Raw genomic sequence first — 72,089 nt, 5'->3', positions numbered from 1 at the left:
TACTTTGTATTCTAATCATTTTTTTTAATAATCCCTATACTATATAAAAAAAAACTATAAAATTTTAATATTTAACAAAATATTTAATATTAACACTAGAACCTTAAAATTTTATCTTCTTTTTTTTTATAAACATGTTCAGAATAATATAGATTTGATCTGTCATGATGATTTTCCAACATTGATATTGCTTGCTTTGTAAGTACCATTTGACTTATATTTATTTTATTGTTTACTAATGAGTCAAGTAATATTTGAGCTCTTACAGCTTCTTTTTTACGATTTTCATAAATATCTGCAATTAGTATACATTTATTAATAAGTAATATCAAATGCATACAATTAAATATCAAATTTTATTAAAAATAAGTTCAACTTTATTTAATTTCTGTTAATTGTTTACGACAAATTAAATATCTAATATATATTATCCAAATTTACTAATATAATTTATATTAAAAATAGATATAAAATGTCTACATAATGTTATAAGAATGGAAAAACTGCAGATTTAATCCAATTTTTGATCTTAAAGATAACATTAGTGGTTACATAAAAAAATTCAAAATAAATTAATAAATCTGTCCATACCATTTAAAAATAAGAGTAGAATGTATCTTATCAATATTATGTTAAATTTATTAAGTAAAAAATTTGATTTACCAATTATAATAAAATATATTTTTTCTAGTAGAAATTTTTTTTACTGAATTATTTATACATAGATAAGTTATACTAAAAGTTTTAATTATATTTTAAAAGAAATTTAAAAAGCAACCGGTATATATATACTAAAATTAGATATTACACAAAATGCAATTTCAATGAAAAAATGAATGAATGATTAATAAAAATAAGTAATAAATATAATCTGACAAACCCCATAAATAGTAAAAATCTGTATATCTATGTTGTACAGTTATTTATCTTTTATTTTAGTATCTATATTTAATTAAAGTTCAAAGATAATTATACTATAATATAACATCTATTTGTTTAGAATTCCGTTCATCTGGGTTGAAGGACCAACATGTTTAGGATTAGACGTGTCCACCAGTGTACTGTTCGGAGAAAAGTGTGGATAAGTGGAAAGGGTAGCGCTTCAATTCAGTATTCAACACATCTGCTTTTCGTGCTTGTTATTGCGTTTTATGTTAAAACTATATTATAATAATTCTACGTTGACGATGAGAATCGCCGAGATTTTGCCGTTCCTTGGTTGTTACCACGTGCATGTACTACTTGTAAAGGCAGGAGCTCGTAAATCTCCGGATCCTCTTGACGTAGTGCGCTTGGTGGTGGATGTTTGCACGGAGAAATGTGAGGTCATAAATCTCTGGATACTTCTTCGTGTAGTGCCACGTTGTGGTGATTTGATTGTGGTCTTTTTGATGTCTTGTACAGTAGTAATGTGAAGAAAAGGAGAATTCTTATGAGAATGTGCGATGGCGCTGAGTATGAAGGAGTTGGTTGCTTGTTTGGTGGAGGATTTCCCAAAAAATGTAACCGTTGGATTTTTCCAGGAATAATAATGGTTGAGAGGATTTTCCTAGAAATGATATTGGTTGGGGATTTTTCCAGAAGTGATAACATTCGAGAGATTCTCAGAATCTCGAACAAAATTTATAATTAAAATTAAAAATGAATTGCAATAAAAAATACAGTAAATTATCATTTTGAAGTGATTATATGTAATTCTTATACTTTACGCTTATGAAGTGAAAGCAATTTATTTTTCCAATTTTCCTTCATTTTTTAGATTTACTTTTTATTTATCATAGCAATTTGATATTCTATAAGAACTGGTTAAATTATTCCAGTATTTATAGGTGTATTCTTTTATAAATGTTTATGTTACGGATTACAATAGTTTTAAGCGGAATACAAGTGGGAAAGGTATGAGCGCGCGAAGCATTGTTTGGTAAACATTGGCCAACGGACTCAACGAATGATTCTAACCGAAAAATTCGAACATACGATCATAATTCGGAGAAATAATAACAAATGAACCCGACAAAGCTATGCCCTATTACCACCACCACAACTAGCGGCATAGTAACAGCCACTGATGCGCCATCGGCGCATCCAGTTCGTACGAGAATGTGAAAGGAGCTGCACGTATCACGATTGTCCTGCTATTACCAATCATGCACTCTTCACAGCGGGATCGCTATCCAACCTTGCCATCGTTATTGAAAGGCCATGGCAAGCATCAAGCAATCTAAGGAACCAATAGTGATGCCACAACTATACAGGCACCCACGCCTCCGTAAGCAACGCAGATGCTCGTTCCTTACTACTTCTTCTAGTTAACAAGCACCTAGCTTGCTAACTCATGTAAGCTGCGACCAGACGCTCGTTCTTACTATCTCATCACGCAGTTCCGGACACTGAGTGCAAGTAACGCCGGCTCACGTTATTGCATATTACCTCACCACGCGATCGCCACTCTGTTAGCACATCAAACAGCTCAGCCACCACGTGCAAGTAACGCCGACTCTCGTTCTTGCATAGTACCTTACACCGCGATTTACGCCCGCATGTAAGTAACGTCGAAGCTATTTCTTACCTTACCTGTACACCGCGAGTTACGCTCGCATTGAGTATACGAACGTGCACCAACACCACCACTACCTTGGAGATCACAAACACAAGCTGTGACCTCACACGGATGTTCTCCCACCACTTCGTACACTACAGCTCACCCTTCGCCGGCTACCAAGACGGCACTAACTTGCTTCCCCAAACACCACGAGTTCTCCACCACGACTACTAAACCGAAGAAGAAGGGGAATCACGCTTCAGGCCATCAAGAATACACGCACAGACTCATCGTCACCGCTACTACTGAAGAAACACTAATACATTCACTATATCATACACTCATTATAATAATTAATAGATTATTAACTACTCATTACTTATTACATTAATAAAAGTAACGAATACAAACACAAAGGACTGTATTGAATAATTGCATTGCCCCTTCCACTTGCCAGCAAGCCTCCACCCACCATCATAAGGAGGGTTTTTAGTCTGATCCCAGGCAGTTTATTATATTTTTTATTTTTTTATATCTCATAAAAATTATAAGACAACAAATTTGATTAAATTTTAATAAAATTAATTCTAAATTTTTATCTGTTATCAAATATTAGAAATAGCAACTGTTACGGATTAAAAAGTTGAAAGTCGAAAGTGGGAGAGGTATGAACGGGCAATTCAGTTATTTAAATAAAACACCAACAAAGAACGTTCCAAGGTATGCCCTGTTGACGTCACAACCAATATCGTTATAGCAACAAACACCGGCGTTTAAGGAATAGTGCGATAATATTTAAGGGCTGCGCTTCACGCGCAACAGTCAGTTTGCCTCGGTCTAGTAACAATTACACAGTCATTATAACAAGCGTACTATTCATCTTCAAGCTTTTCTCTATAGATATCACTCACTGTAGCGACACATACATAATAATCAATCAAGTAAATAATCTAAGAAAGAAATAGTGATACTATATTCTAAAATTCATTAAACTAAACTTAAATTAATAACACATTAGTGCTAAGATCAAGAACAACAGTGAAAACATAAAAATCATATTATATATGCTCACAGATAAGATCGACGCATACACAGGCGACGGGACCAATGCACAATACTATTGAAGTAACTCACGGATAAGACCGACGCACACACAAGCCCACCACCACTCATACTACTATTGAAGCAACTCACGGATAAGACCAACGCACACACAAGCGCGGCACCAACGTATAATATAAACATCAGCAATTTAATGTATACTAAGATAGCACCTACTCATTATACAACGAAAAGGATATACATTCATCAACACGTAACAATATAAAGAAACTTCATATACTTCATAAATATTAAGTATTTATTATATTATTATATTTAATAAAAGGAACGACAATAAACACTACAAGTAGTCTTGAATAATTGCATTGTCCTTTCCACTTGTCAGCAATACTTCCACCCAACATCTAAAGGAGGTTTTCAGTCTGATCCCAAACAGTAACAAAGAAGACTAATGAGTAGTATTATGGATCATAAGAAAGTACAGCTTGCTGATTGAAAGTGGTTACTTACTATCCATACCATACTCTTGTTTAGAACAGTAGATCTATTCCTAATGATGATTTCATAAATAAAAAGAATGTTATTGTGAACTTTTATCAACAGTATAGAATAATTGCTTATCATACATTAACAAATGTGTAAATTTATTTCCCAGTCAGTGTAGTTTTATTACAAGATAAATCATTTTGTTGCTGAGTGATACTGTTCGATTTTAAGAGTTTGTTTTATGGCTCTTACTGCCAATTCAATGGTTCAGTGGATTAGTCTTGCCATGATAGAGTGTAAGAAATTTTGATGGAAATTGGTGCATAATCAATTATGTCTTTATTTATAATGGGAACAGTAGACACGACTATTCACATGCAAGAGTCATAAATGGCAAGTCTTCGAACTTTGAAGGACTTGATGAAATGGTATTTATAGTCGATTATTCGATATATTGTTGTCTGGCCTTGACAATGTAATTGACGCATTGCGTCACTTGTGTCGACTGCTTGTGGGCCTGTAGGTTTCGAAGTGTTAGTTCAAGAGAGCGTACTTATCGACTCTTTAAAGGATGTACCGTGTTCGAAGTGTTAATTCAAGAGAGCGTACTTACGACTCTTTCAAGGATGTACGGTGTTCGAAGTGTTAGTTCGAGAGAGCGTAAGTTTGCCCGTGTGACTAGCTTATTTAATAATATAAAAAGATGCACCTTGTAAACTACCGACAAGGTGTGATGATTAACTGCGTAGCTGCTGCCCCTTTTTTATTACGATTCCAATTGGCTTTACTGTAAATCACTATCTATTTTTGTTGATTTTCTTTTAATAATCGACGTGTAATATCCACATGTAATGGTTAAATCGGTTCACGGCAAGATGTTAGCCGCAAGCGCAGTCCAGCAAGAGATGTTTAGCAAGAGAGCTTTATATATCCATGCGGCGGCTCGCTTAGCTGGCAACAAAGCATCGTCGTTGCTGCACTGGAATCTTGCACGAGATGTAGAAAGAAAAACCTAGAACTTTCGAGAATTCGACAAAAGAAAAAGTAGGACGCAATACAGATAGAAACTTCCGGGTGACGTTTTTACCCGAAGACCATATAAACATTACGGGTCATTTGAAACCAAAACATAACAAGTATACGAAAAATTCTCGTCCAAGTGTTTACAAAAATCTGAAATCTAAAAGGCCGGCGATGCCGAGCAAATTAATTATAAACATGTAAATCATAAATACAATATGCGAAATAAAATGCGATTCCATTTATAATTCAAATATCGTTTGAAAGTTTCATTAATTATTGAAATTTAAATAGATGTTTTATTTTACTGTAAATTAACATTTTAAAAGAAATTAATTAATTTGATTAATGAAAACACTTTTTTAGACTTTTTTAGTATAAATATATGCTTATAAAAGTATATTTATTATCTTTAAAAAATAGTGATAATGATTATTTTGTTAGTTAGTGATAAATGCATAACAACTACATATCAATAAAAGAATATTTAATTAAAAAATGCTTAACTTTACCTAATTTATTTTTAGCTGTAAGTTCTGATATATGCTGTAAATTTTCGTATTGTTGTGTTCTAAATTGTGAAATTAATATTTTATTTAAATTATTTTTTTCTAGAGTAGGCCATTCTATATCAATATTATTTTTTTCTAATGAAAATATTATTTCATTCTTATTTAATACAATAAAACTTTTTTTGGTATTTATTTCTCCCCACAGAAATAACTCAATAGATAGACAAGCAGTTTTACTGGTAGCCTATAATATTTTCATATTACCATATTATTCACTATATAATTAGCTTAGGTACTTATTTACTATTAATTCGAATTATTAGTAATATTAATGTACTACATAAAATGTAATAGTATTCCAAAATTTAAATAAACATACTTCTTTGATTAATATTGTCAACTTATAATTTTGACATTTTGATGTTGAGTGTATGAACGTATGTAGATGTGTAAGTAATATTTTGATTTTAGGTTTGAATGCTAAAAATCTCAAGAATAAAAAATTTCTAAATAACATTAGATAAAATAACTCAATCTAAGAAATAAAGAATATGGACGCTTTTACATTAAATTTATATTTATTATATTAGAAAGTAGTATTTCTAAATTTTCTTAAAAAGAGTCATAATTTACATAAACATCAATTGTATCATTTGGACAAGTTAGTGAAATTGTTGAGCGATTAAACTACGGTATTTTTTCATCGATGACAAGTAATAAACAGCAAAAATAAGAAAAATGTAATCAAATAAATGTTTTAAATCTATACATTATTTATATAAAGAATTTTTTTTAACAGTAATATGATTAACTATATAAATACCTAATACTATAAAAGCAAAAAGAATATGAAATATAAGGTTTCTAGTGAGTTTGTTCCGAATTGCTGAGTGTGTGTATTTTTCACTTATCATGGATAGGACACGACTACCCTTTGCCTCTTTATTCCTTGGCCTTTATTATTTGTCTACGTCCTTATACTATGGCGTTTCTTGTAAGAGAAGCATCTGTGTCTTGATGGCATCTTACTTTAAAGCATTCTCTTGACCACCGTGTAGTCATTTATGAATTGCCTCTTTCTTAGCATCTCCAGTCAGAGCTCCTCTTTCAATCTTGGCGGCACTAATCGGAGTGCCTTTTTTATTGTTGGTGGCTTCAATCAAAACGCTTCTTACTTGCATCCCCACTATGATATCCGATTTGACAACAGCGTATGTGTTGTGTGCTGTGTACTGCAATTTTTGCGTGTAACACCTTTTTCCAGATGTCAATCGACGTGGGTTTTCCATATGTCTTTATGACTTGTTTTTGCCAGATGCTTAACGACTTCGGTTTTCCACAGTCTCACGACTTGGGAAGGGTTCTTACAATTTCGAACAGAGCATTTTCCGAGACTTTGGCTTTGGAAAAGGTATAAGCCTTCTAGCTATCAACATTTGTAAATATTCGGTTAAGAGACTTCATAATAACATTGCTTGGAATCCTCCAAACTTCTAAAGCCTTGCCTTTCTTGGAGTTCTCGAAACTTCTAGAGTTTTAGTTTCGCACGTCATGTAAGATTCCCGCATAGCAATAACTATGCATTGTTTCCAGCTAATTAAGCTACCGTGCGGATATTTAAAAGATGCACACTACGCTTAGACGCTTGTTGTAATTTCGACAGTCTGTTAGTTTATCAGTCATTACGCTATTCAGCTAGTGATTTCTACTATACACCGGTCAATCAGTTACACTCGCGCAATGAAGCCATCCCAAGAAATACACGATCAATCATCAAGCGCACTTCAACTTACAAGCAGACAAGGGTGCCGACTGCATTACGAGAAACTATACGTTTACAAGAAGCGCAGTTTCAAGATATTCCTTAATAGCATTTAGTCGACACGTCCTTCTAGGAGTGTGTGCATATTCCTGCTAATATTTACAACATTAGTAGACGCCACAGTATAAGCATTTAGTCGCCACATGTCCTTTCAGGAGTGTAGATATTCTTACTACAAGAAAGAGACATGCAACATCCATTGCTGATCCTTACAAACTCCGCAACATCATCACTATCAAAGAGCAACCACATCATTGCGACAAGACAAAGTTTACACTCTTATATGAGAAGTCAATACTGCTTATTACTAATGTAACTGTTAATAAACCAAATTAACGAAGTCTTCACGTACTATGCATTTCTACAAATCTTCCACTTGACTGCTTCCAAAGCATCTGTTAGGGCGGGCTGCAAATTATTACAAAGCTATCGAAACATTGGCAGTTCGAGCCAATAAATCAAACAGTTTCGAACAGAGTTAAAAAATAATAATTTTTAAGTATGGTACAACAATAGAAAAGTTAAGATATATATCAAATACTTAAAAATGTTCGGGATTGGAGTAACGTCAAAGAATTTAAAAAATGCGAAAAATACATGTTTGTAAGCATTGATTCTGCGAATTCTTGAATAGTCTACACCTTATTGTCTAGTGTTCTACAATATTTCCGTATAAGCGACGATTGATAATTCTCGAACCTACCAAGGCAGTGTCCTTCTGGACTTCTCGAATATTCTTCTGTAGCTACGTTCTGACGTCATCAAGACTTTCGACCTAGCAAAAAGCTCGAGCATTGCTGCTACCGTTGCAAGCTGTTACGCTAATATCTTAAAGCAGCTCGCCACGCACAGGTGCTCACTGTACCTTGACCACTTACTCAATCATCAGTTACTGCTCAATATAATTTTAACAATCGTTCGCACCTATTATCGCTCATTAGCAATACTCAGCCAATCAGTTATTAGTTATTTACACAGCCACATACCAGATATAAATTATATTATATGCAGATAACTTGCCGACTATAAATTGTTAGATCGTCACCCACATGTGGTACTACTCAAGGAGTAGAGAAAATTAAACCTCATGCTGCTGCAAGTAGTAAATTCCATCACCACGTGAAAATCACTGAAGGAGTTTCACAGATTTATAAACATTTTATAATCACCATTAATATAATTCTATAAACACCATTTTATAATCATATCATTGTTGTCCGAAAATAAATAGAAAACCAAGATACGCTGTGTGTTGAATTGAATAAGTATGTCTGCCTCCTCCACTTGCCAGCATCCCCCCCCCCCACCTAACATCACCGGGAGGTCTTTTAGTCTGATCTCAGACTAAAAGATTCAATTAAGATTTTAAAATGTGTTAAAATTATTTCAGTTTTCAATAAACAAAATAAAGTTTGCTGTCATTAATAAATAGTGACTATGCATCAGTGGTATGACCACACATTATGCGATTGTTGTTGTACATGTTGAAAATACTCAGCAAATTTAAAAATGTTCTCATTGTTAAACTAAAGTATAAATGTTTAATTTGATGTATAGCGTGGTGGTGTGTAGTACAATATGGTGTTCCAAGATTAGTAATTATTATAATTATTACTAATTATTCCAAAAATACTTAGCCTTACAAAGTTAATTAAGTGAAAAAAGTTATTAAATATGAATGTATTACACGACTAAATTTAACAAAACTTGACAGACCTTTTGCTTTCTATAGTACTCAAGAAAAATTAAAATTGCTTTAATTAATACAATATATGAATTTATAATTGCAAATTCTTTTTAAAATTAATTAAAAGTAACTAAAATAATAATCAAAATATATGTTTGTTCAAGATTGCGAGACTTTTTTTCAATGCAATATAACATCTGGGATCAACGGTATTCAACAGTTCAAGTCCATCGACATCCGGATATTCCATCAATGACTTAATGTATACGGGAGCCAAATTAAATCCTGAAATTTCAGATGTGCTGATTTGGATACGCAAACATCGATATCTCTTTTCAACAGATATAACAAAAATGTATAGGCAGATAAAATTGCATAAGGATGAATGAGACCTACAAAGAATCCTATAATTAGACGAACAAAACATCGAAGTACCATATTATTTGACAATTTCACATTTGCAACAACAGTGTCTATGGATACCATTCAGATAACAAAAAGATTGATCTTGTCAAATACCGCTAAAATATTTGATCCGCTAGGTTTTGTCTCACCCGTGGTAATAACAGTAAAGACGATGCTGCAAGAACTATGGCTACACACAATCAAATGGGACGACCCACTGCCAGATCATATTTCAAGCAGGTGGAGCACCATAAAAAAAATCTTTCGGAGCTAAATAATATCAAAATAACAAGATGGTTCAACACAGAGAAGACATCAACTGTCTAACTGTATGGTGTCTCTGATGCTACTCAATTGGCAATGTCAGCAGTAATATATTTTGACATCTATAACCCAACCAACAAAGTAGCCATCGTATGCTCCAAGACCAAAGTAGCACCATTAAAACGCCTGACCATTCCCAAGCTGAAGCTAGCCGCAGCATTTCTACTATCAAAACCCATGCGGAATATCAAGAATACACTAAACATGAAGGTAACGGCTATATATTTGTGGACAGACTCAAGGGTAACACTCACATGGATAAAATCCCACGCGTCGCGTTGGAAGGACTTTGTGAGAAATCGGGTATCACAAATTCAAGAGATCACTTCAGATTCTTAATGGAACTATGTTCCCGGAACATCCAACCTTGCTGACTGTGCCTCGAGAGGACTGAATACCGCTCAACTCAAAGACCATAACCTATGGTGGACGGGACCACTATGGATGCAGTCACCAAAATCGTGGCCAAAGCAGTCAGTACAGAGTGACGAATTGTGCGAACAAGAAGCCCGCCCTGACATCTCTCTTGCAGTTACTATACAAAAGATTGACTAGCACTGGCACATAATTTATAAATTCTTAAAACTACATAAGATATTGAGAATCACTGCCCTATGCATCGGATTCATTGAACGCCTCAGGAAAAGAGGACTATCTCCAGACACCCACCTAACTCAACAGGAATTAGAAAATGCACGACTATTCTGGATAAAGGCGACCCAGGGCACCTATTTTTCCCATGGACTCAAGATACTTGAGTCTATATATATATAATAATTATATGGATATTATAAATTTTATAATTTATTATGTAAAACTAACTTGGTTTTTATTAAAATCTAAGAAAATATTTTAAAACTTGATCTAGACATAATCTATTTCTATAAAACTGTATAAAAATTATACAGCATTTTTATCATATATAGATTTATATTGAATGTCATTCACTTTTTTTCTTATATTAAAATAATTGATTTAATCATTTAGAAAGTTTTGTACTATACTTAAAAAGTGTATAAAATAATAAATTAAAAATTAAATACTTACTTTTAAATAATTATGTGTCATATAAAAATTGCTATTTTTCCTCTGACTTAAATAAGTATAAATTAAAATTTTATCTTTCGTTTGCCTCCAATGATAATTTTTTGTTCGAATAAAAGACATATTGATGTAAATGATTTTCTTTTCTGTAATTATTCTAATATAACCATGGTAACTGCATGTAACTGCATAATAAGAAAAAATACAAATAAGTTTTGTTACAAAATGAGTTGTTTTTGTTTGATTTAATTAAAATATAAAATTTTGTTTGAACCATATTACAAATTTAGTTGTGTATTAAAAAATTATTTTTATTTCTATTTAATGCGTTTTATATATAACATTTTATAAATAAAACATATTTTTATTCATGGAATCAAACCAAACGTTATAAAATATTTATATTTTAATAAGTTAATATTTACATACTTCACCAATTAATTTATTTATGCATATTATTTCCATGAATTATTAAAATGAAATTACCAAATAATGATAACATTTCTTGTATATTAATACTTACTTACTAAATCTAATTCCTAAATCTATACTGACTTGCAAAATTATTTAAGCAAAACTTAATATTAATATTGATTAAAAATGGTATTACGTATCGAAAAATGTGACATTTTATGTTTTATACATAAAAAAACAATCAAAAATGTATGATGTACAATAAAAAGTTTTGATATAATACTAATTGTCGAGAATGATTTGAATAATTTTACGATGCAATTTGATTCTTAACAGAACATCATTTTCTATACAATTTACAGTAGCTAATAGTAAAAACTAATTAGAATTAAGAAAAATACTTTGAATAAAGTAATAGTATTAAAGTAACTATATTAGTTTATTTTTATTCATATATTGAGAAAAAATTATTTATATTTTATATTTAATTAGAAAAATATAATACATCAATATTAACAAATTATGTATTTAATGTATGTCTTATTAATTTAATTAGAAGATTATAATACATAAAAATTAACAAATTATATATTTTTAATGTATCTTTTATTAATTCAATTAGAATTTTATTTAATTAGAAAAATATAATACATCAATATTAGCAAATTATATATTTAATGTTTTATTAATTTTTTAATTTAAAATCTTTATAAAATTAATGCACATTCGTAAATCTCATTTTTATCTGCAACTGTATGTCTATGATTATTCTTAATAATAGCTCTCTTTTACAGTTCCTTATCGTACCTTTTGTATGCGCTGTAGTTGATATAATTTTAAATGATTCAGTGTTAATTAGATTATGAATATATATTGCTTTTTAAAGTCGATTATAAATTTAAATAATATACAAAGTATTTTAATTAATAAATAATGAATAAAATTGTTTTGTTTTAAATTTTCATATTCATTTACACTTACTTTTACTGCATTATTATATATTAGGCAATTGCATTTATATCATACTTATTTATAAATTTGTATTCCTAATTTATCTTATCCATTATATAAATATTTTATTTATTATTTTATTTTATGTTTATGTTTTATAATTAATTTATTATAAGTAATGAATATAAATACTGAATTTTATCACCAGATTTTATTTTTCTTACAAAAATTTTCAAATACTTTGTTGTTTCCTATAAGTTACAACTTAACTGAAAACTTGTACTTCTTCACAAATAACAGGAAAAATTTATTATTTGCAAATAACTTATTTGTTTATTTAAAGTCTTAATATATTTATATTTATATAAATCGTGTTTAGATGGAATAAATACTTTATTTAAATTATCAATATACTAAAAACTGGCTATATAAAATTATAATTACAAATTTACCCACATTTCTAGCAAAACTTTTTTGCTTGCCTTTTACATTTTATTTGTTTGTACATTTTTTTGTTCCTGTTTGTACCTTTTTATTTCTATTCTATTGATAAACACTAGGAATTATAATCCAATAAGAACTATACTCTACTTCCTTTTGTAATTAATCATGATATAATCATGTTATAGAATAATTTTTGCAATAAAAACGATAAGTAACCTGTGTTGTTTCATTTTACTTTGTATAAGGGCATTTATTAAACAATGACTTATGATTATATATACACTATTATTTTAATCTAACGAAATGCCTTTTTGAATCTTCTTCTATATTGTTAGTTTATATTAAATACTGAAGACTAGACAGATCTAGGCAAATGTTTATGCAAATAGTATATTAATAAAGTGTATTCAAGTAATACAATTTGTAATTTTATTGTGCATTATTAGTATTAATTAATATGTAGATATATTATGCATTTTACGATATTTATATGTTTAATAAAAAATCCTGTGTTTATACTTTTTTTATTTAATATTGTAATTAAAGGTATGCTTATAAATAGTATGTATCTTCACGTTTTCATCAAAGTGATTTATTTAATTTTAATTATGTAATATTATTTACTAAATATGTATTTAAATATAGTATTTACGTATTTAAGTATTTTATTTGTAATATTTTTGTCTAAATATTTAATATAAATGCAAACACGACCACATAATGCACACTAATTCCTTGATATATGTATACTCCTAATACTATTTATCCTATTCATATCTCGTTGAAGTTTATATTTTATTTTATGAAAATATTGTATTTGCAATGTGTGGATATTATAGTTCAGTTTACATTTTTTATTTTAATTCGTAAAAATTTTTATTTATTTTCTATATAATTAATTACTTCATAATATAACACTACTATATATTAAATGTATTCAAATACATTAAATAATATATATTATTAATAATTATTATTAATTTATTTTTAGTTTATTAAAAAAAAATTATAATAAATGAAATATTTTTTGTTAAACCAAAATACTTTTACTTAAACAATTTGTAATTGTAAGACATGCGCACTAAATTTTTTTTCCGTAACGGTTGATAAATAATATTATTAATATGTATGCTAATATTATATATTCTATGATTTTAACATTTATTTTCAAATATAATTATACTTCACAATAATATAATATTTAATATATGAATGTATTTCATCATAATAAAATTATATTTTCGAATGTCATTTTTAAAAACGTTTTTAGGAAATTGTTTAGTATTTGGAGTTATTTTATTGCCCTAAAATAAATACAAATAAATACAAATAAATGTAAATCTATTTACATTTTATCATTCTAATAAAAAATTTATATTTTTTTATAAATAGTTTCAAAATAGTTGAAGGTATTGAATTAAATAGTGGAATTCAATCTATCATTTAGTTATACTACCACTGCCACAGGAACACAAGATATTGTATTTCTTACTTTATTTTTTATTCAAAAATTATGATAGATGTTTATAAGTATTAATAAAAATGTCTAAGAATAATAACGATATGTATAAAAATAAGTTTAATAATCGTTGCATTGTACGTGAATTAAGAAATTCTACATTATTTGATCAACAAATAATGGCATGTGTAAAAGAAACAAATCACACCAATTTAATTTGTTTTCTTAATCAACCTAATTGTATACATTTAATAAAACAATTTCCTTACGAAGTATTGACTACAATTATATCAATTATGCATTCAAAAGGCAACACACAAAAAAAAAACTTGTACTGTGAAAAAGTGCTTCATTATTTAGTAATTTATTGTGAACCTTCTGAACTAATGCTCTATTTAATTGAACAAATGGAACTTTCAAGTTCAGATTATTGCTTTTTTTCACTTTTAAATGTAATAAAAATATCTTTATTTAGATGTAAAAATCCGTTATTAGTTATTGATATGTGTATAGATAATGTAAAAAAGTTTTTATTACATTTACCATTACCTGATGATGAAGATCTTAAAAAAAAAAATTTTATTTTGGAACGCATCATTTTATCATATATAAATGTATCAAATTTTGCAGACAACTTATTACATGATTTAAAATTATTACATTTTAATACTACAGATCATGTACAAAAAAAAATACAATATTTAATATTGGAATTATTGATATCCCTATTTGATAGACCTATGAGTTTCATAAATCTTAATTGTAATAATCATCAATTGTTATTCAAAAAACTATTACGAAATATTTTATCAATTCAATGTGATGTTATTTATTTTTTTCGATTTATTGGCCATGGAAATATTCAGAAGTGCTACACATCAATAACAAAAAAAAAACTAAATACCAAAAGTGATGAAATCGAAGCATTTATAAATGTTAATGATTTAGCATTTTCCAATTTTTATTGGACAGTTTTATATGAAGTATTAGATATAAGGATTCTAAACATTTATAATCCTTATTACATTGCTTATAACTGCATAAATATATCAAATTATTTGATGTTGCATGAAGAAGAAAGAAATATTACAATAATTAAAGGTCTTGATCTTATGCACTATGCTATAAATATTTTTAAAAAATTTTTAATTCCATATGAAGATCTTGATTTATTAATTCATCATGAACTTATAAAAAATGTTACACATTATATAATTTATAGTAATTCATTACAAATAAAAAAATATGCTCTTAATAATTTTATAAAATATATTAATAGTTTTTCTGGTAAGGCTAAATATTTAATTATTAATAAACTTATTTCATTAGATTATCATTCAAGCATTAAAAGTTTTATTATAGGAATTACTAAAAATATAGTTGCTGATTCACTAAATTTAAAACAAAAAAATAATCATCAAAATGAAATGTTTGTAGGTAAAAATTTGCAATTAATAATTTCTAATATTTGTATATTAAAACATGGAGCTAATACAGACTTACTTGAAATCTCTGATCAAATAATAGTAATACTAAATTTTATTCTTTTTTTAATTATTCGTGATAAAAAAAATAGTGGCATTATACATTTTTTTAAAAAGACAAACTATTTTTTTCTGCGTTCTATACAAAATGCAGTTGAAACACAAAAATATCAATATATGTTTAAGCTTGATAACATAATTAATAATGAAAGTATAACAAAATTCAATGATAATAAGGAACTATTTATTGAAGAATTTAAATTAATACCATTTGAACAAAAAATTCAAACATACAATCAAGCGATTAATACTTTATTATTAATTGAACATATTTTATTCAGAATTTATGATTTTATTGATATTAAATTACCAAATATGTATTGAGCATGAAAAATGTCTAAATATATTATATTATAATAAATTAATATTTTTTTAATTACTCCATACATTTTAAATATTTTGAATAACTGATTTAATACTACATTTAATTACATATAAATATTTATTAAGTAACCAAAAATGACTTAAAAAGTTATTGATAAGTTATAAAAATTGATTAATCAATTAACCTTAATCTTATAATTACCATACATGTGTTTAATCTTTAGTTTAAAATAAAATATAGAAAATGTTTCTTATAATGAGATGACACTAATTTGGTTTCCAATAAAGTTTTAAGAACTTTAGATAATACATTAAGATAAAATAATGTTCTTGTAACATCTATAATAATTGCAATGTACAATTCGTGCCAAAAATAAATAGATGATATATTATTGATTTTTATTATTATAGGATATGAATTGAAGGTAAAAGAGTTGGAAAAATAATACTATAAAAAATTTAATATTTTTTAAATGTTCAATTTATTTTTTATTTTATCCCTTGTACATAAATCTTATTAATTATTTGCCTACTGTCTGCTATTAAAGCTGTAATTCTAGTGTAGTTGAATTTGGTTTAGGTATAAAATTCTATATTGGAGTTTAATAATGAGATATTCCTCTTTTTACTCAATTTTCTTTAACTTTATATTTTGATTTTCAACCTTTAAATTTCATTTCATATAGTTTCAGTATGTTAACTGTGAAATTATTAATCTGAATTATATTGTACATTATATGTAGAATGAATGTTTGTTTATTACTTCAGAGATATGATGTTTAACATTTTTTAACCAGTTTAATATTTTTCATATTTATTTCACTGCTTTCCTAACGTAATTAAATTTAATAAATTATTAAATAATTTACGTTTTTATTTAAATTTTATTTTTATTAATTTTAAATTGTCTCAGTGAATTTTTCCCTATAATAAATAGATAAACAATAATAATATTATTAATAACGGTTAATATTAATAATTCATTTATCTAGTAAAATAAATTTTATATGAAATATCTGTAAAAAGTAAATTATATTATACTATAAGTGTGTATAAATTAGTAATACAAGAGATTTTTCTATTATCAATTTTATTTTAATTAATCAAGTAGATATGGTTGATGTGGAAAATTTATGTTTTAGATTATCTTATTTATTATTTTAAAAATCAAATCGTTTGTTTTTATGTATCTGTATATTATATAAATATAATTTATAAAAATTATACAGAATGAATAAAATTTTTAAATATTCACTCATAATTATAATAATAATCGGTTGCAGTGAGTCAAATATCATAATTTTCTACACAAAACTTTGTGATAGAAACGTTATTATACTTATTTGATTTTTCAGATACTTATTTTTCATGCAATAATTAAGACAAGTTTATATTTAGAATAATACACATATCTTGAAGATTTAAAAAACAATTTAAATTATCTGACAATGATATACGATGAATTTAAATATTCTGTTCGAGAATGCGAGACCCTTTTTCAATGCAATATAACATCTGGCAAGTAACACCGTAAAATTTGTATTTAGATTTCAAAACTTTCTTGCTCGCAATTATCTAGCACTAGTGTCATAAAACATCTGGAAAAACCCATAGTTAGACATCTGCACTTTTCTTTCCGCTCGGTAATTACTTCAAACATTACTGCGAGCGGACTTTCCATTCCCCCTTCCGCTGTCGCCAGATGCGTCAGCGACGCCCCACCTTTCTGCAGTCGACAAGCTGTTTTTGCTGTCGCATGCGTCAGCAGCAACGAGAGGTCTTCTTGCCATGAAGACCAAGTGACGACTACGCCCTTAATTAACTATGAAGCCACAAGAGGCGCTGCCCTCGCTCTGTAACAGAGGAGTCTCTGATTGGACAAAAAATAAGAGAAGGGGTTCAAGTGAAATTCATGGTCATCAAATGTATGTAAGGGGCGCAATTTTCAATACTCATCACTCTCTTGATATACCTCTTGAGATAATTCGATATTACACTCTCGATATAGTATACTCCTGATACAGTTCATATTCAGTTAAGTGTCTAGTGAAAGTCCATTAACGCTGTTACGGGAACAGTAGTCACAAGTCCTGGAGGAACGACGACATACATCGTATGTCCATTAACGCAGTTCAAGAAACCATCGTTACATGTTCAAAAGGAGCAACGACTTCCACTTCTTTGGATTGTCCATTAACGCCGTTCAAGCAACAGTAGTTACACGTTATAGAAAAACGACATAAACCCGTATGTCCACTAACGCAATTCAAGAAACTAAAAGAATTTAAAAAAGAGAGCAACGACAATCCGCATATCAGAGTCCGGAGACGAGTCAACGATTAGGCTTGGTAAGTAGTATTATTACTACAATAATTACATATACTTAAGATTTAGAGTATTACATCAACAAGCAACTAAGGGCGAAGAAGATCCTCTCAAAGCAACAGTGCCGAATAGATTCCAGTACGCGTCGTCAAGTTCACGCCCGCAAAAATGGTGTCCTTTTCGGGAACCCTCACCTTAGTTAAGTTCGGACGTTTATGAAATTAAGCAACAAACTGCGAGTGTCGACGAATCAAGTTTCCCAACACTCTGCGGTAACATTCAGTCATTACACTGCATCCATAACCTCAACCACATACGTGATCATTCAAACAGCGCTAATGTCGACGAACGAAACTTCGCGCCATTCTACATTCATATTCAACAATCAAGCTGCATAGATGAGTATACGTTTGCTTCCGCAAACACATCAATTCACCCAAGAGTTAGTTCTATAATTAATAATAGTAATGCTAGTCAACCTTGTCAACAATAAATAACAGAATAAACAGCATATACATCACCCGTATTTATATTGTATTATTATAATATCCCTTCCACTTCTGACCTTTCATCGCTACCACATAACCAAGCTTTGTTTTATCTTTTAAGATTAATTTTTCATGTTTTTAATTTACAGCTAATGAGAATTTTATATTATGTTATTAATCTTATCAGTTATTGATGTATCTTCTTTTCTTTTGAACTCTTCTATCATGTTCTCTTGTTAATTTATTATATGCACATATTTCAATGTATTTGAATTACTAAATTATATTCTAGTTCTCCATGACGGTATAAACAGTCAATACAACTGTCAATAGAAATCCTTAAAGTATGAATGAATAAAAAATACTTATGAAAATATTACCTTAATTAAAAAATAAATAAAAATTTTACTTTATAAAAAACTGATATTTTACTGATTTTTAATACCGCCTTCTCTATTAATTTTTTATTCTATTTAAATTAAAAATTTTTATTTTTATTTGAGGATATTTAATGTTTGAATAAACAATCATCTAGTTATATGATTTTTACTTTTTTACATTAGATATCACCTTAGAAATCCTATAATTAATATTAAAATCTTATCATTTTTATATTTTTATAAATAAACACGCTTATATAATAGTTATTAAACAATTAATGTACAGTATATAAACTATGTTTTATTAATTTATTTATTATTAAATTTATAAAAAAAAAAAACAGAATTGTATCTATTTTAGTTATAAATTGAAAATATATATTTGAAAAATTTTAATATAAATCCTTGATTTACTTTAATAAAATGCTTAAATACAAATAATGTATTCATTTTGTAATAGATTTTGTTGCTTTTAGAAGCCAGTGTAAGGCTTGAATATTTTCAGGTCCATGTAGATGAGAATGTAAGACATTATAACATCTTTTGTGGTAGTTATTCAAGAATTTAATCTATAGAAATTAAAAAAATATAATTATTAAAAAATGTATTTTATATAATAATAAATATATGCTTACTTCATGATCTGTTAGCATTGATATTTTCAATAATCGTGTTTGAATAGGAACCAGTGTTACTGTATCAAATGTGAGAAACTCTCGATTTAATCGACTATATTTAGTATCTGATTTAATAATCATTTCTATATTTTCTAGGCGTATACCAAAATTCCCTTCTTCGTAATAACCAGGTTCTTGTAACATAAATAAATATTAGCATAAATAGTTATATCAATAATCAAATGTATAAATATATAATTTATTAAAAAATATCATTTCATAACGTGGTGAATCTACTTCTATAAAATTTGTAATTTCCAATAGATTCCATTACTTTCTTGATTTTATGCTATTAATTTATTGATATTCACCTCATAGTATAACATTAAAATAAATTATATACAATATATAACTATATAATAATTATAAAATATATAATTCTTTGTTTTAAACAAAAATTTTAATTATACATAAAATGTATAAATAACAAAAATATATTATCGCGATTAATATTTAATTAATATGAATTGAAATGTGTAATTGTTAAATAAACTCTTGTTATTAAATTGCTATATTTAATTTTGAAAAAAATTCCAAATATAAAATTATACAAAAATAGTTACGTATACACATTTAATTTCATAAAAATGAATTCCGAATGTTTAAAAAAGTGGGACATACATCATAATTTAATGAAAGGGCCAAGATACGTATAATAGTGATATTATGTGAAGTGATTAAAACAAAAAATGGTTGATACAGATAAGAAGGAAATATAATTTTGTTATTTACAATTGGTTCATAATTTAAAAGTTTTTAAGTTTAATTTGGATATTAGTGAATATATAATTTTTTTTATTTAAAAAAATATATATTTTTTAACACACAAATAAAAATTAGCTAAGAATCAAGATGCTAAGAAATAAGAAGCTAAGATCACTACGCTAAGAAATAAAACAGAAATAATTAGCATCTGAACACAATAATCAAGGTCATAATACCAAATGACAATGTAATAGTTAACAAAAATAATTTTGTTGATTTATACATATAATTTTTTCTGGATCAACAATAAATACTGTATGTATATATGATTTTATATTCTAATTTCCCAAATATTTTTGTTTTAAATTATTCTATTTCCTATAAGCGTTTTTTATTTGATTGTTAGTGTACATAAATGATGTATTTAGTCGTTCAAAAAATTGTGCAAACAAATTATATTAATTTATATACACGAGCCGGAAAAATCGATGCAACTCAACTAGTCACGATGCAATTATGAATCTATTTTATATTACTAAAATTAAATTTTTAATTACAATGAGTTTTCATTGTGAAAATTTTGCTCCATAACCATAGAATTAATCCGAAACTTCTTGTCCCACACAGATGTGACTACATCAATTTAGGTTTAAAAATTATTTCAAAATATAAAATAGAAAATTTTTTATGATGCAACTTAATGTCAATAACTATTTAGGAGTAAAACTTGCAATAAATTAGTATCATGCATATATTTCATACTATTTGATTAGATTAAAAAAATTTGTTTTGTATGCATAGAATTTATTTGAAATTAACATTTTAATGCTTCAAATTAGTATTGAACACATTGCTTTTTGTACTGTTTATTGCGTTTTATTTCACAACTACACAATAATGATTTTATTTTGATCTTCAGAATCACCGAGATCTTGCCGTTCTTTGGTTGTTGCCACGTGGTGTCAGCATGCACTTCTTGTAGAGGTAGGAGGATCCTCCTGATGCAGTACGCTTGATGACAGATTACTATACTGAGAAATGGCTAACTAGCCCCTGTTTTGACGCGTGCTTGCTTTTAATTCCCACGTGACAGGCTAGTTAGAACTGACAACAATACATGCAATAGAGATGCTACAATCAATGGATTCAACTATGCACTTTATTTTTTCTTTTGGATGAAACGACTTTTTCTCTAGATGGCTAACACTCTTGGGCTTTCCCCAGATGTCTGGGCGACTTGGGAAGGGTTCTCGGAATTTCGAACACACATAATAAAGATTATATTAATTTTAAAAATTATAATTGTTTGGAATTCCAGCCACCAGTATGATTGCAGGTCACGGTGGGTGGATTAGACCGTACCTCCGGTTTAATGGTGATTGAGGGGTGGCGGGTAATCCATCAACTCAGAGTAAATACAATTGGCTTTAGTGACCTTTATTTAAGTAGTTATTACAGTATTGCAGGTGTTCTTTATTATGGTGAGAATTGTTGAATGTAATGACTAGCTGATTATTAAGTCGAAATATCGTCTGGGAGTGCAAGCTTTATTAGGTAATAATTCCGGGTTTAATTTTATAGTCATGTATCGTGTGAGTCGCGCTTGAATTATTAGGTATTAGTTGGTTCGCGCAGCTTCGATGCTTACGACGATGCTTGAATCGTACCAAGCGAGATTCGGCTTGCGACTGATTAGGCGCTTGACTCGACGTTGGAATCGACTGAGTGATATTCGGTTCGTGTCGATGGTGGAGATTATTACGAATAGTTGTCGTCCTCTTTTGTGGTTTGATCAGAACCAATTTATTGTAATGTGACCGGTAATGTCTCGCAATACTAATTTTAATCTTAGGCAGGATCTACTGTTAGAATCAGCGCCCTCTCTTGCGGTCCACTATGGACTCATGTCAGAGGACTTCGTTGATACTGTAGATGTGTGCTGCGTTCTTTTCGGGCAGCGTGATTGGTAAGATTTCGTCCTGCTAACGAGTATTAGGCTGGGCTCTGTCAGTAAATATAATAGACGTAGGCTGGGGCGCGATCACGAGAATTAAGCAAGGATTAACGACGAGTGTAAATAATATTGATAGCTGGCCAGCAATAATAATAATCGAAGAATAATAATAATAATATACCTTGCAGGGATTCCTTCAGACGAGTTCGACTTTCACAGATATTACTGACACTAGTTTCACTTGAGTAATTCAACAAGACTAGTTTCTTCTCCGTTCATTGCTTCTTAAATACTATTGCGTACATTTGGTGTTATGAATTCTCCGGAAACAAGCTTTGACAACTTCGAGAAGCTTCTTTTATTGCTATGCGGACAAAGTGCACGGCTAAATTTCCAGTGAATTTTTGTAACGTATAATTCGAATATTGCGCCTTAATCTTAAATGTAATATATCGGAATCGTATTTTAATAAACAATAAATTCTTATTTTTTGTTGGGTGGTTCAATCCTGAACAATAACCAATAATGTATTTATAACAGTACAATGTATTATTAATTTTGTAATATTGCGATTTATTATATCAGTTATCAAGAATTTTTAAATAAAAATGTGACTGAAATATTTATAAAATTTATTATTTTATATAGAAATTAAATTTATGTCAAAATTTTTGTATTTATTTTAATAAACATTTATGAAAATTAAAGAATTTTGAAAAAAAATTTACAAATAAAATCATAACCGGCAAATTTTATTACACACACATATATATGTGTGTCGGGAGAAGGGGGGGATTATTTTATCAATGTTTCTTTAAATATAACTAATTAAATGTTAAGAAATATAAAGAAAGTATGAAGCATATAAGAAATTAATATAATAACTATTTTATTATATCATTTTTAAGATTTTACCATTTGATAAAAACATTCCAGATTGTAAGCCGGGATCATCTGGGTATACTCTCCACGATATCATAGTAGGAAATTCGTGTACATTCAAATAGGCTCCAACACCATGTCCAGTTCCATGAAGGTAGTCCAGACTAAAACAATATTTTAATAAACCATTTTCTATATAATAAAATACATGAACATACTATTTTTAATTTATCTGTAGCATACATATATTAATCGTTTAAAAACAGTTAAATAATATATTTATATATAATTAATTTATATAGATAACTTATTTTTGATAAGCGATTTAACTTTTTTCGATGGCTATAAGTGCCATATACTAACCTGCATTGTATTTTTCATATAAAAATAAATGAATTCTAAATATATATAAAAATTAGTTTTATAAATATTTATATTCAACTCTTGCGTATCATAATACAGCAAATGTTTCACTATTTGTTAAAGCAAATCAAACATCTTAATCGTTTTATAAGCAAATAGTGTTCAAGTAATTAAAATTATAAATGTTTTAGGATATTTAATATACTCTTCAAGATTATAATAAATACACTATTAATTGTAGTCATGTCAATCAGAATAAAAATTATTATTAATTTTAAATGTCGATATAGGAATATCAGATTAAAATTTAAAATAAAATATTTAATAAAGAGATTACATTATGATTTTTGATTAATTTTTGTTATCAATTTATATATAAATACAATTACTTATACGATAGAAAAGATTATACTACTAAGTTAGTTAGTAACCTTATTGAACATGGGATTGTTACACTATCTGATACGTGATAGAATATGGCACATTCTTTTATTAAGTATATTTTTGAAAAAATTTTTTTCATGTTTTTATTTCATTCTTTTTCAATGAAAGATTCTTATTTTATGAATAAAATGAAGATACTGATAAGTTTTTACAATATGTTAAAACCAGAGAAGTATTCTTTCAGTTAAAAATTACGTTTCTTTTAATGTATAACTGAAAAATATTTTCCATGTTATCCTAAACATTATTTTGTGGAATTGTATAAATTTATTTAAATTTATAATTATAATTTTTGAATGAATAACATATACACGAATTATTTAAATGTATGAAAGTTTATAATTTTTGAAGACAATATTGAAATAAACCAATAAAAAATTTTTTTCTAAAAACCTTAATAAAGTCATGGAAATTTTATTTTTAAATACTCTTCAAATGCCATGTTCACTTATTTTTATTTACAGTTGTAGTATGAATTAAGAAAATCTAAAAGTAATCACTATAACCTATATTCTATAAATTGTACAAATTCTATGATATTTATATTAAATTATAAACGATTAAATCTAAATGATTTTTTATTAATTTCAAAACTTAAAAATTTCAATGTTTTTCATTTAAATCTAGATTTATGTGTCTATAATATACAACGTTTTACAATAAAATTTTAGTTTCGGCAATCATTTATGACTAAAATAAAATCAATATAGAACAAATTTTCGTTTAACAATGAATCTGTTTGTAACGTCCATATGGGTTGTAAAATATTACTTCAGCATTTGGTATAGAACAAGTTGATAGAAAACGATTGGAAGAATAAATAAATATATTAGTATAGTGCAACAATTATAAAAACTTTTATCACTTATTATTGTATTATATAATTCTAATACACAAATATAATCATGTGAAAAAATAAATTTAGTAATGTGTGTAGGAAACGTACTGAAATTCAAATCAAAATTTAAAATTATTAAATAAAAAAATGATTAAACTTTACAAATAATAAAACAGCTTGAACCACATAAATGAAGACTGATTAGAAGTTCATTTCTTCGTATAGGAAACTGCAACATATTACTACTGCCGATTCCACATACAATTAAATTGTTAGTAACATTTTCAACGAATAAGATATTAATCGTTTAGATTTCAAATACGAATATGATTTAAAAATCGATGCGCTGTTGCAACAATTATTACCTAATAATATATTTAATCGACAAAAAAAATTATATGTGTATATCTCAAAAATAAAGAGAAACGGATAAAATTTAAATATATTACTATTTCGTATTATATACTAGTATATGTATAAGCGATATAATACTCAGTGTTTAAATAAAGGTTATGTACAAGTGGAATATATTATTTATACAGGCGAGAGTAAACAACTATCTGAACATGTAATTTTATAATTCTAAATACTACAGTTTAATATTTTGTTTAAATAAAACGTTTAAGCTATAATAATAGATTATTAAAAGTAATTTTTTTATAGATAATAAATTCTACTATCAAAAATATAAGCTGTATTTCATATACTAGATTGACGTCTTTATGGAGCTAAATACATTTAAGATATTTAGAAAAAGCAAATAACAATATTAAGTATTTAAAAGTCAGTTAAAGTTTAAATTAAGTTTTCGAATTTCGTAGGAAACGATGAATAAAATATAATCAACGTTTACTTAATATGTTGTATCTTCATTGATGATATATAGAATCATGGTAATTGATATAATTGTTATATTTGCATACGCGAAATTTTTTTATATATATTCCAATAATATTAAATTACAAGTGGTTTCATAAAAAGGTATTTATTATTTATCGTTTTTTTTTCAATAGTTGATTTTTCGAGTTAGAACAATTTACTTTGCATAGTTTTTGCATAGAATATGTATTATAAAAGTTTAAAAAATTAGTATATATGATTCTGTTGTTTTTCATTTTAATACTTTTAAAAAATACTCTAGATATACGTGTCAATTACATTATTTGGATTTTCAGTGTAACAATATTAATATTAAATTTATTAAATACTTCTTTGAATTTTTTTAATCATTTAGGCAGCTATTTAGATGAGATTTATTAAATTTAAATATTGTAGGATATGTATTATTTGATGAATTTAATTGTCTATGTTTACATATATTAATTTTATAGAATTGCTTCACTATTATGAACTTGATAACCATAACAAGATTATTTAAACCGATATTGTTGATATGTTAAAATATAACACCAAGTAAAAAATGAATTAATAGAGCAAAAATCTAATTATACCATTGCATATACCTAAACTTTAGTGGTAAATTTATTTATATTTATATCCAGAAAAGATTTTTTATAGCATGACAATAATACTAATAATTTTTACTAGAAAAATGTTTTAATATTAATTATTATCAAAGTCAATAAAGGAAATAGTATAAAATAATGGATTTATATTTCTGTGTAATGCTTTGGGCGATTTTAAATAATAAAAATATCTCGATACACATAAAAATAAAGTAAAGTTAGACTAAAATTATGATACAGAAAGAAGTTGAATTAAAAAAAATAATTGAAAAAATAAAATAAAAAGTCTTTTTTATTAACAAACCAATATTAACTATATAAATTATATTAAAAAGGTAAAAATATAGAAAAGAAATAAATCAAGATTGATCACAATCAATTATGAATAATAAACAAAATTATGTTTCAATCTGCTCTGTTTAAGAAAAAAAATTGAAATGATACTTTTATTTGACATTTTAGTAAAAGATCTAGTTCTTAATTTATAAATAAGAAAAATAATTTATTACCCAACATCCCATAAATATTTTCGGGCTAATGTATCCAAATAGTTTCCTTTGATCATTGAGGGAAATTTCGACATTGCAAGATTACATTGTCCTTTAAACACACGAGTAAAACATTCTTTTTCAAATTCCGAAGGTTGTCCAAAATGAAATGTTCTTGTAACATCAGTTGTTCCATCAAGATAATGAGCTCCAGCATCACATAAATAAAATTCTTGATTATTTATAGGAACATCAGTATCTGGCGAAGATTGATAATGCACTATTGCAGCATGTTTTCCGACAGCTGATATAGTTTGGAAACTGGGTCCTACATATTTCAACTGTTCTCTATAAAAATAACATATATATAAAAAAGGAATAGAGCTATCACTTTACTACACATGTAAATATTAATGAACTATTAATAAAAAAAACAGAATAAACTTTTTTTTAATTATTATGTATTTAACGAAGATTATTGTGAAAATCAATGGCAGTGTCAATGTGAAAGTAATTTTTAAATAAAGTTAAAAACGTTTAAATTATTTACATTTTTATTAAATTTATTCGAATGACTTTTTTCTTGATTATTTTAAATAAACTTGTGCGTACTTTTTAAACGTATTAAATAAATTTTAAAAAGAAAACATGATTTTTCAATAATTATAATTCAATCAATAATAATAAATTACTTTAAATCTTTTGTTTTATTTTTATTAAAAATTAGCTCTTTTTAAAGAAGAAAATTCAGGCTGAATTATATATTTTTTAAATTAATAAGTGTTGCATATAATTTATAATGTCAGAAAAAATTTTTCTCGTTTATCTAATTTTGATACATATAAATTAGAAATATATGATAAAATCCTTTCAATATGCAATTACTTAATTGGAACAAATATATCTTTTCCATTCCAAATTCCAATATATAAAAGTTAATAATTTAATTATCATTTATAATGTATGTTTCATTCACATCATCAAATTTCTACTAACGATTTAAATTATTAAATAAATTAACATAAATCTTTTATTTAAACTCTATCGTAATATGCAAATTTGTTAAACTTACTAAATGCCATTAATATAAAAATCTGTTATACCAAAAATATAAATTTTGTAATGATTTAAATTATATAAAACGTGAGTCTTTCTTTTACAGTTTCAAGCATATTAACTCATTGTCTGGATCTTTCCTCGGTTTTAAAATAGAACTAATACAATAATATATACAAATTTATTATACACGTCATTATATATTTTTGTCGTATTTGAATAGAAAATTGTAAATAATATGATATACTGAACTTATTAATCAACACCGTAAGAGAAAAAGTATTAAAATGTTATTGTAATAATATAAATACAAATTATAGTTATAAATAAAGTTTATATTTGATGTATATACATAAGTTTAAAGGCATATTAATAATATGCTTATTATAAATTTGGTTCATTGTAAATGTATTAAAAAGACATACTTTCGAAATTTTTCTAGCTGATCTGCACCTGAGAGTTCAGTTACGATTGAGTCACTATTTGATTCCTTAACAATCTTATTTTCTAACCACGCAAAATATTTTACAAGAGCAATAGCATCTTTAACATGTGCTGATTTCATACCAAAGATTTCTGTATCATTCTTTACTAATTTCATCAAACTTATTGGCGTTACAGCTATATGTGTTGTTACCGAATTACAAACACGATGCAAAGCGTAGCTGGAGTTACCTGATATCCAAACTTTACTATTGTCTAATGAGCAAAGTTGCTTTAAATATGGTATTACATCGTCATAGGGATGTAATATAAAATTGACGTTCTCTCGAATTAATTGCTGTCTTGCATCTAAAGTTAATCTATCTTCATTTAAAAATATGTGAACTTGGTTCGAACATAAAATAATATACGCTAAAAATACTGGATTATATGGAATATCCGAACCTCTCCAATTAAGTAAATAAGCTATTTCATCTAAAGCTGATACTACAAGAATTGTAACTTTATTTTTTTCCATTGCTTGAAAACACTCCTTAACTTTATCTCCAGATATTTTACCAGAATAAACAAATTTATGTGGAACTATTTTATTTAATATTTCGCTTGGTCGATTAATGTCCCAAATTTCATCAATTAAATTTTTTTCAATAGGTAGTAAACTATGCCCAGCAGTTTTTAATCTACTTTGTAACAAAGTCCAATTTGTATTACTAAGTAGATTAGGATCAGCACCTACTACGGATTTCGGAAGTAAGTTAGAAATAAGCCAATCATCTAATGATGGTGTGCCAGTAAATCCTTCTTTCATAAGTGTCCACGTATTAGGAGGATTCAATTCTGTAGAAGCCTGAGTAAAGTATCTACCATCAGTCCAAAGTAAGGCACTGTCACAAGTTATAACAGCTGTACCTAATGAACCTTTGAAGCCTGATATATACTGTCGTCTTTTATCTCTTTCTCGAATATATTCAGATTGATGTGCATCATCCGAAGTAACTATATATGCTTGAATTTGCTTATTATCATTCTCAGGAATGTTCATCATAAGTTTCCTCAGGTATGACAATTTTTCTAATCCAGATTTAGCGGCCATCAATATTTTTCTGAAAAGTAAAAAATTATGAAATATATTAATAATTTTATTAAGAATACATTTTTAAATACATTCTATACAATCGGAATTAATACAGAACGATGTACAGTCTATTAAATTGGTATTCGGAAAAAAACTAAATATTTTATTTCTTTAATTTTAACTAAAAAATTTTTGTGCACTGTATGATCTGCACAAAAAATAAACATACCTAAGATATTATCTAGAAAGAATACACCGCGAGTACAATCAATATGGGAAAGATAAGATAAGAGAAAGGTAATGTAAGAATTTGAAAATGTTGTATGTAACAAAAGTTTAAATGAATAAAATAAAAAAAATTTTTTATTTATTTGACTACTAATAGTGAAAAGATGAGAGCTGAGAAAGGTAAGACTAGAGAACTTAAAGGAAATAAAGTGCTTTATTAAAAAATGTTTCAAGTATTTTATTTGATCACACTAACCAATATAGCTAGAGAAGCTGACATAGCATTTGCATTAATCTATTCAATTATTCGGTTATATGTATTATAACTCATATTTATACATTTTTTTATCATCAATCATTAGTATTCTTATAAATACGTTTATGCAATTTAATTTGTATTTTGCCAACTTATTTTATCTCATTGATTCTAGTCAGATAACCGATGTGGTATAATCAGACATGTTTGAATCTAAAAACATATTATATTAGGATTTCTCGTATAATTTCGAAAATGTAAGATTTTTAGAGTTCTTGAAATTCAAATGAATAAATATTTTCATAAAACTTGCCTTTTAAAATACTTTTAAAAAGGAGATGATGAATATATCTCATATCACTTTTACTTAAGCTTTCCTCAAATGAGAAGTAGTAAAGTGTATGATTATCTTCATTTTGTTTAAAAGAGAATTCTACTTAAACTTTACAATGAATACAGTGATATAAGAGTAAAAGAGATGTTAGACTTTATTACAAACTACATATAAAAATACGACGTAATTTGTTCAATAATATATTTTGTATGAAATTAGTTTGAAATACGTAAGGTCTATAAATAATTTATAGGTAATAACCATTTAAACTCCTCATGATAAAATCAAAATATAATTAATATATAGAGCTGCATAGATGAATATTAATATGAAGCTATAAATTTAATCTGAAGAATAATATTCACATGCACTAAACAATTGATGAACAATTAAAAAACTATAATAAGAATAAGGAAAACTTTGATTTTTAGTATAAGTTCTGTTACAAATGCACTTTCTATAAGTATAAGCGTTATATACTGTAATGTATAAGCATTTGCAAATACTTATCTTCAAAAGATATTGGTACTTTAATAATAATGTAAATACACATTCTTATATTAAAATAGCGCTAATCATGATTGACATTAGAACATAGTATAATCATTTAATAATATATATATATATATATGTGTAATGAAATATAAATTAAACATAAAATCTGTTATTATAAATTTTCAAGTTTCGATCAAGGACTATTATGAAATATATTAGCTTAAGTTAATCTTGAGAGAACAAAGGAGTATTAATAAAATTTGCTGAAACAGTTAAATTGTTTTACTGATTATCAAATACATAAAAAAAGATTACAGTTTTGATTATAAAATAAATTTGATCTTATTATCTCATTATGTAAACAAATTCTAGATTTCTAACTTTCATGGAATCTGTGACAATGAAATAAACTTAAACAAAAAATACAGAATTGCATTACTTTATACAGTATCTAATTATTTCTTCCTCCTATATTATGAAAATTATAAATTATATATATATAATATTCATATGCGATTTTTATAATATATTAAATTGTCTTTTAACAAAAATTTTATGTTGAGTTATATAAAAGAAATTGAGAAACTGCTTTCATAAAATATACGGTAATTTATTATAAAGCAAACAATTTAAAATAAATTATTTGGAATATCTAAAAATGTTAACACTTCTAATAGTACCTCATGTTTAATCTGAAAAATTACAATGTTATTGGAAGTAATTATTTATTTTAAATTCTAATTTAAATTACTTTATAGATAATATTTTTTAAGATAATAGATTTAAATATTATATAATTACTAAGCCATTCTTATCTTATGGACACAAATTCATAAATGTAAATTAATTTTAAAAAGACATTGATCTTATAATAGTAATTTATAAGTAACTTATAAATAATAATAAAACATTTTCAAATAAATTTTTTTAATTACATTTTGTTTTAATTTGTAAATATTTTGTGACTATTCAAGAACTTTTCTTTTGAGTTCATACAATGCAGTGAGTTAAATAAAACAATTTACATATATTATATTGTTTAATTTTTAAAAATAAGATATTAAAATCATATACAAGATTATCCTTATTTACAAATACATTATATTAAATTATATAAACATAATAATGACAGCATGTAAAATTTATAAACTAAAACAATTTTGATATTATTATAACAAAGTAATTTTTATGGAAATTGATTATCTATCCTTCTAAATTAAAAATAATTTGATTATATTATAATAAACTAATATCATTTTTCATTCATTTTTATTAATTAAAAAGTTAATATAATTATTTCAATATAAAATAAACAATTTAAGACAAATAAAATATTTTAAAATGTCATTAATGTAATAACTAATAAAAATGACATTAAAGTATTAATTAAAGTCCTGTGCTTTTATTAAAATGTTAAGCTGCATGTATAGAATAATTGTTGATAGTTTGAGAATTTTACATTATTTTAAGTTTATATACCATATTTTGTACAAGGTTATTTAATCATTTATTTACATATGATATAAAACATTTAACTTTCTTCATTTTAAAAATTAATTAAAAACAAGGTATTAATACATTTGTTGCAAACAGAAAAATATTAATAGTATCAAAATATAGAGTACGTACCAATATATTTAAATTATATTTTTGTTTTAAATTTAAATTTTATTTAGTTTTATATTCTAGTTGTTGTCATTATTTAAGCCACGTCATCAAATTTATGGTACAGCATTTTTTTCTTATAAATCTAATACTAAAAAATTTGTTTTATTCCATATTATTAATGAAAAAACAAATCTTTCTAAATCAACTGGAAATATGTCCAAATTTGTTAATTTAATAATTATTTCTTTGTTGTAAAATGAGTAATACGTAAAAATTTTATTTTTATAATATATACATGATAAATGAGAAAAAATTATTTATTATTATTGATGCAAAGCGGATAAAACTACTTAAATAAATAATGATTTTACTACTACGAATAAAGCGCGGTTACAAATCTTTGTTTGAAGTAATTCTAGATATCGATCACCCACCACCTCTACAATTAGAGTGTCGAATTATTATGAGTGCATCTTAATATTTTCTTATTTCAGTTTAGAGCAATAATAGATTTTAAACCTTAAATGATGGAAATAAAAAATTGTAACAATGGTAAGAAATGTTTTCTTTGATTTTTTTAATTGAAAATAAGATTTTTAAACTATGAAATAATTTAACTAAAAAATCTTTAATTAAAAATTAATGATAAAAATAATTATCATTGTCTTGAACGAAACAATTTATTGCATATAATTAAAATTTATTGTGTATATTACTTATTTAGAAATCATAAAGTATTTGAAAATATATAAATATGTAATAGTTAATGTGAAATTAAATCTACATATTTAAAAATTATAAAGCAACAATTGCTACAATACATTAAGTATTAATTTCAAGTATATTTACTGATATCTACATTTATATAAAAATTTCCGGATAATCTTCGAAGTATTTTTTTTGTTTATTAAAAATTTTTTTGGAACTAAAGAGTTCTAATATATTCATTTATGGAGCATGTACAAATTAAAAATTCTATTTAAGACTAATTTAAGAAATAGTGGATATAAATGTAGAAGAATTATGAAAGAAATGCACAAATTAAGAAATTATTATTTTATTTATTATTTTCATTCATCAGTAAAAGACTATAGTTATATAGGATTAATAAATAATAATGTTTTTTAGCTTTGAAAAAAAATATCTTTGCATTTTATTATATAAATATAATTTTTATAGAATAATCTTTATTTACGTATTATAGAAAAGCATAGTCATACAATATTATTTTTAATAACATCGAAAAACCCAATAAAAAAGATCTAGCTTATTAAAAGCTAATAAAAAAAGCGAAATCCTGGGAAAGCGTATAGAAATTGGAAATATTAAGATAAGCTAATCATCCTATATATAAATAGTTTAAAAGTGTACAAAATGTATTCACTGTTCCGACTTGTTTTACCAAGTCCCGTTCAAAGGATACAAATTGATGCCGTTGACAACTCAGAGACCACGGGTGTTGTGTGGTAGCGATGAAAGGTCACAAATGGAAGGGATATTATAATAATACAAGTATGGCTGATGTATACTCTATTATTTATTGATGACAAGGTTGACTAATATTACTATTATTAATTGTGGAAATAATTCTTTTGGTGGATTACTGCACACTCATCTTTGAAGCGTGATGGTTGAATTTGACCGCAGAATGGCGCGAAGTTTGATTCGTCGACACTCGCGCTGTTTACTTAAGTTCATAAGCGTCGGAACTTGAACTAAGGTGAGAGTTGACGAAAATACGCCCTTTTTAGCAGGCGCGAACTTGACGCCGCGTACTGAAATCTATTCCGCACTGTTCTTTGGAGAGAGCTTCTTCGTCCTTAGTTGCTTGTCGATGTCATTATCTCTGAATCTCAGAGTATGTAATTATTGCAATAATAATATTACTTACGAAGACTGCTGGTACATTTGAAATGGGGACCTCCTTGTTCTTTCTTCAAAGGTGCTTGTCACTGGACACTTGTCGTTGGAATATGTCGCCCGCCAATAGGACTTCTAACGATAGCTGTGTTGAATTACGTTAATAGGAAACTGCCAACGTCTTCCGACTCTAAGATGCGGATTGTTGTTGCTCCCTGTGAACTTGTAACGACGGTTTCTTGAACTACGTTAATGGACATACGGGGATATGTCGTTCCTCTAGGACGTGTAAGCACTGTTCTCTTGGCAGCGTTAATGGTCTTCCACTTGACACTTATTGAATAAGAACTTTATCAAAAGTGTACTATATCGAGAGTGTTATATCGAAAGTGATGAATATTGAAAAATGCGCCCCTTAAATACATTTGCTGACCATGAATTTCACTTGAACCCCTTTCCTTATATTTCGTCCAATCAGAGACTCCTCCGTTACAGAGCGAGGGCAGCGCCTCTTGTGGCTTCATTGTTAATTAAAAGCCTAGTCGTCTCTTGGTCTTCATGACAAGAAGAGCTTTCGTTGCTGCTGACGCGTCTGGCGACAGCATGACAACTTGTTGACGGCGGGAGGGGGGGGGGGTCCACTAGTACATAATGCTTGAAGTAATTACCGAGCGGAATGAATTCGTACAGATGCCTAACTGAGTGGGTTTTTCCGTATTTATTGTATTGTTTTTCCAGATGTTTTATTACGCTATTGCTAGATAATTACGAGCAAGAAAGTTTTGAAATCTAAACACAAATTTTACGATGTTATTTTGCCAGATGTTATATTGCATTGAAAAAAGGCCTCGCAAACTCTAACAAGTATAACATATAATAAATTATAATTACTAAAATTAAATATATAATAATTATAATATTAAAGTAAAATTTATTAAACAGATTATAAAAAAAAACAAGAAATAGATTAAGTCTTTATCAAAATAAATCTAAAAAAATAGTAATAGTAACAAATAATACACAGCAAAAGGAAAAATAACTAAGAATAATTTTGATATTAAAGAATAAATACAAAAACATAAAAAAAAATTAAAAAAAATATACTCTGAAATTAAAATGAAATGGAACTGATGGGTAACATAGGGTTAACCTTAATAATAGTTATAAAAACAAATATCGGAAACTAAAATAATAAAGAATGAATTCTATAATTTAATATTAAAAATTCGTTAGAGCCAATATCGTATTATCATTATCAATAAAATTATTAATAAAATCATTATTAATAAAAACTATAATAAATCAAAAGAAACGCTATCATTAAAAAAGAATAAAATATTAGAATATCAGCATATGGAATATCAAAAAAGAATAATAGGAAATAAGATAGATATAATGATACATTCACTAAAAATAGAAAAAATTATGAAATGGTTCGTAGTATTAGAGGGTAAAATAAAATGACACTGAGTGGGAACAAATTTAAGAGAATGTATTCGGGGTACAATGGTTCCTCTAAAATTTAGAGCAAACAATAGCATATTTACTAATTAAAAACAGAAACTACAAAACTATGATTAAATATTTAAATAACTATAAGCAAAAATATATTTAAAAAATGATTGTAAGAAGAATATCGAAATTAAAATACAATATAGCATGAATCATTAATAAGAAAAGGATTTCAAATGTATAATTCTGGGAAAAAATGTATATCTTTACAATCAACAATACAATTGGTAAATATAAGTCAATCCGTAATATATGAATTTTAAATATTAAAATAAATAGTTTATAGCATAATCATATACATGTTTAAATATAAAAAAAAACATCAAATGTACATTCACCAATAAAGATGAATGAAAATGAATAAAACAAACCTTTATATACCATTGATACAATAATTAATAAAACGAAAAAAGGAAATATATACTTAAACAATTGAAAAATAAACAAGCCAACATACACAATTTAAAATACAATATAAAATTCTTTTCAGTATATGCTATAATTAGTATATATAAGTTATTGTGTTACATATTATAGTTGAAAGAGAAGAAATTATTAAACACGCGTAAACTGTTTGTTACGCTGAATACTTAATATATGATTTCATGTATACTACATAGTACACGCATATATAATATAGTTAATTAATAACTGTATTAAAAATACAATTATTGATAAGAATTTCGATGTCGTTATTTCAGTCATATAACGAACAATATTAAGACCACTTATTTTAACTTATTCTAGACGAGAAAGATAAAAATAGCTCATATCGTAATTATATGGAATGTCTATTTAACTATATAATAAGTATTTATAATTGCAAAAAAACTGACGCTGCTAAATTAGTCCAAAATTCATAATTAAAAAGATTTGGGAATTAATGCGTGCACTTCGTAATTATTGTGAAACAAAAAATAATTGGTAACGATTTCACTTTTCATAGAAGATAGGATAAATATATAGCTTACTGTCACATCAAAGAATGAAGGATGTAAAAGATATATAAGGGAAATACTTAACTAAGAAGAATACAAGAAATTAAAAGAATAAATCCAAAGACAAAGTAAGTTAAAATAAATATCTGGTTTAACAAAATAAGAAATCATCCAGTTATTTTCAAAGCTGAAATACTTAAAATAAAATAAATTTGATAAAATAAAATTTCAAAGGTACATCTAATTAAAAAAAATATTATAACAAAGAACGTTTGATACATAATATATTTGAATCACTCAATTTCTATTTTAAGTAAAATAAGAAGTAGGTAAAACGTAAAATATGTAGGAAAAATTAAATTGTTTGAAATATTTTTACAAAAGATCAATGAATACATGTGAATAAAATACTAAAATATAAGAAATCTTTAAAGATAATATGAATGTTTGTGAATAAACAATATTCAATTTTATAAATATTGTAAAATAATAGCAGAAATAGATCAAATTCGAGCATATATAGAAATAATGCGCAGATAAATTATTTTAAAAAATTAATTAAACGGTTAAAATTTGAAGATTTTAAGTAGAAAAAAAAAGAACAAAAATTTGGCCAAGATATAACTTACTTATAATCTTTAAAATAATGATTTTACGTCAGCAATTAAATATACATCTAGAAAAAACTTAATTTTACATAGATAGTATAGTTAAAATGGATAAATACAATTCACCAAAAATAATGAAAACAAATGGAATAGTGTAGCATGTAGGAGTAAAAACTGAGTAGTAAATAATTAAAAGTAAGTAAATCAGTAAGTATATATGTAATTGGTGATATCTAAAAAAAAAAACTATATAAAAACATGATAAAACAATTTGATAAAAAGATACAATTATGTAATTTCAATTTAGCATAATCACTATAGATCATATGAAAAGTGAATAAACACATATTATATTTTAAATATTGAAAAATAAATATAATTAATAAGTATAGAAAAAAATTTCTAAAAGAATAATAATAAAACACATATAAAGTAATATATATTAATAATACATATCAAACCACTTTAAAACAAATTAAAATATAATTTTAATGACATAAATAATAATATCATATACAAAATAAATAAAACAATAAAATCTTTACAGAACTTTATTCGGATGGCGAAATTGGCATAATCTGTAAGTCGAAGAAACTTAGGTTATTAAAGGAATTTACTATCTTATGTAAACCTATAATACAAAATATTAAGTCAAGTGAATTATTGAAATTTTAATGATATTAAAAATAATAAATTCATACAATTATTCTTGGTATTAAATAATAAGTTTGAATTAAAGATAAAATGTTAATGACTATTTAATGGTTAACAAATTAACCGATAGATTAAAATAGTTGATATAAAGTTTAATACTACACGACTAACAGTGTTCATAATCAAAGACATAATAAGGCCCTTCTAAATGCATTCCAATATACGAAAAGTAACAAATATAAAAGAAAATTGAGAATACAAAATTTAATATAAAATGCATAAATTAACCAATTTATAGTTAAATATATATTTAATATATTTTATTAATTTTATGCCTATTACTGCAATACGTTTATTTACTTTTTGTTCGAGATTGCGAGACCTTTTTTCAATGCAATATAACATCTGGCAAAATAACATCGTAAAATTTGTGTTTAGATTTCAAAACTTTCTTGCTCGTAATTATCTAGCAATAGCGTAATAAAACATCTGGAAAAACAATACAATAAATACGGAAAAACCCACTCAGTTAGGCTGGGGCCCCCCCCCCCCTCCCGCCGTCAACAAGTTGTCATGCTGTCGCCAGACGCGTCAGCAGCAACGAAAGCTCTTCTTGTCATGAAGACCAAGAGACGACTAGGCTTTTAATTAACAATGAAGCCACAAGAGGCGCTGCCCTCGCTCTGTAACGGAGGAGTCTCTGATTGGACGAAATATAAGGAAAGGGGTTCAAGTGAAATTCATGGTCAGCAAATGTATTTAAGGGGCGCATTTTTCAATACTCATCACTCTCTTGATATAACTCTCAATACAGTACTTATTCAAATAAGTGAAGTGGAAGTCGATTAACGCTGTCAAGGGAATAGTAGTCACACGCCCTAGAGGAACGACGACATACACCCTTATGTCCACTAACGCAGTTCAGATCCGATATCCGGAGACGAGTCGACTATTAGTCTTCGTAAGTAGTATCACCACTACAATAATTACATACTCTGAGATTTAGAGATTATGGCATCGACAAGCAACTAAGGACGAAGAGGCTCTCCCCAGAGCAACAATGCGGAATAGATTCCAAACGCGTCGACAAGTTTGCGCCCGGTAAAGGGCGTCTCGTCGGCAAACACTCACCTTAGTTCAAGTTCGGACGCTTATGAACTTAAGCAACACATCATTCACCACTCATAATAGCCGCAACACGTAGCAGTATCCTTCACAAGTTAACCCCTTCAAACTTACTTCCATCTGAGTGTATTGCAGTGCGCAAACATCAAGACAAGATACGCTTGCTACGATACGAATACATATCACGTAACAACACTACATGTGTCGCGCTTCGTTACAACCATAACCTCTATTACGCACGTGGTCATCCAAACAGCACGAGTGTCGACGAATCAAACTTCGCGCCATTCTGCGATCAAATTCAACCATTACGTTGAATTATTTCAATAATCAATAATAGTAACACTAGTCAACCTTGTCATCAATAAATAACAGAATAATACATACATCAGTTATATTATAGATCTATTATATTTATATTGTATTATTATAATATCCCTTCCACTTGTGACCTTTCATCGCTACCACACAACACCCGTGGTCTCGTGACTTGTCAACGACATCAATTTGTATCCTTCGAACTGGCCTTTGTACATTTTGTTTTATTGCACCATTTTGTACAATACTATTTTTAATTTAGTTAATTATTGATTTTTGTTTTATTTTATTATTTGGCTTTGTAAGTCCTTTTTTAACATGGTTATATTCATACACATGATTGTATATTTTTATAATATAAGCTTAATGTTTTCAAAAAACTACCATATTAGACTTTTTGGTATTTAATTCTTGTTATTTAATTTATTTAAATATCTTACATTTCTAAAAAAAATTTTCAATATTACTACAAAAATATTAATATATACTTAGTTACTTCTGAGTTCATCTGTTTCTTATATTCACAAAAAATAATGCATAGATTATCACTTATTATTTTTTTCTTATATTATTTTATTGTTAACTTAATTATTCATCGAAGTATTTGTTGATAATTAAAATAATAATCCTGTTAGTATTTCAACTAGTAAAGTTGAAAAAACAATAGTTAAAATAGTTACAAACACAATTATTTTTTTAATTATAATATGTTAGGCGATAAAGTTTCTGTATTTTTATCGATGACTATAATTAACTGGAAATAAATATTTTCTCATTATTCGTGCTTAATTACTAATATTTTTGGAATTTTAATACTTGTAAGATTATCAATATACATAGTGGTTGTTATATCCAACTCATAATTTTCCTATAATTAATTTAAATCTATTAGAATATAGTCATACTACTTCATGCTATCATTATCAATTATTTGTCTATATTAATGAATTTGTATCTTTTAAGTTGCTAATATAATTATAGTACTGAAGAATTTTTATAACTTTTATATAATTTATTTTAACTATTCAACCTTTTTTTTAAATTTTATGATTTTAAATAATTATATTATAAATAAATTGACATTTCTGTTTTTCACCTCTCTTTTTTTCAATTGATAATTCTCATCTATAAAAAATAGTCTTCATCAATTAATTTTTTTACTCTATATTATTGTTAGTTTTTCTATGCTATATTTTTATTTATTATCATATATTATTATTATTTATCTTTAGTTAATAATATGGCTGTTTACTTTTTAATAATTTTTTAATTTTTTATTATCTGCATACTTTTTTTCATTTTAGTATTTCACTATACTTTCATGTCATTACAACTGGAGATTGATTCTATAATTTTTTATATATTATATGTATAAAATTATCCTTTCTCAATATCTTAAGTCTAACAATTTTAAGTCCAAAGTCTTAACAAAATTATTTAGTGTTTCACATTGTATTTTAAAACATTTAACTTTATAGGCATAATATCATTCCATGATTATTTTTCTCTGCTATTTTATTTCCAATCACCATTAATTGTGAGTTGTATTCCTTAATAATTTCCATCAGATTTCATTAACTTTCTTGCATTATGATTGTTAAAATATATTTTCATTTTGTTTCTATTATTTTATCGATTACATTATGTTTAAATAATTCTGTATAAACTAACAATAATAATTTATGAAGCCTAAGAATAATTTTATTTTCCTTTTTTATTGATTATATATGTCAGTTCTACCGTTTATCCGAACTTCATATCTAAAAACTTGGAGCATATTTGATTTAATGATTATATATGTTTGTTCGAATTTCTTCAATATTATTTGAAGTCATACTAAATATTACATGAATATTTTTGAAAAACTAAAATGTCATTTAAGTATATTTCTATTTAATCACGTGAAATCACAATGGCTTTTATTAATAATTTAAAAAAATTTCAATCTTGTTACAATTATTTTATATTTAAAATATCTTAAATATCATGCTAATATTGTAAACTGTGTTAATTTCAAATTTATTTTGATTTTACAATATCTTATTTTTAAGTCTTTAGTCATATAAACATTTATTATCTATAATTTTTCAATTAAATTACTTGTAACGTGATTATATCTAAATTATCGTTGGACTCTTTATGATGAGAACAAATTTGGGTGGTAGTAGGTCAAATAAGTTTATATATTTATTTTGATTTAGTATGGTATTGGGTTCATTTTTGTAGTATTTTATATTTTACATATTTTTTAAAAATTATTTTCATATATTTCTTTTGTACTTTATTGACAGCTAGAACCAGATTCTTGACTATGGTACCGAGCTTCCTTCAATTTTAAATTTCGTCTCTTAACATGTCTTACTCAATTTTGTTCTTTTACATAATTTTCTCTGTTCTAATTGCAACTAGCATTACATTATAAGTATTCTATGCGTGTGTGCAGTAGTATTATTCTGCAAATGAAAGACCACAAATTATCTTGCAAAATTTTGTTTACTGTTTTAATTCAGAATATAAATTTCTTTGAAATAATTAATATTTTTAATTTATACAAAAATGTCTATAATTCGAATCACATCGTAAAATAAAATTACACATTATCGATTTTTTATGCTATGATATTGTTCATGGCAATTTTTTGCAACTTATTTCTTTATTATACTAACTTTTTTCTGTAAGGCATTTATATTTTATTTACATTACACCTATCTCTTCGCTGACTATATATTCTAAAATAAGTTTATTTTATAAATTAAGAATAAGTATAATCAAATTCGGTAATTTGTTCGTTGTTAGTTATTATGAAATAAAATCATTGTACGAATCAATAGAAGCACAAAAATGTTGTCAATCTTAATGAAAAATATCGTTCGGTATAAATAATAATCATATATTGATTCATATTATATGTGCATAATTATATTAATATTCATCACATCAGTAAAATTATCGGATAGGCGTTAAAGCAAAGTGACCTTAACTTATGACCTTAACCTTAACAAATATGAAAAGAAATTATTTGATTAATTTAACTTATCAAGTTAAAATTTAATTAGAATGAATATGGATATACATTATTTTATATGTTTATACAAATTTTAATATTTAATTTATATAAATAGATTACCAAAAATATTTAAATATTCTAGAATTCCGTATATTCAATAAGATTCTATTACTGTTGTTCATCGATCAATCAAGAATCTATTAATTAAAATTGACTCTAATTAAAACTGATCTAAATTATATATGTATATATTGTTATTTGTTGTATTTTTATGATTTATTTATAAAAAATTAATATTTGAAGTGACAAAGTTAGATGCTTTTTTATATCTTTAAATGAATACAAAGAAATTTCAATTTTCATTTGATTATCATATTTCATTGATTAGCATGCTTAATGTGTACAAAAACAGAATTAACTCCTTAATATAGGATATCCTAGTTCTAACTTAATGGAAACCTATTTAATTTATTGATTTTCTTTAAAAGATCCAGAGATTTCTTATCATTATATATAAAATTAACGTCTATCAATCAATCAAATTTGACTTCTTTATTTATTTTCTTTTCTTTACTATCTTTCTTCTTTTTTAAAACAAAGTTACACTTTATATGGCAGAAAAATAAATGCTCATTGGGTTTCACATTCGATTGCTAGCTAATTATATTGTGCCATATTAAATTTTATGAAAATTAGTAATTTATTTCATTTGATTCATTTAAAAAAAAAAGTTTGTTTTTTATTTAAGTTATTTAAATTATATAAATTATAAGAATTAAAGTTTATAAATTTTTTCAGTTTTATAAATTTTGTTATATATTTTTACTTTTAAACGATTAATTTTAACTGATTTTAATATTGGTTTAAATATGTAGAATTTAATATTTCATTTATTATACATATGTAAGCATACTATTACATTATAATATATTGATAAAATTAGAAATAATGTATTTGTGTGAATAATAATGCAAAGCTGAACTATTTAATTTAAACTTAATACTATAATAAGTAACTATTTTATATACAAACCAAATTTTAATAAAACAAACAATTTATAATCAAGTAATGTATGGTAACAATGAATTTATTAAAGTAAATTTTTGCATTTTATAAATATCAAACGCAAAATATTTATATGATAAATGTAATATTTACAGTTTCAGTATTCTATACATATATAGATAATTTTTATTTACATGTTTAGTAATATAATTAATATACTTCTTCCATGTTCTTTGCGAAATTATATAATATTATTGATTACAAAATTGTGTAAAATGATTTTATATTTAATTATTACGCGAATTAGAATTATTTGATTCGCGTTTAAGTCTTTGCTTTAAATGCACTTTAGCATGTCTTTTTTTTTCATCACTTCTAGCAAATTTTCGTCCACACTGATCACAGCAGAATGGTTTTTCACCTGTATGAGTACGAATATGCGTTGTTAAGTGATCACTCCTAGAAAAAGAGCGCATACAAATACGGCATTGAAATGGCTTTTGACCTGTATGTATACGAATATGTCTAGTAAGTTCATCACTTCTTGAAAATCTACGATCACATCCATCAACAGGACATGCATAGGGTCTTTCATGAACTGGAGTTTTACTCGGACGGTTTGGATATTTACGTGGTTTAACAGGTACTAATTTTAATGGAATTGTACTCTGTTGGTATACCTGCGATAAAATTTCATGTCCTTTGGAAGTACTGGGATTATATTCAGCAAGTTGTATGCAATTACCATTTGTCGTAGTTTGTTGTTGCGATGGTTGTTGTGAACTTGGTTGAGAGAATATCGTACTTCCAATACATGGTTCTTGTTTTAATATAGTACATGATTGATGATGTTGAATAGAGTGAGGTAAAATATTTGTTTCATAAGTTTCGTCATGTGGTGTAAGCCAACTGGTTGGTGTTGAATTTTGGGTTTCATGATAATTCATAAGTAAAGATGGTTTAGAATCTACCTGCAAAAGTTCAATATTATCAGGTCCATAACAACCTGTATGTATAGAAGAATGAAGAAATGGTTGACCATTTAAGCTTAAAGTTGGGGATGGTAAAGAACCCCAAAGTTCTTGATTAGATTGAGATTGAATATGTGCAGGTTGTTGTTGGTGTTGCTGATTATGAATATTATTTATCGTTGATGCTTGTGTACACGAAGTTGCAAATACAGCGCTATACCTTAATGTTGGCATATTGCAAACATTAACACTTGGTGAAATTGATGAAGCATTAGTAGAAGAATGCGGAGTTGAATACAAAATTACACCACTTTGCAAAATATTACATCTAGTATCATCTTCTTGAGTTTCATTTAAATTAGATGAAGTTGAATTCGTTGATAAATTCGTAGTTGTTTGATCTAAAGAATGTTGTTGATGATGGTGGTGATGGTGAAGATGACGATTGGAATGATGGTCTCTATTTGCAGTATTGGAAGATACTTGATCTTCGACTGTTGTTTCATCTAAGGACAGATCATCACCTGGTAAATTACCTGAAAAATTTTTTTATATAATATATTAATTAATATATAATATATGGATTAATATACATATAATATATTAATCAATACATATATAATAAAATGAATATACATTTTCTATAAGCATTTAAATTGAATATATTTTTTATTAAATAATAAATTTTAATGTAATTATATATTTTATTATATACATAATACTATGTAATTAGTAGTTATATTTATAACGCTAATGAATTTGAATTATAACCATTAATGTATTCTGGTAAATATATAACCATTAATATTTTCTGATCTTAAATTATTAAATGATACATCATTTTAAAAATATGATCATTGTGGAGATTTTATTGGCATAATTCAAAGAAATGTTTTGTCTTATATTTTTAACGTATTTAATCAATTATTTTATTATTTTATTTTTATTTAGTCAGCTTCATTAATTTTATCTTTTTGAATAAGAAAGTCTTGATTGGTATTTTAGCTCAAATATTTATCAATGTTCATCTCTCTCTCTCTCTCTCTCTTTCTCTATGATATATATATATATATATATATGATCCTGCAAAATAAAGTCCTGTGTAAAACCTTAGATAAATTTGATTCCCTATAGATGTGTGATTAAATATCATTTTTCCTTCATTTTATTAATACTAAGTAATCTAAAATATACTTATTACATTACGATGAATACTTTTATTCCTTGCGTTATTCAACTCAATTTTCGTAACAAATGGTAATGCTTTTAAATATATTTTTCAATTATTGTTACAAAGATTCGTTAGATTAAAATTTCATCATATGAATTTGGTTTATAAAAATAAAATTGATTTGCACCTATATTATAACAAAAACGAAATATATTGTATTATGTAGATTAGTATAAAAAATAATTTATGATTTATTAATAGAGATCAGTTTACTTCTGTAATTGTCGTGTAACTGAAATCCAAATTATTATTATAGATATTAAAAATATACATAGATATACTGTTCGAGAATGCGAGACCCTTTCCTTTTTTTGTCAGTGCAATAAAACATCTGGCAAGTAACATCGTAAAAATTATATCTAGATTTCAAAATTTGCTTGCTCAAAATTATCAAGCACTAGTGTCATAAAACATCTGGAAAAACAATACCATAAACACGGGAAAACCCAATCAGTTAGGCATATGTACGAATTTGCTCCGCTCGGTAACTACTTCAAGCATTACAGCAAGCGGACCTTCTTTCCCCTTTCCACTGTCAACAAGTTGTAATGCTGTCACCAGATGTGTCAGCAATGCCCTCCCTTTCCGCTGCCTACATGCTGTCGCATGTGGCAGCAGCAACGAGAGGTCTGCTTGTCATGAAGACCAAGAGACGACTAGGCCCTTAATTAACTCCGAAGCCACAAGAGGCGCTGCCCTCGTACTATAAGGGAGGAGTCTCTGATTGAACGAAAATTAAGGGAAGGGGTTCAAGTCAAATTCATAGTCAGCAAATGTATTTAAGGGGCGCAATTTTCAATACTCATCACTCTTGATAGTTTTTCTCTTAGTAGTATTCTGGTGATATTACTCCCTTGATATCTCTTATTTAGTAGTATACTCTTGATATTTCCTTCTTAGTATACTCTTGATATTTCCTTCTTAGTATACTCTTGATATTTCCTTCTTAGTATACTCTTGATATTTCCTTCTTAGTATACTCTTGATATTTCCTTCTTAGTATACTCTTGATATTTCCTTCTTAGTATACTCTTGATATTTCCTTCTTAGTATACTCTTGATATTTCCTTCTTAGTATACTCTTGATATTTCCTTCTTAGTATACTCTTGATATTTCCTTCTTAGTATACTCTTGATATTTCCTTCTTAGTATACTCTTGATATTTCCTTCTTAGTATACTCTTGGGAGCGACGACAATCCGCATATCAGAGTCCGGAGACGAGTCAACGATTAGTCTTCGTAAGTAGTATTTTTACTACAATAATTACATATATATTGAGATTCAGAGTATTACATCGACAAGCACTAAGGACGAAGAAGCTCCTCTTAAAACGACAGTGCGGAATAAATTCCAGTACGCGTCGTCAAGTTCGCGCTCGCAATAGGGGCGCCCCTTTTAAGCAACCCTCACCTTAGTTCAAGTTCGGAAGCTAATGAAATTAAGCAACATACAGCGCGAGTTTCGACGAATCTAGTTTCGCGCCACTTTGCGGTAACTTTCAGTCATTACACTGCATTCATAACCCCAACCGCACGTGCTCATTCAAACAGCGCTAGTGTCGACGAACGAAACTTCGCGCCATTCGACATTCGTATTGAACAATCAAGCTGCATAGATTACTATACAGTTGTCTCCGCAACACATTACTTCAACCCAAGAGTCAATCTATAATTAATAATAGTAATATGAGTCAACCTTGTCATCAATAAATAATAGAGTAAACAGCATATACATCAGCCATACTTATATTGTATTATTATAATATCCCTTCCACTTGTGACCTTTCATCGCTACCACACAACACCCGTGGTCTCTGAGTTGTCAACGGCATCAAATTGTATCCGTTGAACCGGCCTTGATAAGCAAGTCGGAACGACGAGTTGCATTTTTTACATATACATTCTTAAATGTCTTACTTCCAATCTTTTTCTGAACTTTTTCGTTATTGACCGAAAAGTATTCAAAATATCAAAATATCAATTCATTGGAATATTTGACAATTCAAAATTGTAGAATATATTCAAACTACAATTTTCAAAAAACTATTAGAACTTTCAATTTGTATAAAATATGCTCGAGTGATACTAATCAAAGGCAATAACCATTCCATGGAACTAAAAAAGTCACATATTTTCTCCATACTGATTTTCAAACGTTCTAAAATTAAATAGTTTCAATCTCATTAAATAATAGAACGATTAGTTTAATTAATTTATATTTACAAATCCTAATAAATAACTATCACTACTGTCAATCCTTCAGAAGTTTAATGGTTATATTACTGCGATTAAATATAATATATTTATTCGATTACTTTCAGATTAAGTTACGTCAAAATTGAAATTTTAATAAAATAGTTAAAATGAATTATTTTATATGTAGTATAAATTAAAGTTAATAAATAATTTGATAATATTTCTTCTATATCTTTTACAATTATTTCCATATTATCCATATTATTATTATTATATTATATTATATTATCAAGTAAATAAATTTTCAAACAAAAACTATAAATTTATAAATTATGCATTTATGGAAATGCCTGATAGCATATAAAGTAATTAACGATTTGTACTTGGTTAATTAGCATCTCCTTAAAAAATTGTGTAAGGTGTTAATGATGTAACAAAACAATTTTTTTTTTAAAAAATGAAGTTAAAAGAAGAAAAGTTAGTCTTTATATTCTATAAGTAATATAATGTTTTTTATATTATATGTGTATAAAATACTTTTCTTATATGTTCATACAAATATTCAATAAAAAGCTATTGTAATGATTATATTTATAATTTGTACCGAAATTCCTTAGAAAAATCATTAAAATAATCTTTATATTACTTTAAATAATATGTTACTGAAGAAATACCTTCAATTTACTTTATTTATACAATCTCTATATATAATTCACCTGATAAAATAAATTAATATCTTTATAAAATTTGTTTAAATAAATGATATAATAAATTGAGATTTGGTTCTTAAAAATAAATTGTACAGAAGTGGAAGCTATAAGTAAAGATATTATATATAAATATATATATAAATTATATCTATATATATATATAAATAAAAAAATAAAGAATATTATGTTATAATATATTTAGAAATGATTTTTGTAAATTATTCTTTATAAATGAAATACCAAAATTGTTTAATCAATAACAAACTTGAACAGTTATATCTAATTATACTCATTTATTTATTTGATCGTATATGGTCATAATATTTTAAATGTTTTTTCATATCAAGTTTCTAAAATGTGTTTATGAATAACATATGACGAATAAATAATAAATGAATAATCAAATATTCTATAGTACTTCCACTGAATAAATTTATTATAATATTTATATTAAATGAAGTATTATATATAGTATAAGAAAATATTTTTAATTTACAATTTGTTTATTATAGATGTACGCCCATAATTATAAAAAGTAAAAATACTATTTATATCAACAGATAATATAGCCGTTATAAAATAATATAATTTACATTATTTTAATAATAACCTTACAAGTGTTTTCGAACGACAATTCATAAAGAAATAAAATAACTTTCAAATATTATCAAAAGCTTAAAATAAAATTCTTATAATATTAATAAGTATATTAATCTTTTTTTAATAATAAATAATTTTTTTTATACATTATAATATACATTTATTGACTTCAATTATAAGTATTCAAATTGTTTTTTTACAGTTTGTTACAAATTGTTGCTCTTTTTATTTTATTTCCAGTTTTATATATATATCAATTGATATATTTTAGTCTATTAAAATGTATTAAATTTTAAATATTTTATATTATATTTATACATTAATATAAAATATTCATAAAATTGTTTATAAATTAAAATAATATATTTTTGTATAATTTTTATTTATAAATAAAAGTATACAATTACTTTGATGCAATATAGAAAAAGGAAATATATTACAAAAAATTAATTTTTGTTATGAAATATTCCTAAATATATATCCAAATAATAACCTGTATTCTTATAAGATTTTTATTGGCATAAATTTTATAGATACAAATCAATCAAGATAATTATGAAATAACGTTTTTAATACTAAAATTAACATATAAATTAAAAACTGATTAGTTACACAATATATATATATATATATATATATATATATATATATATATGTATCTTATTAATACTTATTAATAATTATCAATTATTAGTTTAATTGTTATTTTATATTTATATATTTGATTTATGTTCAATACGAGAAATATGTGTCTTATATTCAAATTCAATTTTAGGAATTAAATATATTGTATATTAATTTTTTTTCCTCTGATATCCAAATGTATTAAAGTCATAAGAATAAATCAAATTTAAAATTTTATATTTGTATAGAAGTGTATAAGTATTATTTTCAATCCGCAAATCTATTTTAAATTAATATGTTTAATATTTTGTTATGTTATACATTATGATGTATTAATAAATTTTTAATTATAATATTGTTTAGTTTTATTTATATATTTAGTTAGATGTTATTTATGTATTATTATTTCTTAAAGTTTAATCACTTAGCAAACTAATAAATCATTCATTTATATTGTAATATTTTTATAAATATCAATATTAACACGTTCAATATTAAATCGTTAATTGTAAGTAGTATAAAACATACATTTTTTATAATATAATATAATGTTTGATTTTAAAAACTGTATCAATCTTTTCTATGCATTCTATTAGTGGCTATATAATTTTCTGCAGAACGCAAACTAATATTTTATTTTCATATAGATATAATATATGTTGTAGCTTCTATTAGTATTCACAATATGATAAAGCTGCAAGAAATAAGTCCAAATAAAAAAAATTAATTATGTAAAAGAATTAGGAAAAATAATTTTTAGTTATTTGACATTCGATGTATTTCAAATAAGTATAGAAAATTATATTATTCTATATAAAATTCTATATATAATTATATTATCATATATAAAACTTAATATTTTATATAGAAAAAGAAAACAATATTATATTTAAAAAAAAGATTAAATAGTTTTTAAAATAGGAGAAAGGAGTATGGAAAAACAACGATTGATATTAATTATTATTAATGTAATTATTGTTATGCTGTAAATAAAGTAATTCATATTATTTGTATACGATAAAGAAAAATGTACTATAGATAATGAATTTACTCATACATTACTTTTAATGCAATCATATAATTATCGTTTTACATTTAAGTATAAATAATATTGTAATAATATTTAATAAAGTATTTAAGTATTTCAGTATCTAAAAAGTACGATATTATTATTTATATATTAAAATTTTGTAGTTTTATGACATACTATTTGAACGCATATTTTTAAATAAAATATAATATCAATTTGATCTAGACATATGCATTATTGAAAATTTTCTATTCAAATTTTCATATACTTTGTAAAGGTGTTAAATAAAAAATTTACTTTTATAAATTACACAATTTCTTAAATGAAATGTTATTAATATATTATCAAATTAACAAAATTTGAATCAATTAATTAATCAATTAAAATATGTTGATAAAATAAAATTAATTGATTATTAAGATAAAAATTGTCAACTTTTATTAATTATTCAATAGTTTTTTAATTTATTAGTTTTAAAAAATGTAATAGATAGTTTTACTTAATAATAGTAAATTCTTGTGAATTTCTCTTTATAATAATAAAATAATATACATAAATTTTGGAATAATATTGTAATAGAATAATATTTTAATAACATTTATTTTTAATTTGTAAATATTAGTTAACCATTTTTATAAAACTTTTTTAATATATTTTCATATACTTATTTCATTAAAGATAAACCAAATTTTATATTACATAATATACTATTACAAATGAGATATTTAAGTCTAAGTTTGATTTAACAACTTTATATTATAATTCGATTTTAATTTATTTATTGATAATTTTATTTTTTGCTTAAAAAAAACTTATATTTGTATAAAGCAATTTTTATTTACTAGACATAGAATTTTATAAAAACAATATGTTGAAAAATGATTAATTTCACTTTTTACTCTACGTATATACTTTAATTATTTACGTACTTTATTAAAAATAATAATAAATGTTGGATAAATATGCGTATAATATACATTAAATTTGATCAATTTTAAATTTGATTATAATTCTATTAGAATAAGTATTTTCATTAATTATATTTGAAACCTTAACCGTGATCAAATAATAGTTTTAATACAAGTTTACATACAGAAATTTTCATAAAGCACAAATTTATATTATAGTATAACGAATGAACGTATATTCAATTAGTTGATTTCAATAAAAACTGTTCAGCCTTAAAAAATATAAACAATCCTTAATACGTATTTATAAAATAAATAACATCTTATATATATTTGTATAAAGATATGAAATTTTATTTTTGGGTATGATGAAATTATATTAAATTCAATACATTTATAGTTTTTGATTCTTTTAAATATGTACAATGCGGAAAACAGTAAATATTTTGAATATATGAAATTGCTTAAATACAATCTGTATTATTAAAAATAATTCATCGATATTCTTATCTTTTTATTAATGTACACGTTGTTACTGTACATTTTATCAATGTAATAAAATATTAGTAAATTAAAAAATATTAACTCTTAAATAATTTAAATGTTAATATGTAATTGATACTTTTTTACATTTTTTACTATCTCTATGTCAATTTATTAAAATTCTTTATTGAAATTTTGAAATGTAAATCGTTATATTTAATAGTTTTTAAATATTATCTGTAAATGTTTAAAATAAAAAATACTAGGCTAAATATTACTTGAATATTGCATCATATTTTATAAAACATTAACAAGAGCAATAGTTTTGTTTTTTATAGTGATTATACAATTAATAAAATTGAATAATTCATAATTTATTATATAAATTTTTAATAATATTTTATATGTAAAACGCTTAGTCATATATTTTTTAATTAAAATCTGTTATGAATATCTTCAATCGATATAAACAATTAATTTGTTACTAAATTAATCATTTAAACTACATTATAAATTTGTTTAATGGTTGAAAAAACATTTACAATAAAATAAGTAACAATTTTTTATGAAAAAATTATTCAATAGCTACCATGAATTTTTAAACATATAGAATTTATAATTTATTTATGCATTAAATTAATTTTTTTTGTAGATTTGATTGAAACCAAAGTATAAATTAGCTTTAGTAATTTTATATTAATAAATGATATGGATAATTTGTTAAATATTTTAATAGATTAACATTCATTGTAAGCAGTAAATTGGTTTATACGTTTAAAATATATATTCTTTTACTTGGCAGAGGTGCGATAAATTTGTATTTAAATATTAAAAAAAATTTCTGTATAGTGAATTGAAACTTGTTATTTAAAATTTAAAAATTTTAATAATAAATAAATGATTTTGTAAATTTTTCATACAAATAACTTAATAAAATAATTAAATATTTAATTTTGAAATAAACAATAATAATTAAACAATAATCAAAGAAAAATTATATAAAATCATACTTCATATGTTAAACAATATTGAAAATAAAATAAAATTCAATAATAATAGCAAAATTATGAATGAATATAAAATAGAAGGATGGATGAGGATCTAAGAGGGGAGACTTTCTGAATGTCGGGGTCGTCAAGTATTGATCCGACTCAACATATTTGATATTAGCCGGGTATATTCTTTACACGTTTAAAGAAAAACATATTTTTTTGTAATTATAAATATATATTTTTTATGACGTAATTAATAAATTTTAATATTTAATTACATAATTTTATTGTCAAATTTGTTATAATCAGAAATTTTAATTTTTAATTTTTAATGTATTAAAATATTTTAATTATTTTTTTAATATTATGAAATCAAATATATATAATTTCGAATTTTTATCAAAGTCATAAAATTTTTGTAGCTATTGAATAATTCAAGAATAGTTAATTTACATATTTTTAATAATATTACACTAATCTGAAAATAACTTTAATAGTCGAATACGTAAAGTTACTTTATATATAATTTATTAATTAGTTAATATCTTACAAGATACAAGAAAAAGATTTAAAAGTTTTTGTAAAAATCTTTGAATATATGTTGATATCAAATTGGAATTAAAATCTTATATTAGATTAAACTTAAAATGTTGTTACATTTTTTTTTGTTATATTTGTTTTTTCATTTATTAAAATAAATATTATATTTTAAATATATAAGATTATAATAAAAATTTATAAAATTAAATGTATAAATAGTATAAATGTATAAATAAATAGATGTAATATAATTTTTACACTTAAATACCTGAAATAGGTGGTGGTTCCACAAGTGCAGCAGGCCCAAAAAATGAAGGCAAATCACTACTAGTAGTGACTGGTGTGTTAAGATCACCCAGCTTGTCTTTTTCATCAGAACTTTGTGGATCATCTCTACATTCATCTGAACATTCTTTACTATTATCATTACTATTTGTTCGCTGTAAACGACGTCTTTTAATACTACCAATGCATTCATCAAGAGACGAAGAATTTTCTATTTCTAGCCGTCTCCTTAATTCTTGATTTTGAATCTGATTATGTATCTGACGCTGTTCCATTGAATTTAATGTATTGCATTGCGGTTGAATTGGTAATGTAGTTAATGTTAAAGTTGGAACTGGTTTTGAATTTAATGGTGTTATAGTAGAAGCTGGTATTGCTGCCGGTACTGAAGCTGAAGTTACACTTGCAATTGAAGTCGAAGGTGACGCTCCAGAGAGAAAATTAACACTACCAATACATCCAGTATTATTGGAACCACAAGCTGTAGAGGTATTATATGTTAAACATGCATCAAAACTTAATTGCACTGTTTGTAGGTTAAATGTCGCATGATGGTGTCCAAGTGGTGGTGATGATAATAAAAATGGGCTAGTTGCCGCTGCATGGGGCTGAGAGCCTAATACTTCCATAGCATCCATCGTCATTATTTAGAAGATGTCTTCCTCAATTTGAATAATATTTCTATTTAATAATTATTTTAATGCTTCACTTTTATAAACTTTAATAAGTTTTAACTAGTATAGTTTTAATTTCATGTATTCACTTAATTAAACACTACATACTTAAGCTATATTTAGATGAACATTTTAATGCAGTTGATAATAATATAATTTCGTGTATTTTAAATAAAATAATTTTTTTTAATTTACTTTAAGTATTCAAAAACTTTTTAAAACATATTTATATTTTCATAAACACTAATTAATGAAATATTTGTTTTATTTCATTTAAATTTCTTTTGTCAAACATTAACTACGAGCTTATATAAAATAAGTTTTGATAATGAACGTATTCGGATAAACGCATGGTTGCATGCATGCGTGACTAAGATGTTGTATGTGGTACCAATGACACTGAATGCGTGGGGGTCGCACACAGACTGAACTAAACGGCGGCGCGCCCCGTAGTTTTATGAATGGACCGCAGAGACTGTCCCATATTTGGAAACGCTCAGCAGCTGCCAGCCAATCCCCGCTCTTCGTATCAATCCGCGCACGCGTGCATATATGTGTGAGTATCATTGTGTGCACCAGTAAGTTCTCTCTTATCTTCTTCTCCCTTTTTCTTCTTGTCTCTTCGCTCCTGACAACGTCAACTCCCCTCCTTTCTTGATTTTCTTTTATTTCTCCTCTGCAACTTACTCCCACTTATATTATGTATCGAAGAGGGGTATCCTCTCCTACTCTCTACCTTCCATCTCCCACTGAATACATACTGGTCTTGCCTCATACTAGCTGCCATAGCCGGTTCTCCAGTGACGTCGATGATTGTGACGTAGGCAGCGGCTCAACTCACGATCGATTTTATATACGTAACCAAGAACATACATTCTAATAGTCCAATTTATTCTATTTCTCAAGAATTTTAACATTTTTCATAATTTCATAAAATCATTTAAATTAATATCCATAATTATTTATTCATTAATTGATATTATTTATTATAAATACAATAAATAGTTTTCTTCGATAATTTTGTTCGGTTTTCGAAAACGTTTTATGCTTTCATTCCACCAAAATTAATAATAAAATGAGAAAAATTCAAAAATTTGTATAAGTTTTTATCATAAAATCATTAATATTTACAGTAATTCAAACATTGATTGGTTTTTTAACAGTATTGATGTAATTACGTAATCAATTTTTGGATATAATTTATATTACTCTATTATAAAATCTAAAAATACATGTTATGTAAGTAATAAATTTTTATAGACACATAATAGACAATTGATTAGTAATATTTAAAATATTATTAAATTACAAATTCTAAATTTTCTAATATACATAAATCCAAATAAAATTCAAGAAATTCTGTTAATCAATATAATCTAAAAACTTATTAAAATTCATACTTTTAAATAATTATTTCTCAAATACATAAAAAAATAAAGGTTTTAAAAAAATGCCAAGACAGAGTTAGAAAATCGAACAATTATTCTTAATTGAATCAATTTTTGGAGTTTCGCATATTAGTATTTTATAAATATTTAATTGTTTTTAATAAATATAAGATTTATAAACTGAACTTTATAAATTTGAATGTTATTTGTGATGCATTGAATTTTATTATTCTTCTAAATATTCAATATTATTTTTTTTAAATAATATCAATATAGAAAAAATAACTAATTATTTTTAAATATGTATAGAATAGCTATATAATAAGTAAACAATTATAGAAGATAAAATTATAACTATATATAAAATTTATTGTAAAGCTAGAACAGCAATTTTTAAAAATACAAGTTTCATTTATACAGTAACTTGATCAGTATGCCTATTCAGTACTTAAAATCTTCTAATTGAAATCGATTTGTAGATTCAATAATCATAGAACTAGTAGTATAATTAATATATATAATATCATTTTTAATAGAAATAAATATTATATTATAATCATAAAAAATACACTTTTTTATTATAAGTAATTTGTTGTTTCTAAAAAAAGAAAAAAAATGAAAAATTGTATCTAAGATTATAATTTGCCATAATTTGATTTCTTTCAGTTTCTTGAAATTAAATAAAATTTATAAAAGGCAAATGTTGTAAACTAATATAATAAATTTAAATTAAAATTTTATTATACATCTATATTCATTTAACTAAATTAGCACTGAAAAACTAATATAGAATACGTGTAATTTCCAAATTATTTAATTATTTTTACTTTATTTTAAACACATAATTAAGTATCTACATTTGTAAATATTTAAAAATTTTATAGACGTTTCTTTTATAAACATTTAGCACAAAGTAAATCATAATTAAGTATTTTAGTGTTTTGAAAATCAAATAAATTTTTATTATTATAATCTAAAATTGACATTGATTGAACTTACAAAGTTAGATTTATAAATTATAATTATATTGTGAATATTTACCACTGTATTATTAAATAGAATTAAAAATATTATTAATACTTTACGCATGCTTTTTTAAAATTAAAATATGTTTGTAATCACCTGTTTGAAAAGTTTCTCAATAAATAAACATAAGAAATAAGAAATAACATAATATTCGCCAATCGACAGAGATGCGAAAATTACAATATCCCATGATTATTAAACATTATTTAAGATAATTATCTTCCTTTCCATTTGTAAAAATTAAAATTTTAAGATAAAGAAATCATTCGTTTTTAAATTAACATTTTTTTTATAAAAATAAGTTTTTGGTAATTATTTTTATATATAGTTTATCTAATCTAATATAAATAGGTAGATATTTTTATTATTTTAAACTAAAAAATGTGTAATAAGGTTTATAATAAGCTTCGTAATTTTTTATATCATATTAATTACATTAAATAAAATATATAAATTTGATTAAAAACAGTCAAGTAATTGATAAAACTTTTTAAAAATAAAATTAATTTTCTATGAAAGTTTAAACATATACGGTAATAAGGTAATAAGGTATAAAGGTAATAGGTAATAAAGATTAAAAAAATAATATTTACTTTAGTTTCAGTTTTGTTAAAATAATAAATTTTTGTATATTTTAAATAATGATTTTTTTTTCTATTTAAAATGTCTAAATATGAATGAAGTAATATAAATACAATCGTAAACATTATGGAATATTTTATTAAATTATTATATTTTATTATAGTATAGAGAATATTTCAAATGAAAATAGGTTATATTCTTGTAATTAATATTTGTAATTATTTAAATTGTTATTATAATGAATATTTTAGATTGCAGTAATATATTTCATTTGAATAACTATTTATTATAATGATTTTATATATATTATATATATATATATATATTAATATATGCACATATATAATCAAATATTTACTTATACTATTAATATTAATAAGTATAAACTATAATCTATAAAAATATTAAAAGAAAATAATTGTTATCAGAGATTATTTTGATATTTATATTTTATATTAGAAGCGAGTATATTTTTAGTACATCATTACCGATTTTTCTAATTTTATTATTATATGATTACAGTATTGTTAAAATTATTTATAATTTATTATTACGGAATAATTAAAAATAAATAACATTATTAATGAAATTAATAGTTCATTTATTTATTTGTATATATACAAATATATACATATAAACTAGTATAATAATAACGAATCTCAATAACTCTTATAATTATTTTCATTGATAATTCATCAATACTTAGTAATTATACATAGACACAATAATAATAAAATGATTTCTATATGTTAATATTATTCATCACTTCTTATATTCAATCGTAATATTTTCTTTTAGTATAAATGTTAATTCTCAAAAATATGTATTAAAAACAATTTAACTTAAATCTGTAAATTTACTTTTTTATATTATATTAATTATATTATATTAATTATATTATATTTATTCTATTAGTTTGCTTTAAAACTCACAGAAAAAATTTACTTTAATTATAATAATAATATTTGTGGTTTTTTATTAAATTATAATAATTAACTGTACATCCAGTATAGACTAGATTTTTTATGGATTTTTATAATTTATTATTATTTATTTTGAATGATTATCCATGTATAAAATGTATACTTTTCAAAGAACTAGTTTCAAGAACGAAATCATTCTTTTAATTAATTTTGTTATTAACGTAAAATAATTACCATGGAAAGTTATGCATTAACACACTATATCACTTTCTGTTTGACTTTCTAAATTGAAACTTTACTAAAATTTGCTGTTATTCTATTATAATCTAATTATAGTATTAATAAAGAAGTAAAAATAGCTTATTGTTGCTAAATTAGTAAATATAACCAAATATATTTATACTTTAAACATAAAATAAAAAAAGGAAAATAATTTAATACAATTAAAAATTCCACAGAAAGTCTCATGAACCTACATTGTATTTCTAATTATGAAATTAAATCTTTTAAATTTTCTACAAATACATAAAAATAGTAAATTTAAAAAGTAACATTTATTATATACATTGCTATCGTAATAAATAGTGGTTACAGTTTTTGAAAAGAGTCCATGAATAATAGTATTTATATCTAAATATTTATCTATAAAAAAACCTTTTAAAACCAATATATTTATTAATAAAAGTAAAAATTAATAAATACATTTTTCGACTTACAATTTTATTTAAAAATCTTTGAATAAAAATAAATTAATAAATGTTGATTAAACATTTCGTTACTTATTAATTTATAAAAATTGTAGATGAACTAATTCATATTTTCAGAATTACGTAAAATATATAGCATTCTTATACTCAATAATTGTATCTCAAATATTGCACCATGTACATAATTTAGAACTGTCCAGATTTTTTAAGTTAAACAAAAATTTTTTTCGTTATAAAATAGTATTATACCAATTCCTTCATTTATGAACAGTTTGAATTGAAACTATTTATACAGAAGCTTTTTATTAATCAATTTATTATTAATTTAATAACATTATTTTTTTTTTCATGTTTATTTACAAGTATATGGAATAGTTATTGAATTGATAATTTATAAATTAAATTTTGATATTGAAATTTTTAATGTTGAAATTATATTGTCGATGAAAGTAGAATTTTTATATAAATAGTCTATAATTATTCTATTAATGAATAATACAATACGGTATACAGTATTATAATCTAATTTACTTAATCGATTAATTAAACATTTTATAATTGTATAAAAAAAAACTTTGTAGTTTGAATACGTTGTTCTTATTGTGTGTTTTCAATTCGGGAGTATTTCGTTAGGCGAAAACTATTTTATTTATAAAATTATCTAGCGAAATGCACATATAAACACGATAGCTATAAATAGAGAAATTAAATATATCAAACTAATATATAAAATCAATGTGCAAAAATATAACATTAACTTACAAAAATAAAAGATCGATTTGTTTGTACACAATATCTGTTTACAAACAAAAAATTCAATTATAATGACATATTGATATTTCCTATTTAATCCAGTTACCTGTTATTCTACAATACCCATTATAGAATATTTAATACAATATTTATTAATCTATAAATCTCTTAATTTTTCTATTCAATTTTATTTGTCAGAAAAAAATTGTAATCTTAAATTTTTTGTTAAGAAATCTTTATCTTATTAATTTATTATTTAAAAGTATGTGTTTACACCAGTAAAATATTTTGGTATATTAACTAAACATTAAATTCTTATAATCTAGAAATGATAAATTTAGCTCTGATCTATACATTAATTAATCAAATCTTCATAAAGATTAATTTATTATACATCTTTAATGATGTTTTCAATACAATAATGTAATACTAATTATTTGTATAATTAATTCATAAATAAATATTGATATCACGTATATTTATTGAATAAATTAATACATTCACTACGTTTTAAAATCTTCAAATAAGTTTATATGTAGGCTATTATTAATGTTGAATTTTAAAAGAAAAAAAAAATCTGATGCATACTTAATTGTAAGATCTATTGTGTTTTTATGCAATTCATTATTTTATATTTATCATATTATACTGTGTTACATTATATTGAGTTATATTATCCATAAATTAAAATTTCTTCATTTTTCTATAAGTATTCGTAGAATTTTTTGTTTTCCTCTTCCATTTCATTTATTTTAACAAATCCTGCATATTAATTAATATTAATTAATATAATTACTATTATATAATTACTAATTATTTTTATATTCTAATCTATCACTTTACATACGAAAATTGTCTATATTTTATATACTATTCAAATACAATGAATAAACATTTGTTATTTATTTATTTATTATTTAATCAAAAATTAATGCAATACAATTATATACATTCCACAATTTTGCTCTATTTTTAAATTAAAAATATAATTGTAAATCATTTCTGTTGTAAGTTTCCGAATTACATCCATAAAAAAATCATTAAAAGTACTAATCATTGATACAAAATTTAGTGAATGAAATATGTATTTTTTAGAAGTAATCTTTTGTTCTTTGATAAATATTATCTATTAAATTTTTATAAATAAATAATATTATAAAATATTCATTATTAAATTAACGTATTGAAACAATAATTATTCAAATAAAATAATACATATGATTAAAACTATTATGCTTGTAAACGTAAAATGATGGTGCGTAGTAAAATTAATATATTTATTATTTTCCTAAAAATGACTAAAAATGTTAAAATATTTTTAGATAATGATCTATAAAATAAAATTTTAAAATGAAATACTATTATCTGATTTTCATAATTTACATTTTTAATATTATATATTTAAAAGATTATCAATATTTTTTTTAAATATTCGAAAAAAATTTAAAAATATTTAATAACAAACATACTTAATAACAAACAATAATTTAATAACAAAATATTTCAAGCATCAGTATATATTGGTTTTTTTATATTATCAATATTATTTACAAAATTCGTATTTCAAAAACTTATTATACTATAAGGATATTTTATTTTTATCGTTCCACTTATGATAATTTTTTTTATAAATTATTTTATTTTCTATTAAATCTCATATTTTTTTATTTGTGTTTTCATTAATATTCTATACTTCATCTTTCCAATTCTGTGTATTCGTTTTTCTATAATTTTGTTACACATATTTATTAAAATTTGTTAAATCTCAGTTAAAAACTCTAATGATGTATTACCCATATTTATTTATGCCATGTCTACAAGTTTAATCAATCGAAAAAAATTTATATTTCACATTGAAACATTTTGATAACTTCTATTTTGCAATTTTTTATTTTTTTAATATTTTACTAAAACGGTTGAATATACTGATTTTCAAGGGTTCCTTTAAAATATGTTCAATTATAAGTAACAAATCGTGTTTGGTATTAATTTCTTTAGAGATGTTTTATTTTCTCTTTTTGAAATGGAAGATTTTAAGAAATCATTCATGAACAATAATATGAATAAGTAATATATAAATATTTTAAGATAAATTTGAATAAATCATGTATGGTCTGCCTTCTTTAAATTTTCTTCTATAAATTATTTGCCTTTATTTAATTTTCTACAATATTTTTTTATTTTTTAATTTTGTAATAGTATTTATAATATTTTTAAGCTATTAATTTTTCGAAAGAATGTTTATAATAAATATTAAACAATATAGAAATTTTGTAAAAATAATATAAAAAATAAACAAATTGATTATAAATAGATCAATTATTTAATTTAATATAATCAATAAATTATTTATGACAAAACCTTATAGAGCTTTATCGAACGTTTGCGATACAAAAAGGAAAAAGTGTATTATATATATATACGTATATTTATATCTTTAGTGCATTAAATAGTCGCGTGATCTGTGCATTCCTTACACTTACCACTTTGTCATTAAATACTCATACGTACTAAAAGTGTTGTTTCAATTAAATTTCAGGTTCTAACATATTTTGTTTGTTTCTTGTCTTTATATTATCTTTATAAAATAATATATTCATTTTCTATTTGAGCGAATTCTATGTATTTTTGTTATTTAAAAAAGCCTGCAATCTTAAAATAAATTGCACTCTCTCTCTCTCTCTACCCTTTTTGAAGTAAATAATTTTATTGTTTTATTATTATTCTTCATTTTCCGTCCAATGAGTCACATAATCTTAGTATCTGCTAATTTCTTTTTAAAATAGACCTAAATATGTTAACATCTTTAAACAAAATTTTATTACATCTAGTGAAATGTAAAATCTAGTCTAACATGAGGAAAAAACTCTAAACTCATGTTATACAAAAATGATAAGTACATATAAATAATATGAAAATTATGTTTATTTAAAGTCAATATAAAAATCATAAAAGATTTTTGTAAATGGATTTATCATTAAAATATCGACTTTAAAATTAATTATAATAAAAATCTTCTCTCAACTCAATCAATATTAGTAAGTATTATACAATTTTTTGTACTCTATATATATAATTATGTGGATAATTATTTATTATTTATATAAATAAAAATTTATTTTAATTTTTAAAATTATTATTCGTTATTTATTCATTCGTTAAATCCATGGAATATATAGACAAGTGTGCAATGGAGTTCAGTTCTTCTAATAGTATCCCATAATACATTTACTGCACTTGTAAAATAAGAAAATGCATTTTATTTACACACAAATGGTATTTAAATATTCTCTTTTATATTAATGTATTTATTAGTAACGTAGATCATTGAAATAGTAATCGTATAAGTAAAGTGAACCTTTCATTGTTGTTTTTATACTCATTAGAATAAAATATTTCCAATGTATAGTCTCATCCACTATTATATAGTGGCAAAATTATTATATATCGACTAAATACTATAGTTAGTAATCACATAAAAAATAATATACACCAATATAATATAGTATGTATGATAAAATAATAGTTATTGATTGATATTTATAATATTATATGTATAAGATATTATAAACATAAATTAAATATAAGTAATAATTACTCATAGAATTTCAAGATCTATAATGATTTTATCAAATAACTTGTTGGAAAATAAAATTTAAAATAAAATAAATTAATTATTTTTATTAAACACTTAAATAACATTTTTTTAAATATTAAAAATCATATGAGAGTGTTAAAGTTTTCAGTATTTCCTCAACAACTAATATACTGATTAATCTTATTAGTATTAGATATATAACAGCAATAATCAAAGCGATATCATAAAACTTTAGTATTAAATTATATTACAATATCGAATATGTATGAATCGATCTCAATGAAAAGCAATTTATGTAAAGAATAAGGGTTTTAGTAGCTTTACTTTAATACTTTATAAGGATTTTTTAATATTGTGTAATGTGCTCCATATAAAGAAAAATTGATTTTACCTTACAAGAATCAAACGAATCTGATACAATATAAATATGAACGGTTTAAAGTATTAAACATTAACACAATTGAATATTTAAAAAAATGAATGATTGAGAGAAATGAATTATTTATATGGTAAAAGGACACAAAGAAAAACTACTTTTTATTATTATATTTTTAAAACGTTAGATAAAATAACATTATATAAACAAAAATTGATAAATAATTTATAAATCAATATTAATGATCTACATATATATACTTTTTAATAAAAATTTTAATAAAAATTCTTTAATAAGAATAATAAAACATTATGTAGTATCTTCAGTAATTGATATATTAAGATAAAATAATATTACAATGCATCATTATTATATTTGCTAAATTTATTGTGATGACACGTGTGATGACTTACTCTGAGGAATAAATCTTAAATGTTGATGATTATATCATTTTTATTTAAAAAATTATAAAAATATTAAAACAACAGATATTATAATGTAGTATGAATAAAATAAACAAATACTTAAAAAATATAAGCCTATACGTATTATTTGTAATAAAATTAATTTAAAAATATAAAAATATGTTGCTAATTATAAATATGTAACGAGGAATATTAATACTTTAATTAAATAGTGATATTTTACATAAAATTTGATAATTAGTAACGATTTATTTTACAACTATTGAAAAATAACTTAGGATTTTAGACACATATAATATTTATACATGACAATATTTAATGTGTAAAATAGATATAATATTATAGAATAGCAGTCCTAAATAATTAATTGTTCCGCAATTACTAATATATAAACTGTTAATCCAAAAAAGCAATAGTTCGTTTCAAATAATTTAATTACATAATAATTAATAATAAATATTTTAATTATATTTATAAATTATAAATTAACTGTTCTAAAAACAAAATTAATTTTATTATATAATTTTAATATATAAATTTAAATTTTTCTATTTTGTTTTCTAACTGGATAAATAGAAATTAAAAATATATTAAATAATCTATAGAACATAATAAATGTTGTTTAAAATATTGTTTTATTAAAATTTTTAGCGTAATGTAAAATATATAAATAATATTAATATAATATAAAGGTTTTTATAAAATATCTTAAAATACATAAAAATAATGAAAAATATAATATGATCTACTCTAGGAACCAGAGTTAGGATGTTATTACAAGACATGAATGTATCGTGCGCGCGCGCAGTAGTCTGATTATTGATTGTATAGAAGAATAAGCTGTTGTATGTTGATCCATTGATTTGGAGTTTAACTAACAACTTAAGTTTTAAAACGATTATCACCCATATTTATTACGGTATTAGTAAGAATAAAATAAATAATATTTTATTTAAGAAAATAGACTTTACACTATTAGCAGCTATTTAGAATTATGCAATATTACGTGAAGGAAAACACTGATTTCAAGGTAGAGACATCCCTTATTGAAAGTAAAGAAATTAAAAGTCGAAATATACCTCAAGTACACGAGGCCCGACCTATAGTGGATCCTAAAGCTGCAGGTAATGTTGATCCGAATCTTTATCCAGAAGCTAAAGAAGCAACGCACAAGATCCGTGGTAAAAATGACTTTATCGAATCTCTCTTTGGCACAGTTGATCAAGAACTTCTCACAGTCAAAACATTTTATTTTTTTTTCTATTCGGCATTTGGTTCTCTTTTCCCACTAATGGGTGTCTATTTTAAGCAAATGGGCATGAATGCTAGTCAATGTGGCTTACTTATAGGACTCAGACCTTTTATTGAATTCCTAAGTGCTCCTTTTTGGGGATCTTGGGCTGATAGGTTAGTAATTTAATATTATTAAAAATTTAATTTTGCCATAAATATTTAAGATAATACAGAAATAATATTTATACTACGTATTATTATATGTCTGCCTTTATGTAATAACAATTTTTATATAACAGATGGAAAAAAGGCAAGCTAATTCTTCTAGCATCATTATCTTCTTGGATTATTTTTACACTACCTCTTGGTTTTATTCAGCCACCGGCTACATCATGTATGATTTATAAGAATCATACAAATTATTTATACATACCTGATTCAGATCAAAGGATTCAGAAAAGATCTGTAACATTTGATAACTTAAATGGAAATTTTTCAAATATGAAGGATTTAAAAAATAAAATATACCATAGCTTTGAACAATTGAATAATATCTATCGAAATAAAAGAGAGATATTAAATAATAATCTATTTAGCAATAAAATTATGCTTCACAGTAGTCAAAAAATTGATCTCAATACATTAATTAGAAACAATGTAATAGATAGTATATTTCAGTACAAAAATGTTTTAAAAGTGAGTATTCTATTTACTTTTAGTTGTTTATTTATTAACAATTTATTAATTTTCTTATAAGTCTAATATTACAATATTTCCTGTATTCTAAATATTATTTTGTAGGATTATTCCTTTTTTATTTTTTTCTCGACATTATATCTTACACTTTATTTTTAATATTAAATAGATGAATTTAATAACAATTTCAAATGAATCTGTATTTTTTAATTATAGCATTAATAATATAATTTAAATAGATTATAGAAATAATTTTTCAAATTATCCTTACATTGATTATAATTGATTCTTAAAATTGAGTTATATAAACAGTTTGTTTAATAAGTATTTTTGACTGCATATGTGTTGTGATAGATTTAATTTAGTGCCATATTAATAATTACAAGCAACTGTATAATCATTTGATAATTTATAAATATACTAATCAAGGGATTAATTTAATACATAAAATTAATTATGATTTTAAATAAATATATATTTAAACAAATATAATACTTATTATGATATTGTAGTAAATACAGTTATAAATTTCTGAAAAGTGAATACTACAAAATAATTCAATCATTTATTATTGATTTAATCTATGAAATAAATTATAAACATATTTAATTTTTTGTTATTTAATTTGAAATTTAGTAAAAATTTTTTTTGTTTTCATATATACAATTAAGTTTTTTACGGATTAAAATATATAAGTTTTGAAACAAATTTTACTGTGACTCACATATTTATAAGTATAAAAGACTTATAAACTTTTATATGAAAAAAAAATTTAATACACTAACTTAATTATATAATATATTGTTAAATTGTTATTTTTGATTTATGTACAATAAATTAATCTTAGTAATATAAAGAATTAATAATATTTTAAATTACAGTTGCTAGGGATTGTAATATTATATTACAATTAATTATTTATAACGAGAAAATGAATATCTGAAAAGATTGCATTACAAGAAATTTACTAATTTGCAGAAGTATATCGGCTGTCTAATAATGGTTTATGGAAAATGAAATATAAAATAATAGTATTTTATCATCAACTACTTATTATATATTTTATTATAGTTCATCATTGAACTAATTTTGCGACATTAGAATAATACTAAAAAAATTTCATTGACAATTTTTCTTTAAACGGATCTTTACTAATTAGAGTGTGATATCTGCTTTTCTGGAATGTCTGTTACTGGATCTTTTATTGTGGTTTCTTGGTTTACTTAATTTTTTTTATTGTAATGATAATAAAAATATGCTTTATTATTAATTTTATTCACCATTATCGACATTTCTTTTGTAATTTATATATTCCCAAAAGTTTCGAGACTGCCGTACGCATCGATAAGTTTTTCACTATTAAGCTAATTAGAAAATTGCATCATTTACACTATATCTTATACTTCCTATTTACATTACTAATAACTATACTGAATCAGTTACTATACACGTTCCTCACTTTAAAGTGAAATTATTTTTGTCAATATGCTGTGCAATTACTTCAATTAAACACTCATCCTAAATTTTTAAATTTAACGGAACGTATATAATTTTTGTTATTAGCTTATTTACGTATCATATTCTTTTTTATTCCTGAAATGAAAAATACTGTACTTAGCATAATTTATTTAATTTTTCTATTCATTTTCTCAATTTAACTTCGGATACTATTTATATTTTAAATAAATGAAATATTCTAGTATCGTTTTATAATGAAATATTAAGTTAACTTTCTTGTTAGTTTTGTTACAAAACTGTAAAAAATTGTAATAATTATAAGCAAATCATGTGTATAAGTCAATAATCTCATTCTATTGATATTTGCTACTATGATATTTACTAATACTATTTCGGTGGTATTCTATTATTTATTAGTTCAGGTAAATTATGACTACATTATACACAATGTCAGATTCCATGATAAATAATAATAACAAAGAAATAGATTTCTAAAAATATAATAAAGTAAAAGAAGAAATGTAAGTGAAAATAAATCTATGCGATCAGTAAAAAAGCATAAAATTTGGACTATAAAGAAGCGTGTACTTAAAAAAAATATTTAAATATTTAATATGATAATAATATATATTTTATAGATAGTAAATAATTTTAAAGTTAATAATCTTCTAGCATCTTTGATACTGTCTAGAATTAGACTAAGATCACCAGTTGCCTGGTAGGAGAAAAAGTGCGAGCAAGCAGAAGGGGTAACGCATTAATACAATATTTAACACATCTGCTTTTCGTGCTGTTTATTGCATTTTACTTTACAAACTATACTGTAATGATTCTAAGTTGGTGTTAAGAATCGTTGAGATCATGCAGGTCCGTGGAGGTTGCCCCGTGGTGTTAGCATGTAATACATGTAAAGGTACGAGGTCATAAATCTCTAGATCCTTTTGACATTGTGCACTTAGTGGTAAATTATTACACTTAGAAGTAAGAGGTCATAAATCTCTTCTTGTAGTAAACTTCTTCGTGTAGTGCCACGTGGTGATTACTTGATTGTGGTCTCCCCCTTGAGAAGGTGCTCGTTGGCACTGGACCCTTGAAGTCAACTCTGGTGAGTGATAGGTGGCTATGGCCTCTGGTATGAGACCTGTGATTTGCCACAGGATCCTTGAATTCTATTCAGAGAAAGGTGGCTATGGCATCTTGAACTGCTATGCGGTAGCACCAAGGACATAACTGCCAACTCTGCCGAGAGAGCTTCTTTCTTCCTTCTTCTTTACGACTCCATCTTGAGTTAGTGAGTGAGTTCGTCCTCAGTGGCGTCCCACGTAAGAGAAAACGACTTTTTCATCGCTTCTGTTAAGGGGGACCCGTCTTCTGCAGCGTCCCCCCGCAAGAGATGATTTCTTCATTCCTGGATGACCCACTAAAGTTAGTGAGTGGGTCCTGTCCTGTGGCTATTTTCCTTAAATGCATTCCGCTGACCACGGCGTCCGCTCAGGAACGCCCCTTTCTTGGCTTCTCCAATCAGAGTTTATTAGCGGCGGCGGGTTTACTTAAAGCGCCTTTTGAGCATCTTTGTGTGCCTTCAATCAAGGAGAGTAGTCTTCTCGTGACTTTCCTGCCAAGAGGAAACCCTGACTGAAGCGCCCTCGCTTGGCTTATCCAAGCGACAGTATGACTAGACTTAACGACAGTGGATGCGATTGTGTACCGTTAGATTTAAAATTTTCGATGTAACGACTATTTCCGGATGTCTAATGAGCTGGGTTTTTCAGATATTTAATCATTTGTATTCCACATGTTTAATGGCCAGGGTTTCCTGAAATGTTGCGACTTGTTTTCCAGATGTTTAATGACTTGGGTTTACCAGATATTTAACAACTTGAGAAGAGTTCTCGCAATTTCGACGACTCAGTGTCACATAAATATTCAATAGTGAACTAATAATATATATTACATATTATTATTCGATAAACTGTGAAGTAACTTAAATTATACAAATATTTAAAAATATTTTTTATGTTAACTTATTATTCGTTACATAATTTTGGTGAAATGCTTAATTTTGTTTTTAAAGTCATTTAATTTTCTTTATGATTACAAACAAATCATTCATATATTTCATGTCTGATTTCGTGGCTCGAACTGCCAATGTTTCGAAAGCTTTAATTTACCGCCCGCCTTAGCTTGGGAAGGAGTTAAGTGGAAGGGCTGTAGAAATACAGTATGCGCTTCTTCTAAAAATATGGTTTTTTTACAGTTACACTATTGTTTGGTTGGATATATATGTTATGGAAAGGTATACACTATATTCAATCACGTCGCTACAGTTGCTTCGAACTGATCTTGTGTTGATTAAGTTATATACTCGAGATGCTTCTTGATGATGATGCTTTGTTGTTGATTTTGTAAAGATCAGCAACTGATTATACACACTCCTTATTAGTGAGTGTGATTTGTGCTATTAATAATAGCGACACGCTAGTTGTGTAAAGACTGGCAATAATTAAGTATACTCAGAAGAGTATGGGTTTGCTATGTTTAGATTAGCGCTATACGAGTCTTTTAAGGACTGGCAATAATTAAGCACAGACTTTGTTTACTCACAGTGATACAGTAGCCTTGATCTGATCCGGCGATGAGTAGTTCACCATGCTGAATGCTCTTTGCTGATGGTGATAAGTTGTTGCTCAGTCTGCAGGAATCAGCAATGATTGTACACTCTCCTGATGACGGAGTATGTCTTGTGTCGTGTAGCGTTTTCTGGATATGAAGGAGATAGGATCAAGACGTTTTAATTGCAGAACAGGAGAATTGATGCGTCTTCCTTCTATCGTGGAGCGTACTTTTGCTGTTCGATTAGTCTTCATAGGTGAATAACATGATTGACTGCGTCAATGATTGAAAGTCCACTGGCGCGCCTCGTGCAACTGTGGTGCGAAGACCAATAGAAGTGATTATGCACGTGTATTATTTTAAATGTACCGACTTTTCCGAACCCCCACCGACCGTTGGCGAATTTTCTTAGAACTTTTGAACATTGAATAATTTCCTTGAAACGATAGCCGTTGGGATTTTTCCTCAAATGATAACATTCAAAAGATTCTCTGAATCTCGAACATATTAAAATAAAATACAAAAATTTGATTTAAAAAAAAATTATATCGTTATAACAAAAATTAAATGTAGCCTATTTAATATATTTTTTTATAAAATGTACTATTATATTTATCTATTTAACATAGTGAACTGATTAAAATATTTTATTTCCACAGAATCAAACATCAATAATAAATAATTCAAAGGGTAAGCCTAAATATCAAATACAAAAACATTTCGTAGTGATTAAAAAGTTTACTCCTACAAAAATGACTTTTAAAACTAGAAATGTTTTTTCTTCCAAACGATTATCAACTTTAAAACTAAAAGAAAAAAGATTACGAAAATTATTATTTACTAATTATAAAAACCAAAATAATAATTCAAATCCATATAAAAAAAAAGAAAATGTAATTGTTGAGAAAAAAAATAGTAAAATAGCTGGTTTAAATACAGTTCAATATAATATAAATAAATTCAATTTTCAAAGACATCGTCGAAGTATAAAAATTCTCTCGTCTTCTCCTGGTCAAAGTCCTATATCAGTTAGTTATGCTGTTAATTATAATAATAGTGATCACAAAGGATGGGTCAAGCCAATATTCAGTTCAATTGTCTATAGGTTACCAGTAAGTTATAATGTATTAATGTATAATGAATTATTAGATATTTCTCTTTGTTCGGTAATAATGATACAATAAATATTCCTGATAGAAATACGATCAATTCATCGTAATGGAAAGTTTATGTGAATTGAAATATAACTTAGTACTATCTTTTATTGCAGTTAAATGTTACAATATCTTTTATCATAAATATTATTATAAAGAAATGTGTTTTTGAAGAAATATACTACATTATTACAAATAATTTATTGCAAATAATTTGTTTTTGCAATACTATTAAACATACGACCAAGTTAAATGAAAATGTTTTTAGTCGTCTGGAAAGATTTTTTGTACTAAAAAGTTTTCCAAATTTTATTTAGGAAAATAGTATATAAAATAATC

The 72,089-nt window shown here is 24.8% G+C and overlaps 4 protein-coding genes across 4 annotated transcripts in view; 2 read left to right on the top strand and 2 right to left on the bottom strand.

Annotated features, from left to right (window-relative positions):
* The first annotated feature begins 14,468 nt into the window (after positions 1-14,468).
* LOC105360863 (uncharacterized) lies at positions 14,469-16,040 on the top strand. The gene is made up of 3 exons (XM_011497862.1): positions 14,469-14,690; positions 15,609-15,749; positions 15,948-16,040. Exons 1-3 carry the CDS (start codon positions 14,469-14,471, stop codon positions 16,038-16,040), a joined length of 456 nt encoding a protein of 151 aa, XP_011496164.1.
* A 3,617-nt stretch (positions 16,041-19,657) lies between these two features.
* On the bottom strand, positions 19,658-32,705 carry LOC105360732 (xaa-Pro aminopeptidase 1). Its single transcript, XM_011497723.1, has 6 exons — positions 32,568-32,705; positions 28,532-29,653; positions 27,072-27,398; positions 23,485-23,615; positions 19,869-20,044; positions 19,658-19,802 (listed from the first exon to the last, which is right to left on the bottom strand). Exons 2-6 carry the CDS (start codon positions 29,641-29,643, stop codon positions 19,680-19,682), a joined length of 1,869 nt encoding a protein of 622 aa, XP_011496025.1. The 5' UTR covers positions 29,644-29,653; positions 32,568-32,705; the 3' UTR covers positions 19,658-19,679.
* Positions 32,706-43,854: 11,149 nt separating this feature from the next.
* On the bottom strand, positions 43,855-54,946 carry LOC105360731 (Krueppel-like factor 5). Its single transcript, XM_011497722.1, has 2 exons — positions 54,128-54,946; positions 43,855-45,080 (listed from the first exon to the last, which is right to left on the bottom strand). The coding sequence occupies exons 1-2, from the start codon at positions 54,786-54,788 to the stop codon at positions 43,861-43,863; spliced, it is 1,881 nt and encodes a 626-aa protein (XP_011496024.1). The 5' UTR covers positions 54,789-54,946; the 3' UTR covers positions 43,855-43,860.
* Positions 54,947-65,418: 10,472 nt separating this feature from the next.
* jef (major facilitator superfamily domain-containing protein 6 jef) overlaps positions 65,419-72,089 on the top strand; it is a 40,758-nt gene continuing 34,087 nt past the window's right edge. Inside the window, exons 1-3 of the mRNA XM_011497861.1 lie at positions 65,419-66,003; positions 66,129-66,361; positions 71,536-71,708. Of these exons, the coding sequence (XP_011496163.1) occupies positions 65,591-66,003; positions 66,129-66,361; positions 71,536-71,708 (819 nt within the window). The 5' untranslated portion in view covers positions 65,419-65,590. The remainder of the gene's footprint in view (positions 66,004-66,128; positions 66,362-71,535; positions 71,709-72,089) is intronic.

Source organism: Ceratosolen solmsi, unplaced genomic scaffold (assembly GCF_000503995.2).
Source record: "Ceratosolen solmsi marchali unplaced genomic scaffold, CerSol_1.0 scaffold47, whole genome shotgun sequence".
Lineage (NCBI taxonomy): Eukaryota > Metazoa > Arthropoda > Insecta > Hymenoptera > Agaonidae > Ceratosolen > Ceratosolen solmsi.
This window is presented reverse-complemented; position numbering and strand designations above follow the sequence as displayed.

What these genes read in the sequence shown, in the direction of transcription:
- LOC105360863 (XM_011497862.1), top strand. Translation starts at nt 14,469, where the DNA reads ATGCATTCAAAAGGCAACACACAAAAAAAAAACTTGTACTGTGAAAAA. An exon ending in TTGATATGTGTATAGATAAT is followed by an intron (nt 14,691 to 15,608) that starts GTAAAAAAGTTT and finishes GAAATGTTTGTA; the next exon opens with GGTAAAAATTTGCAATTAAT. An exon ending in TTCGTGATAAAAAAAATAGT is followed by an intron (nt 15,750 to 15,947) that starts GGCATTATACAT and finishes AAAATTCAAACA; the next exon opens with TACAATCAAGCGATTAATAC.
- LOC105360732 (XM_011497723.1), bottom strand. Translation starts at nt 29,643, where the DNA reads ATGGCCGCTAAATCTGGATTAGAAAAATTGTCATACCTGAGGAAACTT. An exon ending in TGGAATGTTTTTATCAAATG is followed by an intron (nt 20,045 to 23,484) that starts GTAAAATCTTAA and finishes TTATGTTACAAG; the next exon opens with AACCTGGTTATTACGAAGAA. An exon ending in CAATGCTAACAGATCATGAA is followed by an intron (nt 19,803 to 19,868) that starts GTAAGCATATAT and finishes TAATTTCTATAG; the next exon opens with ATTAAATTCTTGAATAACTA.
- LOC105360731 (XM_011497722.1), bottom strand. Translation starts at nt 54,788, where the DNA reads ATGACGATGGATGCTATGGAAGTATTAGGCTCTCAGCCCCATGCAGCG. An exon ending in GGAACCACCACCTATTTCAG is followed by an intron (nt 45,081 to 54,127) that starts GTATTTAAGTGT and finishes AAAATTTTTCAG; the next exon opens with GTAATTTACCAGGTGATGAT.